The sequence below is a fragment of the Arachis hypogaea genome, chromosome 20 (assembly GCF_003086295.3).
Source record: "Arachis hypogaea cultivar Tifrunner chromosome 20, arahy.Tifrunner.gnm2.J5K5, whole genome shotgun sequence".
Classification (NCBI taxonomy): Eukaryota; Viridiplantae; Streptophyta; class Magnoliopsida; order Fabales; family Fabaceae; genus Arachis; species Arachis hypogaea.
Genome location: NC_092055.1, coordinates 132,543,827 through 132,615,915, shown reverse-complemented (window position 1 = coordinate 132,615,915; position 72,089 = coordinate 132,543,827). Strand labels below are relative to the sequence as shown.

General features: G+C 35.7%; 2 protein-coding genes and 1 non-coding gene across 8 annotated transcripts in view; 1 reads left to right on the top strand and 2 right to left on the bottom strand.

The window, feature by feature from the left end:
• Positions 1–12,109: 12,109 nt before the first annotated feature.
• On the bottom strand, positions 12,110–16,734 carry LOC112782896 (serine/threonine-protein kinase PBL34). Of its 5 annotated transcripts, none has more exons than XM_025825554.3 (8): positions 16,597–16,730; positions 16,030–16,501; positions 15,165–15,505; positions 14,923–15,058; positions 14,135–14,271; positions 13,927–14,050; positions 12,618–13,122; positions 12,110–12,508 (listed from the first exon to the last, which is right to left on the bottom strand). In XM_025825554.3, exons 2-8 carry the CDS (start codon positions 16,280–16,282, stop codon positions 12,499–12,501), a joined length of 1,506 nt encoding a protein of 501 aa, XP_025681339.1. In that variant the 5' UTR covers positions 16,283–16,501; positions 16,597–16,730; the 3' UTR covers positions 12,110–12,498. The 5 variants fall into 5 exon arrangements, with proteins under 5 accessions (XP_025681339.1, XP_072085661.1, XP_025681340.1 ...); XM_072229560.1 differs by having other exon boundaries at positions 15,165–15,502; XM_025825555.3 differs by having other exon boundaries at positions 15,165–15,502; positions 16,030–16,734.
• Positions 16,735–33,153: 16,419 nt separating this feature from the next.
• LOC112787452 (small nucleolar RNA R71) lies at positions 33,154–33,261 on the top strand. The gene has a single exon (XR_003194866.1). It is a non-coding gene; the product is annotated as a small nucleolar RNA R71 (small nucleolar RNA).
• A 38,330-nt stretch (positions 33,262–71,591) lies between these two features.
• LOC112782477 (plasma membrane ATPase 1) overlaps positions 71,592–72,089 on the bottom strand; it is a 6,950-nt gene continuing 6,452 nt past the window's right edge. For both annotated transcript variants that reach the window (XM_072229663.1, XM_025824870.3), the window contains exon 22: positions 71,592–71,919. In XM_072229663.1, coding sequence (XP_072085764.1) covers positions 71,823–71,919 — 97 coding nt within the window. In that variant the 3' untranslated portion in view covers positions 71,592–71,822. The remainder of the gene's footprint in view (positions 71,920–72,089) is intronic.

Genomic DNA, 72,089 nt, shown 5'->3' with positions numbered 1-72,089 from the left:
AAGGCAACTATGACAAATTGCATATTATTTTGAAAGCCCCGGATGTTAGCTTTCCAACGCAACTGGAACCGCCTCATTCAAACCTCTGTAGCTTAAGTTATGATCGATTTAGTACAAAAAGGTCAGGATTGACAGCTTAGCAATTCTTTCAATTTCTTGTGTTCCTTCCACTTTTGCATGCTTCCTTTCCATCCTCTAAGCCATTCCTGCCCTATAAACCCTAAAAACACTTAACAAACATATCACGGCATTGAATGGTAATAGGAGAGGATTAAAATTAGCAAATTTAAGGCCAACGAAGCATGTTTTCAATCATAGCACAAAATTAGGAAAGAAAATGTAAAACATGCAAATTTTATAAATAAGTGTGAGAATAATGGATAAAATCCACTCAATTCAGTACAAATAAACCGTAAAATAGCAGTTTATCAATCTCCCCACACTTAAACATTAGCATGTCCTCATGCTAAGCTCAAAAGAACCATAAGAGTGAAGAAGAATGGTAAGACTTATTAAATGCAACCTATCTATATGAATGTAACTACATTCAAAAAATGATTCTACCTACTTGGTTAAAAGTAAATCAAATTCTCCAAGAACAATTATAAACTAGATTCCACTAATTCAAATAATAAAATGAAGTACAAATAGACTTGCAAGAAGAAAGCTCGTGAAAGCCGGGAACAAAGAATCGAGCATCGAACCCTCACCAGAAGTGTATACACTCTAATAACTCTAGTGTTTAAGGTTCGATTCTCTCAATTCTCTACTAATCTTACTTTCTAAGACTTGCTCTTCTTCTACCAATCAACAAAATTGTAATGCACAAATACACATATCAAGAGGTCTTTTAAGGGTTGTAATGGGGTTAGGGTCAAGGTAGGATTGTATTTGGTCAAGTGGACTAAAATCTGAATCCTTGATTAACCTAAACTTTTCACCTAACCTAAGACAAGCCATGTAATCAAAATACAAAACCGAACTACCCATTAACTATGTTTTCCACATATTCATGCATCCCAATTTTGAGTACAGTGCATATGCATTGCTATCACCATTTACTTTGGGGCATTTTGTCCCCTTTTTATTTATTTGCTCTTTTTTTCTTTTTTTTTCTCTTTTTTTTCTTTATGCATATGATTAAGGTATTGAATGCATAAATATGTCCTCATCATTCTTTTCACATTTTTCCAAAAAGTATACAGCACCCAATTCTCAAACCGAATGTTCCCAAACCCAATTTTCCCACACTTAATTCATGAGCACTCTCACTAGTCTAAGCTAACTAAGGATTCAAATTAAGGACATTATTGTTTTTCACTTAGAGTTAATAATGTGCTAAAGTAAAGAACAAAAGGGGTGAAATAGGCTCAACATTGGTTTGCAAAGGATAATGAAAGGGTGAGGCCATATAGGTATGTAAGCTCAGTGAAATAAAGGCCTCAATCACATAAGTGCATGCATACATCAAACAATAAAAATATAGAATCAAGCAAGACAAAGATCACAATTTTAGAAAGAACAACACACTAAAACAGAATATTGGTTGATAAAATGCAACCAATCAAATAGGCTCAAAAATCTCACTGGTTTTGTGTGTTCGAGCTCTAAAACCATGTTCCAAATTAAATATCTTCAAATAAGTTCAACAAAAATTTGAATTCAAATTAGTGAAATGCTCTAGAAAGTTTCTTGAAAAAGAAAATATTACTTAAACCAAGTAGTAGCTAAATGCAAGTAACTAACTGACCATGCAATCTATCATGCAATGCAACAACTCAGTAACAAAGAAAACTAAACATTGGTATTGAAAAGAAAGTGACTAACCCATGGAAGTTAGTATCGACCTCCCCACACTTAAAGATTGCACCGTCCTCGGTGCTTGAAAAGGTGTGCAAGTGGACGGGTTGCAATAACTGATGAACCGTTTTCCAAAGATTGTGCGGCGTGACTTGCTTGTCGCCCCATTTAAAAGTTTTCCATTTTCCTTCTTGATGGCCATCCTGAAAGAAGAGAAAAAAGGAAGAAGGATAACCCACAAATAAAGATATGTAAACAAATAAAATATGGGTGGGCTAATGCCAAATAAGAATGAGGTTCTCAACTACATGGTAGCTACAACATGCAAGTAAGAAAACAATGTAGGCGAATGGCATATCAATATTGCAAGAATTGCAACAATGAGGGAGAGAGAGTGGGTCATGAAAGACAATATAAGTTCATATCAATGCAAAAGGGGTACAAGTGTCATAAAAGAATAGCATTGACCCATAAATAATATCACCCAACAATATAAAATAAGTCACTAAGCACCAAAATAATGGAAGAAATATTCAGCAGGTGAATAAGAACATTTAACACCAATAAAAAAATAACAAATATAGAAAAAAAATAAAAACATGCACAAAGATAAAATGCAATGAATGAAAGTATGAAAATGCAATAAGTAAAAGAGAATGAAAGAGAATAAGGATGAGAAGTTAAAGGAGAAGGAAGTGAGAAAGGAAGAGGAAAGAATAAGAGAGGAGAGAAGAAAGAAGAAGAAAGGAATCCACGAAATGACGCGTAAGCGTCACTCACGCTTACGCGTGAGTGAGCAGAAATCCAAGTGACGCGTAAGCGTTGGTCACGCGTACGCGTGATCACTCGTTGTGCTAGACGCACGATTCCAGCATAGTACCGACACAACTCTCGGGTTGTTGTACTGGAGTGCGCCAATTTTTCATACGACGCGTACGCGTCGCGCACGTACACGCGTGAAAGGAGAAAATTGCTGGCAATGCGTTCGCGTGGGTCACGCGTATGCGTGGGTTATGCATACGTGTGGGTCACACGTACGCGTGGGATGGGTTGTGCGCCAAGCACCCCTCCCGCGCGGTCCTGGCAAAACTCTCTGTCCAGGTCGCGCTGTCACGCCGTTCCAGCACGGTTTTAGTTACGAACCAAAATTGGGCGTCGATGCGTACGCGTTGGTCACGCGTACACGTGACAATGCCTCTTTTTTTTTTGTAAAACATACAAGCTATCAAAGTAATGCCAAACATCATCAAACAACTTAAACTAAATAAACCTAACTAAAAATAAAAATGCAACTTATTACCAATATAAACAAAAGGGAAAATAGAAAGAATTTACCCTGGTGGGGTGTCTCCCACCTAGCACTTTTAGTTAAAGTCCTTAAGTTGGACATTTGGTGAGCTCCTTATCATGGTGGCTTGTGCTGAACTCATCTTGAAACTTCCACCAATGCTTGGACTTTCAATAAGCTCCAACATTTCCAAATAAATTCACCAAGCCTTGATGAAGTTCTTTACAAGCCTTGAGCTCCCAAAATTGATCCTCTTGTATGCCGGGATCCCAAATCTTGTTTCTACACCTGTCTTTAAGTTGATCATCATTGTTTCAACCGGGTGGCAAGTAATCCGAATCCTCACTGAGGCATCCCAACAACTTCCTGGACCCAATCAACTGAGAAATATACCAACCATTACACTTAGACCTTGAACATCCAACCATAACAAACCTAGGATTGTGTTGCCAACCACTAACCGTCCTCCTTTTACTCTTAAAACCACAAAGAGCTCGAAGTTGCCCATCCGTTTCTAACAAAGCATATTCAAGTGGGAAAGTAAAGTTTAAAGATGTGAATTTTACCCACTTGAATATTGTGTTGGATGGCAATGGCTTGGGGATGGGTATTTCCAATGATTTTGCAAGCTCCACTCCATTGTGCTCTTCTTTGATGGCTTCCACCTCTTGACACGCTTCTTCAACTTCAAATTCAAACTTCTTGGAGGGAGGTTCTATGCCTTGAGATTCCCATGGAGGTTCCGCATCTCCTAAGTCTTCAACCACTTCTTCCTCTTCAACAATTATAGCTTCCTCCAATTGTTCCAATACAAAATCCAATTCCTCCTTGATGACTTCCACCTCTTGACAACTTTCTTCAATTCCCACTTTCTTGTTAACTTCTTCCAACTCTTCCTCAATGATCAAGTCATGTGTTGGAGGGTGTGCACTAAGGGTGTTCAAAACCGATCTAAACCGAACAAAACCAACCAACCAAACCAAACAAACCGAAAACCGAACAAACAGAAAACCAAAAAAACCAAAAAAATTATATTTTGCTATTTTTTCTGCGGTTTGGTTCGGTTTTTGGTTTTAATAATGAAAACTGGAACCGAACCGAACCGAACCGGTAACTTAAAAAACCCTAAATATAAAACCCCCCAACCCCAAGTAGCCGCCACTCCCACACTCAGCAAACCTAGTCTCCACTCCCCAACTCTCTCCACTCTCCAGTCTCCCCTCGAGTCTTTGACCATTTCACGGCGCCAAAAACTCCTCCTCCCACCCTCCACAGAGCCGTTGTCCTCTCATCCACTGACGTTGCCAAATAGCACCCTCTTAGTGGCCCTTCCTCGTCAGTCTTCACGCTTCCCTCTTCTCGCTTCTCGGTGCGGTCCTTCCTCTTCCGACCTTCCTCATCGCGCTTCCCTCACCTTGGTAGGACTCTGTCTGTTCCTCACTTCCTTGTCGTCCTCCACGCCCAGTAGCCGCGTCTCCTCCAAGCACCAGGAGCTGTGTCGTCCTCCACGAACATCATTCTTCGTTTCTTCCAGGACTTAAGAGGAGTCACCAACATTTGATTCCATTCAATTCACCCTTCACAAACCCTAATTTTCAACCAGGTAAGTTCCACCTAGTTTTCTTTTTTTTTTTCCCTTTCAGCATGCTCTTCTAATATCGAACCCTAGGGTTTATGACACATAGAATTTGCTGGAAGTTCTGTGTAATTTGTGAATCTGTGAATTGTATAATTATGTTTTTATGATTCTGGTTTTAGCTATGTTTGTCTTTGTTTGTGTCTCTCAACTTGTGAATTTGTGATGCTATGACTTGCCTTGTTTTGTTTGGCTAATTTTTCTTTTTTTATCTTTTAAATAGTATTAACTTCCTGATTTGATTAGTTTTGTTTATTCTAGTTTTAGTTTTATATGAGCTTGCTTGAATTTGATATTTTTTGTGTTGATCACTTGAATCCTTTTCTGATTGAATGTGCTAACTAAATTTGAAGGTGCATTTGAAAAGAGATATTATTAGTTTACATTTATTCTGCATTCTATTTCATCTGCATTATCACTATTAAAAACAATTGTCTTGTTTACAAAGGTACCATTGTAAAGATAGCATCTCTTCAATCTGTGTTAATCACTGATGAGCAGAGTGAGCATGAAAGATGGCACCAACTCTACCTTGGACCTTTTGATGGGATTCTTAGTAGCAGCTTGACTTGTCCGAGTTGCTCATCCCAGGAATAGAAGGCTTTCAATGCAGTTCTCTTACCTTTACTGTTAATTGCGTGTACACTTTATGTATTGTCATACAGTTTTGGTTTGACATTGTTGCATTAGGAGGAGAAAGGTTCCAAGGTAATCGAAATGGCTAAAATAGGAGAAATGTTAGAATTAACTAATTGGTTTTGTACGATTACATGGGATAGATTTTAGAAGCTAAGAAAATACTCAGTTGTAGCTCTATCTAAAGATAATGGTACTTCTAACCTTTATTTCTAATGTAAACATTTTCTCGTATATGTCTGAAATTTTAATTTAATTTCAAACTATATAGCTGTTTGTTTTGTAGATCCCAATTAACTTAGAACAATTTGATTGTTTGCCTTTTTCACCTGTGCTTAGTGGTTCCACCCTGGTGAGTTTCAAAAATTTGGCACCAATTATATTTTTGTTTTAATTTCACTGTTATTTCTTGGGGAATTAAAGTTCTGAAGCAGCTAAGTATTGCTCGATGTCCAAGGGTATGTGTTCCATTTCTTTGATCAGCTTGACATACTTGTTCAATGATACAGTTAGCTTTGGATCTCCTAATTGCTTGAAATGTTTGGATCTCTGTTTGCAGATTTATGCATTTTGTTGAAAAGAGTTCATATGAATAACTTTGGAGAACCTATCAAATTGTAGGTATTTTTAATGTTCAGTGAATCATGATGTTTATGGGCTAGAAATATCCTTTCCTATTGTTTCAATCTGTAGAAATTTACAGGATACAAAAACAAAAAATAGCATATAAATGGTCATGAAAGAGTTTGTGTTATGATTATGGATTGATGCTGCACCAGTTCCTCTTCCAAATGAATCTACAAGCATCAGATCTCCGTCTGCATTGCCTGCTGTGCCAGCTCCTCGTAGCTCCTCATAGAAACACTGGAAATTTATATTTATTTTTTGTTAAACTTCGTTAATTATCGTATGTTAATTTCTTTTGTCGTTGAATTTCATTAGATCAAGACTTTGTTAGTTATTGTGTATTTGTGTTTGTTGATTTCAACGTTATGATTTGTGAAATAGTATGGTAGTATTTTTTTTAATTGATTGAAAAACCCAACAAACCGAACCAAACTAAACCGAATTTAATTAGTTTGGTTTGGTTCGGATGGTCTTAGTAAAAAAACTGAACCAAACCGAACCGCATGTTAATTAAATAATTGGATCGGATGACTTTTCTCTAAAAAATCGAACCAAATCACACCGCGAACACCCCTAGTGTGCACATTCCTCCTCAACATTGGTTTCACATCCGATGGAAGAGGTTTCAACAAGATCTTTAATGTCACTTAGTGTAGAGTTGTCTTCAATGATGGAACTTCCCTCTTGTTCATCCTCCCCTAATCCTTCAACTTTTTCTTCATCTTCAAGGGTCTCTACCTCCTCCACCTTTTGGGTCTCCTCTTGCTTCTCTTGAAGTATGGATGCATGAATCTGATCCATTAAGTCCCTAAGACGATCCCTTCTCTCTTGTTCCATGTCAATAGCATAATTGGGATCATGTTGCTCTTGGATTGATGGATATGGATGTTCTTTCATGGAGGGTGGTGGTGGGATAGAGAGATCATTATATGGTTGAAAAGGAAGTGCACTAGAGCTTGAGGATTGAGTATTGGAGGTAGAAGGTTGATCAATACGAGATATAAGAGCTTGGAGAGTGGAGGTGAGACCAGTGAGAGTAGAGGTAAGTGTGGTTTGAAGCTCTCTTTGCCCTTGGTGAATAACACTAAAGGTATCATCTATGGGAGCTTGGGGTGAATAGAAGGGTTCATTTGTTGGGAGAAATGGCTCATAATACGAAGGTGGTTCTTCTTGATAAGGATATGGAGATGGCGTATATTGAGGTGGTGGTTCTTGGGAGTAAATGGGTTGGAATTGGGGTGGTTCTATGTATGGTTCGTATGGTTCATATGGTTCATATGGTGGTTGGTGTGGTGGATAAGGGTTAGGGTCATAAGGAAGTGTTTGATTGTAGGTGGCTTGTGAGTATGGTGGTTCAAAACTATGTTGAGGAGGAGGTTCATAGGTATATGGTGGGGTTTGTTGGTAACTACAAGGAGGTCCACCACATCCATTGTCTTCATATGCATCATGGAATGGCTCTTGCTCATAGTACGTTGGTGGAGGTTGTTGCCAAAATGGTTGTCCATAAGCTTGAGGCTCCTCCCACTTTTGATTGTCCCATCCTTGATGCGTGTTCTCATTGTAGCTTTCATTCCCTACAACATAGTTTGAACCAAACTCATAGCCAAAGGGGTGAAAATTCATAGTAGCAAATAAAAACAAAAACTAATAAAAATAAGCAACAAAGTCCTAAAACTAACAAAAACTAACAAACAAGCAAAAAGTAAATATATACAATAACCAATAATAAGGCACACATTTGCAATTCTCCGGCAATGATGCCAAAAATTGATGGAAAAAAATCATCGGTAAAGATTTTCACAAAAATAAGCGCGTTGCAAGTATAGTTCCAAACCAAAAATTATACCTCAGTCAATATTTAAATTGTTTGTCACAAATACAAACCCAATAAAATTAACCGAAGTATTGAAACCTCGGGTCGTCTCTCAAGAAATTGCAGGGAAGTGCAGTTTATTATTGGTTATGAGATTGTATCTTTTTGGGTTTTGTAATAAGAAACAAGAAGGTAAAATGGTAAAAAAATAAACTAATAACTAAGAAAGCTCTTAGCAAGGAAAGAGAATTAGAAGTCCTATCCTCATTATCATTGTCAATTGTGATGATAAATGTGAATTGCCTTCACTTAGTTAACCTCTACCCAATGGAAGAAGGTCAAGTGCATACAATCAACTTGAGTTCACAAGTCCTAGTCAACTCAAAGTGAGAGACTAGCTTTGGTGAAGTTCAAGCTAATCGGCAATCTTCAATTACCAATCAACAAAAGAGTTTTGATAACTCAAGAGTCTCGAAATAATCTATCCAAGTTAAGAATAGAAAAATCTAATTTAAAATCCAACCAAACATTTTATCAAACACTTGGAATGCATAAAATAAAAATATAGAAAACTGACAAGACATAGAAAAATCTAAAACTAACCAAAGCAAAGAAATAACAATAACAAAGCAATTGAACAATAAGAAATGTGAAACATAAATTGCATTAATGAAAATTGAGAGTAACACATGAACTCAGAAACTAAATTAGCAAAATATAGGAATCAACAAGAGAAGTAGATAATTAAGTGTTAGAACAAATAAAGGTAGAAGAAACCTAAATTAGAGTAAGGTAGAAATCTGAAATTGAGAAGAAATAAACCTAAAAACCTAAAACCTAGAGAGAGGAGAGAGCATCTCCCTCTAAAAACCTACATCTAAACCTAATAATTGTGTGAATAAAAGTTAAGTGAATAGAATGATTGATTTTCCCTTTCTAGCTCTACTCTGCAGCCTCTAATCAGTAATTTCGGGCCTAAAACTGGGTCAAAAACAGCCCAGAAATCGCCCCCATCATTTTCTGTAAATTGTAGCACGTGACGCTCGTCACGCGTATGCGTCGCTGAACAAATTCCTGGTCACGCGTACGCGTCACCTAACTGCAAGGCAACTATGACAAATTGCATATCATTCTGAAGCCCCAGATGTTAGCTTTCCAACGCAACTGGAACTGCCTCAATCGAACCTCTGTAGCTCAAGTTATGATCCATTTAGTACGAAGAGGTCAGGATTGACAGCCTAGCAATCCCTTCAATTTCTTGTGTTCCTTCCACTTTTGCATGCTTCCTTTCCATCCTCTAAGTCATTCCTACCCTATAAACCCTGAAAACATTTAACAAACATATCACGGCATCGAATGGTAATAAGAGAGGATTAAAATTAGCAAATTTAAGACCAAAAAAGCATGTTTTCAATCATAGCACAAAATTAGGAAGGAAAATGTAAAACATGCGAATTTTATGAATAAGTGTGAGAATAATGGATAAAATTCACTTAATTCAATACAAAATAAACCGTAAAATAGCGATTTATCATCCACACCTTCCATATCCACAACTCCTGCTAGCTTTTGTTTCAGCTTCAGCATCCACTCCGCTCTCTGCTTTCGATGTTCCGTTGGCATCAAAGACAACAATCGCGGTGTCTCACTTATCATCTCTACCACTAGTAGGTACGTCTGTTGTTCCTCACCGATTAAAGCTGACCATTCGAATCTCGCAAATCCTCATGCTTCGCGAATCCACCATCTCCCTCTTCCTCTTCTTCTTCTTATGTTGTCATGCGGATCTGGAGTTCCCCGCTCGTCGATTTGGAGTTCGACTTCAAGATAGTTCAACACCAGCTCAGAGGCCGCCTCAAGGTCTTCGACGATTATTCCTTTAGGGTTTCACAATTTGACATGCTCTCTGGCTCTAACGTTTATTGGTAGGGCTCCCTCACCTCTAATCTTGATAACCTCACCAACGAATTCGTCATTTTCGATCACTGCAACTGTTCTTCACTTTGAAACTATTTTGCGAACCTGTTTTCACTTCCAGGACTGGTGGAGAGTCATAGAGGATTGTTGGAGAGAGCGGCGGCATCGTCAATATGGGTGCAGGAGAAGATGGTGGTGGCGATTGAGGATGTCGAGGAGAGAGTGGAGGTCGTTCTGTGTCTTGAGCTTGTCGTGAGGGGGTTGGGGAAGTGGCAATGTTGGGGCGAGGGAGAGAGCATGGTGGAGCATTTGGGAGAGAGAAGGGATATATGAGGATGATGATGATGTGGAAGTTAGTGATGATATGGGGTTAATGATGATACCACGTGGTATTAGTTGTGTCACCTTAGTCGTCTGGCTATAGATTTATGCCAAAAATAGGTTGAGGGGTTAGTATGTTGCTCGAAGACCAATTTTGGAGATCAAATTAGTGCAATTGGAATCTCAAAAATTAAATTGGTGCATGAGGTGAATCTGGGGACCAATTTGAAAATTTAGTCGCCAAAGATAGCTGGCTTAGTGGAATTGGGTTAAGCCTTGAGCAAGCTTTTCCTGCAAAGTTAGGGATTCAAATTCCAAAAAGCCCATTTCGTGAAAGATCATGGGTGTGTTTGCTTTGGCATTAGAGAGGTGAAAAAACATGTTTCTTGAACATTTTAATTTTTGGTTTGGCCATTTTTTTTTTGTGAATGCAGATGAAATTTTGTTTTCAAACTCACGCAAAAAAATCTTAACTTTGCATTCACTAACTAGCATTGTTAACTCTAAATTTTTAATTTCCTTCAACCAATTCTATCCTTGATATATGTTATTGTTTTATTTTTAAATTTTTTATTATTTTTCTTTTATGAATTTATTTTTTCTATTATTTATTATTTATTATTTTTTTATTAATTTTTGTTTGGTTTGACTTTCTGCACTTTTATAATTGTGGTTCTTGTGTATTATATTTATTATTATCTTTTTATAATATAAGTTATCAATCCCATTAGGTAAAGTAAATTAAACAAAAAAATTAATCATAGATAATAGCGTATTAAAAAAGAGTACTAAGAGTATTAGAAAAAAATATTATATAAAAACATACTAGAAAAAAAAGTATAAAAAAGATAAACGTGATTAAAAAATAATATTATAATTTAATGTCATGTCTTTTTTAGTAATTATCTATCTAAAAATAATTTTAACTAATATTATCCAAATAATATTTATTTTATCAAAATTAATTTTAGTATAGAGTTGTCAAATATAAATTATATCGACACAAACACACTCTTACCCAAAATCAATTCTATAAAATTATTTTCATTTAAACCACAGTTTGACAAACGCCGATCCAAAAACATACCATATCATTTATCATTTTAGATTTTTGGAACAAGTATTTTTATTTTTTTACTAAAATACAATTAAACACAAAATACACGTACCTGATGAATATTAAAATAATATCTTATTCGAAATGTGTAAAATATGTAGATAGAGTAACTCAACAAAATATTCGTGCTTCATGTATTTTAGGAATCAGAGATTTAGGCTGCTGCCTATATATATAATTGTGCAAATTTCATTAGCCATTAGTCATAAGTGATGATTATTACAATTCAGGTTGGTCAAAATGACAGAATGCATATGATTTTATATATGATAAAAAAGTACCTTTAAAACTTAAAGGTAAATTCTATCGCACTGCTCTCAGATCAGTTATGCTTTATGGTACAGAGTGTTGGACGGCCATAGGGAAACATGAATATAAGCTAAGTGTGACAGAAATGAAGATGTTGAGACGGATGAATGGTCATACGCGATTGGATAGAATAAGGAACAAAGATATAAGAGAGAGAGTTTGAGTAACACCTATTGTGGAAAAGATGGTAGAATCGCATGTCAAGTGGTTTGGACATGTGAGAAGAAGACCGATAGAACATCCAATCAGATGGTAGATGAGATGAAAGATGGACAAGGGATGAAAGGTAAAGGAAAATCATCCATGAAGTGGTCAAATAAGATCTATATGTAAATGGTCTCTTTATAAACATGATATATGATAGAATTCAATGACGTTGTTTGATTCATGTAGTTGACCCCACCTTGAGGGATAAAACTTTGTTATTGTTGTTGTAGGGCAGCTACGTTCTTTAATTTTTCAAATAAATGGAAAGAGTTATTAGCAATTTCAAATAACCCTTTTAAGATTCCTATTCTATCTCCTTAAAATATATAATGAGAACTCCTAAACTTAGAAATACTGTATAGTGCATACTTGCAATAGACAGAATCCATTTCTCTATTTAAAAAAAAAAAAAATCATTTATAGGTAACAATGCTCTTTCTGAACAAACAACACATTTGATACACCAATAATAAAACAAATTGCAGCTCTAAAATCAACAAAAACGAGCCCTCAAGCCTCAGCACTTGTTAAGTTGTTTCTAGTACTAGTATATGATCACATTAACATGTATGCTCTAAATAGTAGTGGAATGAGTGTAAAATTCTATCACTAATATCAGGTAATATAACACCACCTTTTTTTCATCCTTCTCTACAAAAAAATAAAATAAAAAATACATTCAGAAGGTAAGAAATCATTGAAAAGGCGGAAAAGTTAAAGGACTTGAGAAGTTCAGTGAATGACAATTCCCCACTTGAAAGCTGCATGTGCCAAATTGCTCCAAAAGATTCTGTCAATCCAGTCTCATATACTGTTTCCACACCTTAGCTGAGACTGAATTCATATAATAGATCAAACAACAGTATCTTTCAGATGATGGCCTAATTTGAGGGAACTGAATGAATAGAGAAGCAAACTCGAGATAGCGAATGGGGATTCTTACTCCTTTGGTTTTGGAGACTTGCTATAATTAAGATATGGAGAACCATGTGGAACATTTGGAGTTGACAATGTCCTTACAGGTTGACCTTTCTTTGGTAAAGCTACTAACTGCGTTTTGATGCCGTTTTTATGATTTGGCATGGAGAAAGTACGCTCGACTCGCGTGACCTGGAAGTGGTAAGAAGAAATGGCCATATCCTTAAGGTTTGGCAATGGCTTTAAACTTTGAACAACTTCACTCATCAAAGGTCTGGATTTCGGGTCGCGGCTAAGGCATTGAGCAGCTAGCTGGGCAGCTTTCTGTGCACCTTTAACCGAGAAGTGCCCTTCAAGCCGGGGATCGACTATCCGGAATAGGATCCTATGATCTCCGAGAACAGGTCTAGCCCACTCAACCAGATTGTGTTCTCCATTTGGTCTTCTCTTATCGATTGCTCGGCGGCCAGTGAGCATTTCAAGAAGCACCACTCCGAAACTGTAGACATCACTTTTTGATGTCAAATGTCCTAATCAGAATTGGTAGTTTCAGGTTAATATTAAAAAGTGCATGTTTACAACTATGATCTATCTATGCTATGCAAAAAGAATATCATTATCAATACAAAAATGTAATAATTTCAACCTTTTTTTTTCATTGAACAATATAAAATTTTAAGTTTACAAGTTTCCTTGCCCTTACTCCCCCCTCCCCCTTACACTTTTTGATGGATGTTTAAGTTTTTCAAAGCAGCATAAAAAGTTTGAAAATTGAATTGTTGAAATTGGGTCCTTTCTTTATCTTAACGAAAATGTGTTAGATAGTGATGCTAATGACAAGGATGAAGTAGGTCACATGGTTCGGCAGGAGAGAAAAAAGTCAGTGGAAGAGGTCAAAAAACAGTGCTCACTGCTCAACTACTCACCACAAAGTATAGAAATCAAAATTGTGATTGCCAGCTTGCCTATTACTTGTGCTATTTTATCTGTGATGAATTTTTAGTGCCAGGTTCTTCATTTTGTGCCTCTTGGTCATTATAATAGCTATCTTTTATTACTCTCACTCACCTAAAAACACAAGGCTAAGTTCAGAATATCTATTAGATTTTCACTTGTTTGATTTTAGCTATCACTGTGGTGATAGTAGTTAGCACCTTGATCAGCATTTTAACCATTTAAACTTCTAATTTAAGGGCAGCCTAGTACACAAAAAAGTTATGTTCACCTAAAAACTCAAAATATTATTAGCTACTTTAGGCATAAAATATTTAGTAAAGTATTAATTTCAAGAAACATTAATGTTCCACAAAGAATACAAAATGATCAAAACTCACCGGTCATGACATACTCCGGAGCAGCATAACCATATGTTCCCATGACTCTTGTTGATACATGTGTCTTTTCCCCCTCAGGGCCATCTTTGGCAAGTCCAAAATCAGAGAGCTTTGCATTGTATTCCTAAACCAATATTTCCTTTTCAGTTTTGTGGTCAAGAATGAATAAGAAATAATTACAATTTTTTCCCCTAGTTTAGCCACTTACCGCATCCAATAGGATATTGGATGTCTTGAAATCGCGATAGATTATTGGCCTCTGAGCCTCTTCATGAAGAAAAGCAAGACCTTTTGCAGCACCAAGTGCAATTTTCATTCTGATAGACCAAGGAAGCGGTAGGGGCCCTATTACATCAAACAAGGTTGTCATCAGAAAACGGTTAATCCAGACACAAAAAAACTGTTTAAGAGCATAACTCCAAGAAGTAAGAACGAAGCATTATGGGAAGAGAACCATTTTATTTTACTTTTGATTTGCTAGAAAGCATAAAACCTGTGAATTAACTATTTGTTATAAACACCAGCAACAAAAACTGGATTAAGATTGTGGTAGTAAGGAGAGGAAGAAATGTGGTGTAAATGTGTAACAAATCCAATATATTATTTAGATTATAATTTGAGTTGTTCTCTTTAATTTCCTAGAAATACAGTTTATGTTTGAGCTCGACTAGATTAACAACTGTTACTGCATAAAAAGCTACTTAGCCCAATGGCATTCATGTTCTCTTTTTGGTTTGGTTGATCTTAACTTTCATTGTGCAGTCCCCATAGACTTCAGCACAAAAGGTAATTAGAATGCAAAGTTACCCTGTAAGAATGAAAAATGATCCATTCTCCACATCATAAACAATCACACTTATTTTCAGCCAAAATTTAATCTCTATGGATGCTAATTCTGAGTTCAATATATGTGCCAAGGAAGGATTTACACAGAAATAAACAGAAGTTAGCGTAGACACAACAATCAACGATAATAAAGTAAGGTTAGTAGTGTACTTCTAAAGAGGTGATTCTCCAAACTGCCTCGGGGCATAAACTCGTAAACCAATAATCTCTGGTCATCTTCTATACAGAAACCAATCAATTTAACAAGATTAGGATGGACAAGATCACCAAGATAGTTTAATTCAGCCTGCAAAGAAAAGAAAATTGACAAAATGTTAACAAAGCAGGAATGGTAGAAGTAAATATATTTGAAAATAAGGGAAGAAATTGAAAGAATTTAAGTGTTGTCATACAAGCCACTCTTTGTGACCCTGATTTCCATTGTGGTTCAGGGTCTTGACTGCAACGGTAAGACCGGTACCCGGTTTAACAGGTGCAATTCCATTCTCCTCAATCCAACCCTTGAATACACAACCAAACCCTCCCTCTCCAAGAAGACTCTCCGGTCTGAAATTCCGAGTTGCCACCTTAAGTCCATTGAATGTGAATTTTCTCAAACAAGAAGCTACCTTCAACTCCTCACTGACTTTTGGAGTGGAAGGAATACTCTCTTCATTGCTTGTTGTTGTCATAGTGGACTCTGGAGGAGCAACAGTTTCTTTCGTGCAACTCTCTGACACAGATTTGATTTCTGCTGATCCAAACACAATCACAAACTCGAATTCAATTATCACTGATTTGGTATAGTCAGTCTCCTAAAAGTTAAGAATTAGGGAGCATTATTGAATGATTCAGTCATGACATGCTTGGCCTTACACAACTTCATTGCAAGATCATTATATTTCTAAGGTAACTAAATAAATAGTATATACAATCAAGCAGTGCAGCACAAATGACAAAAGAATCGCAAATTTAGGTGGCGCTTACAGAATACATTTCTCTATTCTCTCCTTTTTTGGCTAGATCAAGCACTTGGTAATGCAGAACCATCAATATTTCTTAAAACATCTACCTTAGACCTCTACCTTGCTCAGTTTAATAACACTATTGTTCCAAGAAACCTTATAATTCAGTGTTTCTTAAAACAAATTTGCAGCCTCAAACAAAACAAAACAATAACAAAAAAAGATTTGGCAAGATCTTAGAAAACCCAAAAAAGGTAATGAATAAATATTCCCTGAAAGTAAAAGAGTTGGGGTAATGAAAGAGAATATTTACCAGTTTGAGTAGAAGTAGTGCCACTAATGGAGGTAACAACCTTCGATCTTGAAGGTATGCAACTCCCAAAGAAACTAAATTTAGGCCACCACCCTTTCTCATTCTCTCCCTTCTTCCTTCCCTTTGATTTTCCCACATCCAAACTTCCAGCTTTAATAACATTATTATTATTATTATTATTATTATTGTTGTTGTTGTTGTTGTTGTGGTTGCTGCTGCTGCTACTACTATTCTTATTATTCCCAAACCCCATCTTCCAAAAACTCTTACAAACAACTTTCCATGCCCAAAAGTCTCAACTTTGATCTTAATAAATCAAAAAATTAATTAAAAAAGTAATAAATAAAGAAGAAGAAAAATCCACTTCAAAGCTAATCAAGCAATCTAGTTAATTTCTTCTATAAATACACACACTTTTGAGACACATACATCACCACCATCACCATCATCATCATCAATCAACAATCAACAACTGAACAAAAAGAAGAGTATCTTAGTATTCACTGACATCAAGGGATCAAAATAAATGTATTCAACACTGCAGAATGATAACAACAAAACACAAACCACATCTGTGAAAAACTCAGTTCCAAACTCCAAAGCAAAGTGAGAGAGAGAGAGAGAGAGAGAGAGAGAGAGAATGTTGAAGGGGAAAGCGGGAGAGGGTGCTTGTGACACAAGAGGAAATATTTTTCTACGACGGGCAGGTTGGTCAGGCTTGAAAGATGAAAATTGAAAAGCATGAAAACTGGGGCAGTACGGGCAGGAGAGAGAAAGGGACAGCCATTTCTTTTCCATTTTGAAAAAAGCATTGCCCCTCTTGGTAAATTACAAAACTTTCCTCTTTTCTTTCTTTCTTTGTTCCTCCTAAATTATTCGACAGATAATGTTCTTATTTCCATGTGGAAAACTATTAAACAAAACAACGCCAACCATTAAACTCGAATGTTCATTTAAAGTTGATAGTTAAGAATAGTTAAAAATAATTTAATTAAATTATTTAATAATTTTTAATTATTAATTTTATATAAAATTTATTATTTCTGAATTTTTATGTTATTAATTAAATTAAATAAATAAATAACTTTATACTATGTATAAATGTTATTAAAACTAAAATATATATTAAAATATAAAATATAATATATTTTTATATATACATAATATAATTAATTTTAATGTAAGTAGTCATTATAAATTCAAAAAAAGCTGAGACTTTTTAGTTTAAAAAAAAATAGAACTCTAACTTGAAGAAGAGTCTAAATAAATAATAAAAAAAAATTACAAAATAAATATAACCACATTCAGTAAACTCAATCACCATCGACATTATAATATTCGGAGGTAAATGACGAAATTCTAGCAAGAATATCATAATGTGATAGCTTGCTTATCTTCATGCACTACCTTTGCCTTTGAATATTTTTTTTTCTTTGGTCAATCTAATATATAGGACTTTGGAGCACTAGCACTTTTATTCATTCATGTTAAGACACGTTATTTACATTAAACTATTTTATTTTCCCTTATATGCGTTGATTTCTTCCCCCGGTTTTCTTTTTTAAATTTCTTATAACAACTTTTTAGTATACCATCTACACAATTGTAAGGTTAATTACATATTATATAAGAATATTTTAATAAATATTTCTGTAATAAATTCTAAATTATAAATTTTGTAGTCCTCATGAAAATAATTAGAACGATTAATTCTTAATTAATTTTTTTAAAATAAATTTAGATCTTTTAAATTTTAATTTCTTATATTTATTTTTGATCTCACTTATAAAATAAATAATAAAAAATCACATTTTACTCTTTAAAGTGAAATTTAAACTTTAGAAAATTCAAATTTTTTTAAAAATGATTAATTCTTAATTAACCCTTTTTAAAATTATTTTATTGTGTTTTAATCATTAAATTTTAATGAAGGAAGAGACAATGGAATCAATCATTGTCGTGGTGGCCTCAATAGACTTGAAAGGTTGGGTTCGGTCAGCATGTGGCCCAGCATCTGATGTGACTTCCATGAACCTCATTTCAGTCATTTGTGTCTATATTTTGATTATTTTCTCATCACGAGATTATATTTTATTTTATTCTCCTAAACACTTTTTTTCATTTAGGTATTCTATGCTGGGTTTTATACTTTTATGATTATGGACGGCTAAACTTTGGTAACATAAAAAAGTGTAGTTAAAATTATTATTATATTTTATCATTATTTTCTAATATTTCAAATTTAAAAAAATGTGATTAAATTAAAAAATAATATCAAATAAAAATATATCATTTTATTTTAGTTATTTTTTAAATATTATCAAAGTTTTATAACTATTTGTTAGATAAAAAATATTATTTTTATAAAAATATATAAAAAAGAAATAATTAGTTATATAATATTTCTGAACATAACATTTATGTTTATTTTAATTAAATTAGGTCATTTGACAGTTTGGTTATTTATTTTGATTTTTTGAATTGGCACCAAACAAAGAGTGCGGAAACAGTTACGGATGTCATTCAAATTTTCACTTGGTAATTGCCAATGAGTTATAGTTCAAATGACATAGTCTCTCCATACTCAATTAAGAGGTTGCGGGTTCGAGTCTCCTATCTTTGGTATACAGAGTAAAATTTCTCTACTTTTACTTGTTCATTTATTTTACGTTTATGTTTCTTCTTCATCTTCTCTTTAATTTCTTGTTTGCTTTAATTTCTGCAATTTACTTTTCCTCCGACACCTTGCATTTCTTTGTTTATTTGTTACTTTTGATCCTTTTTTAATTCTTATTGACAATACAATTACGACATTGAGATACCCACATTTTCTTTTAAACATTAACAAAATTTGAGTAAGACAAATTGGCACGCCCGGTGGGACATTGTCAATAGATTATAGTTTGTCAAAAGAAAAATCAGGAGTTTTGAATTTGTATGTGGTTACGTAGTGGGAAGATTGTGTTTCCAGAGACCAAGAAATCAGCGTCAGTTGACATGTCAAATACATCTGCAGCATCTTCTTCTACTTCCAGCGAGGAGACTAGAGGAAATGAGTCTGAAAATTTTTCCGTGATTTCAAACGCAGAGCCTACCTTGCAGTCAGTGAGGCATGATGGCGTTCGCCATGCCCATCCAGGGTTAAATGCAACTCACATAAATACCGTGGGGTGGCCACCTTATGGCTTGCCACCGGGGTATGTCCCCCCATGGTGACTCAACTTTTCAAAATCCTCTATACTAGAATCCATATGGCATGTCAAATATCCCTATTTCTGGGGTGTCAGGTTCATATATGTCACAACAAAATTTTTCACATGCTATTAACACAGGAAATAACAGCACGTCTAATTCTACTGCACCCATTGTTATTAGGGTAGAAAATTCCAGGTCTGTATTTCCTGACATGTCAAGAGCAATGCCTGTTAATCAACCTAGTCAAACCGTTGGATCTTTAGCAAATATTAGGCAACAGATGGATGAAAGCCACCATGATCTAGTAAACATGTTAACTCATCAAATGGTGACAGTTTTAAATCCTCTGTTAGAAAACACAAATACTAGAATTGAACAATTAAATAGGCAAGTTAATAGAATTGCTACTGTGGTAAATTTAGAAGAAAATGATAACCATGATTTAGGGCTTGATAATGTCAACCAAAATGGTAGAGCAATTCCTAATTATGACATTCATATGCCTAGACATGGTCAAAATACTGATGATATGTTGGAAAGACTTGGACAAAACAACTTAGGGGCATTATAATCTAACTAGGAATGTCGAACAAGTTTTAAACCGTTTGGGATTTAATGTTGGTTACTTAAATAGGCCATATTTTGTGTCCATATTTCCTGAATGTGCCCAACAAGCAGAGCTTCCAAGGGATTAAAAAATTTCAAAATCCCTTACAAAATTTTTTGGAGAAGAAAATGAGTCCATAGTAGAGCATATTGCTCGATATACTATTAAAATTGGGGAAGCAGCTTCTAATGAATATCTCAAGATGAGATATTTTTCTTCTTCTTTAACAAAAAATACATTTACATGGTTCTCCAACTTGAGACCGAAGTCCATTCATTCTTGGGCACAGTTAGAAAAAAATTTTCATGATCAATTTTTTCGAGGTGAATTGAAAGTTAGCCTTACGAATTTATTCTCTATCAAACGTGCAGAGGGAGAATCCATGGACACTTATTTGGCACGGTTTAGAAACATGAGAAATAAGTGTTTTACTCCGATCCCGGAAACCGAAGTTGTCAAAATGGCTACTAATGGGCTAGAGTTTGGAGTTAGGAAAAAATTTGTTGATCAACATACTTTACACCTTTCCCAATTAGCTGAGAGAGTAAGACAAATAGAGTAAATTAAGAAAGAAAAAATTTTCAAAAAAGGTTCTAAAAAGGTTGCATATGTTGATTGTTTTTCCGATAGTAGTGATCCAGATGATAAAGAAGTTTATATTGCTGAATTACATGGAGATCCTCCTTATGTATGCAAGTCTTTGAAGCCTATGAAAGGAGAAGAAAAAGTTTCTTCATATTCCAAAGTTGAAAATAAGACTTATTCTTTTGATATTTCTAAGGCAGATCAAATATTTAAAGTTTTATTAAAAGATAAGCAGCTTATTTTATCGGAAGGAAAAAAGATGCCTTCAGCTGATGAAATAAAGAATAAAAAATTTTGTAAGTTTCATCAGGTATTCTCACACACCACTAATTTTTTCGTCTGTTTCAGGGATTTGATACAAAAAATTATTGAGGAGGGAAGGTTGAAGTTTGAGGATAAAACTGCTATGAAGATGGATACTGAACCGTTTGCTGCTGATTCAAATTATGTTGAGTCATTCAATTTGTCAGTCAACATGGTAGAAATTGACGCTACAATGACTAGTGTTGAAAATGAAAATAAAGATACGAGGGTTTTTGAGCAAGACAAGAAGCCATTTTATCCTCGTTCTGGTGAGGATTTGTTAGATTTTTTGTTGAGAGTTAAAGAATTTGATAGCACCATCGATATGTGCCCAAAGTGCAGTGCTGTTTTTGACAAGGAAGCTGCAAAAGAGTTTGAAAAGTACAAAGTTGAAGAAAAAGAAAAGGCTAAGTTGAAAAAGAAGATTACTGAAAAAGATGATGAAACTAATAAGCTAAAACAAAAGATAGATGAGGGAAAACAAAAGTTGGGCGGTCAGACTTCTTTGAACAAGTGTGTCAACAATGCTGGGATACAACCCGTCAACCAGAAGATGAAGACTATAGTCATTATTGATGGAAAAGTCAATGGATTTTCTCAAAAGACAAGGGTTCCTTCCACCAAAATTTCAAACAATAAATGGGTTCATAATGTAAAAAATGTGCAGAATCAACCTACTATTTTTTCAAGAGGAAAAAATAAGTGGGTGAGGCCTAGACCTTTTAAGTCCAGGTATTACGAGTCCCAGTTATGGAACATGAATCATGCACAAGATGGAGGTAGTGTATATATTCCAAAAAATATACCTATTTCCTCAAAGTTAATTTATTCTTGTTATAATCCTAGCATGCAGCAGGTTCCTAGTTATTCTCCTTGGCCAAATTGTCAAAATATTCTAAAGTATTCTCCTTGGCCAACTTTTGAGCAAAAAGAGAATATACCTGAGTATGTTCCTTTAGATCCATACAAGGGTCATGGTGCAAATTTTCCTCCTTTGCCAACCATGGTTTAATCTACAGAAACAGAAAATTCTTCTACTCACCCTAAATGCAATAAAAATGTAAAGAAGAATCTGGCTGGAAAGAAGGTAATGGTTAAAAATAAAGGAGAAAAAAGATAAAGATTTAATTACTGATAATTTTGACAATAGTTTTGATGACAGCTTAAAAGCGACATTTGGGGTTAAGCAACCTATAGCTGTGGTGTCAATACTGCCATATAAGTATAGTCAAGTCTGAAAAGTGGAATCATTAGAAGATGATTATTATGATGTTTTCCTGGAAGCGAATACTTATTGCTAGATGACAATATGTGTGGTGGAGGATTATTTGAGAAACCTACTGAAAATAACAAGGAACATTTGCGTCCACTGCATATCAAGGCTTGTGTTGATGGAAGGATAGTCAATAAGATTTTGGTTGATGAGGGAGCTGCTGTCAATCTCATGCCTGAAAGAATGATGGGAAGGTTTGGGAAGAGTGAAAAGGATTTGATCAAAAGTAGCATTGGGGTGCAGATTTTAATGGAAGGACTTCTGTTTTCTACTGTCAATTGAGATTGGTTCTGTTAATAGGCCAACTCTGTTTGTTGTTGTTTCATCTAAAGCTGGTTTTAACTTACTTTTGGGACATGATTAGATTCATGGAATGGGTGCTATTCCATCCATTTTATATCAAAAATTGATTTTCTAGAATGAAGATGGAGGAGTGGAAGAAGTTCTTGCTGACAATAGTAACTGTTACTATGATGAAGTGCATGTGGAGTTCAGAATATATAATCCTAGAGTCAAGCCACTGACGGTTGACACGAAGGCATTTAATCTTGAAAATATTGAAAAGTGCACAATAGATATGAACAGTTTTATCTTGGTCCCTAAGGCCGGGGTGGATACGGCCTCAAGAGAGACTTAGATGATGAGGTTGACGAGCCAACTGGCTCGGCTATCAGCCTATATGGCAGACAGAGAAGGGTGCATTGACAATGTACCTTATGATTGTATATATGATGATGGTCCTTTAGGTTTTGAAAAAAATAATACTGACAATGTGAAAAAGGTTGAGGTGCAGGATCCTTTGGAGGAGGTAGATATTGGCAACGGTGATTATCCTAGACCAACATATGTGAGCAAGATGTTGCCTGACGATTTCAAAAAAGAAATGGTGGAGATATTAAAAGAATATTGTGACTGTTTTGCATGGGATTATGAAGAAATGCCAGGTTTGAGTCGTGAATTAGTAGAGCATCAATTGCCACTGAAGGCCAATGTCAAACCTATCAAGCAGCCACCAAGGAGATTTGCTCCTAAAGTCGTGCAGAAGATTATAGAAGAGATTGAAAGACTTCTTAAGGCTAAGTTTATAAGAACAGCAAGGTATGTCAACTGGATTTCTAATGTTGTTCCTGTCATGAAAAAGAATGGAAAATTAAGGGTTTGCATTGATTTTAGAGACTTAAATTCTGCAACACCAAAATATGAGTATCCAATGCCTATAGCTGATATGTTGATAGATTCTACTGCCGGTCATGAAATTTTAAGTTTTATGGATGGATATCCAGGTTATAATCAAATATATATCGCTGAAGAAGATGTGTCAAAAACTGCATTTAGGTGTCTAGGTGCTTTAGAAACTTTCGAAAGGGTTGTGATGCCATTTGAGCTCAAAAATGCTGGTGCAACTTATCAAAGGGCGATGAATAAATTTTTTCATGACATTATTGAAAATTTTATAGAAATTTATGTTGACGATGTGGTTGTCAAATCAAATGCTAAAAAAGAGCATCTAGAAAATTTTAAAAAAAAGCATTTGAAAGAATGAGAAAGCATAAATTGAAAATGAATCTCTTAAAATGTGCTTTTGGTGTTAGTGCAGGGAATTTTCTTGGTTTCTTGGTGCAGAAAAAATGGATTGAAATTGACAAGAACAAGACAAAGGCTATCTTAGAGGCTCTTCCTCTAGCTAACAAAAAACAACTACAAGCATTTTTAGGGAATGTCAATTACCTTAGAAGGTTCATTTCCAATCTGTCAGGGAAAACTAAGTTTTTTGCGCCTCTGATCAAGTTGAAAAAAGAGGAAGAATTTCAGTGGAAGGTAGAGCACTAGGAAGCTTTTGACAACATCAAGCAGTACTTGACTAATCCTCCTGTTATAACACCTCCAAGGCACGGAGCACCTTTAAAACTTTATGTGTCAGCTTCTGAAGTAACAATTAGTAAAATGTTGGATCAAGAAGATGAGGACGGCAACGAAAGAGTAATTTATTACCTAAGTCATGTGCTAAATGATGTTGAGAGCCGTTATTCTCCAATTGAGAAACTTTGTTTAGCTTTATATTTTTCTTGTTTAAAACTTAAGTACTATTTAATTCCTAGGAATGTTTATGTAATTTCTAAGCTTGATGTTCTTAAATATATATTGTCTTCTCCAATTTTGCATGGTAGACTAGGAAAGTGGATGTTGGCCTTAACGAAATTTTCTTTTACATTTTGTTCCTGCAAGAGCCATTAAGGGTCAGGTTCTAGCTAATTTTCTGGTTGACCATCCTTGTGTTGACATTGATGAGAGTTTACTGGGTTTTGTTGGTTTAGTGCCTTGGAAATTATATTTTGACGGTTCATGTCATAAAGGTGGTTTTGGTATAGGAATTTTAATTATTTCTCCAAGTGGCGAGCCAAGTAAATTCCTCTTTGAATTGAATTATTCATGTTCCAATAATGAGGCAGCATATGAAGCGTTAATAATGGGGCTCGAATTATTATTAGAAAGAGGAGTGAAAAATGTAGAAATTTTTGGAAATTCACAGCTTGTAATCCGTCAAGTATCACTTGAGTATAGGTGTGTTAGTGAAAATTTAAGAAAGTATTTCAATGTGGCTACAAAGTTGTTGAGCGAGTTTGCCAATGTAATTGTAAAGCATGTTCCAAGGGAGTTGAATCAAAAAGCAAATGAATTAGCTCAAATTGCTTCAAGATATAAGATCAAGTCTTTGGTATGCGAAATTGTTACTCAGGTTGTGAATTATTGTTCGAAATTGATTCCCTGGCGATGGCACCAAAAACGGATGCACAGAACCATGGTCTAAACATATCTTCACAACTTCGCATAACTAACCAGCAAGTGCACTGGGTCGTCCAAGTAATAAACCTTACGTGAGTAAGGGTCGATCCCACGGAGATTGTTGGTATGAAGCAAGCTATGGTCACCTTGTAAATCTCAGTCAGGCGAATATAAAATAGTTATGGAGTTTTCGAAATTAATACTAAAATAAGGATAGAAATACTTATGTAAATCATTGGTGAGAATTTCAGATAAGCGTATGGAGATGCATTCATTCCTCTGAACCTCTGCTTTCCTGCTGTCTTCATCCAATCTTACTCCTTTCTATGGCTGGCTTTATGTAAGGATGTCACCGGTGCCAATGGCTACTTTCAATCCTCTCGGGAAAATGGTCCAAATGCTCTGTCACAGCACGGCTAATCGTCTGGAGGCATCACCCTTGTCGTTGGTTGCATCCTATTCCTCTCTGTGAAAATGGTCCGATGCGCTGTCACTGCATGGCTAATCATCTTGGAGGTTCTCGATCATACTGGAATAGAATTTACTATCCTTTTGCGTCTGTCACTACGCCCAGCACTCGCGAGTTTGGAGTTCGTCACAGTCATTCAATCCCAGAGTCCTACTCGGAATACCACGGACAAGGTTTAGACTTTTCGGACTCTCATGAATGCCGCCATTAATCTAGCTTATACCACGAAGATTCTGATTAAGAGATCTAAGAGATACTCATTCAATCTAATGTAGAACGGAAGTGGTTGTCAGGCACGCGTTCATAGGGAATGATGATGATTGTCACGTTCATCACATTCAGGTTGAAGTGCGAATGAATATCTTAGAAGCGAAATAAGATGAATTGAATAGAAAACAGTAGTACTTTGCATTAATCTTTGATGAACAGCAGAGCTCCACACCTTAATCTATTTAGTGCAGAAACTCTACCGTTGAAAATACATAAGTAATGAAGGTCCAGGCATGGCCGAATGGCCAGCCCCCAAATGTGATCAATAGATCAAAAGATAATCCAAAGATGATTCCAAAGATAGTAAAAGGTCCTATTTATAATAAACTAGCTACTAGGGTTTACAGAAGTAAGTAATTGATGCATAAATCCACTTCCGGGGCCCACTTGGTGTGTGCTTGGGCTGAGCTTGAAGTCTACACGTGGAGAGGTCATTCTTGGAGTTGAACGCCAGCTTTTGTGCCAGTTTGGGCGTTGAACGCCACTTTGCAACTTGTTTCTGGGGCTGGACACCAGAATTGGGCAGAGAGCTGGCGTTGAACGCCAGTTTGCATCGTCTAAACTTGGGCAAAGTATGGACTATTATATATTACTGGAAATCCCTGGATGTCTACTTTCCAACGCAATTGGAAGCGCGCCATTTTGAGTTCTGTAGCTCCAGAAAATTCATTTTGAGTGCAGGGAGGTCAGAATCCAACAGCATCAGCAGTCCTTCTTCAACCTCTGAATCTTATTTTTGCTCAAGTCCCTCAATTTCAGCCAGAAAATATCTGAAATCACAGAAAAACACACAAACACATAGTAAAGTCCAGAAATGTGAATTTAACATAAAAACTAATGAAAACATCCCTAAAGGTAACTAGATCCTACTAAAAACATACTAAAAACAATACCAAAAAGCGTATAAATTATCCGCTCATCACAACACCAAACTTAAATTGTTGCTTGTCCCCAAGCAACTGAAAATCAAATAGGATAAAAAGAAGAGAATATACTATAAATTCCAAACTATCAATGAAACATAGCTCCAATCAAATGAGCGGGACTTATAGCTTTTTGCCTCTTGAATAGTTCTGGCATCTCACTTTATCCATTGAGGTTCAGAATGATTGGCATCTATAGGAACTCAGAGTTCAGATAGTGTTATTGATTCTCCTAGTTCAGTATGATGATTCTTGAACATAGCTATTTTATGAGTCTTGGCCGTGGCCCTAAGCACTTTGTTTTCCAGTATTACCACCGGATACATAAATGCCACAGACACATAATTGGGTGAACCTTTTCAGATTGTGACTCAGCTTTGCTAAAGTCCCCAATTAGAGGTGTCCAAGGTTCTTAAGCACACTCTTTTTTTTTCTTTGGACCTTGACTTTAACCGCTCAGTCTCAAGTTTTCACTTGACACCTACACGCCACAAGCACATGGTTAGGGACAGCTTGGTTTAGCCGCTTAGACCAGGATTTTATTCCTTTAGGCCCTCCTATCCACTGATGCTCAAAGCCTTGGGATCCTCTTTATTTGCCCTTGCCTTTTGGTTTTAAGGGTTATTGGCTTTTTGCTCTTGCTTCTTGGTTTTAAGAGCTTTTGGCTTTTTCTGCTTGCTTTTTCTTTCTATTTTTTTCTCTTTTTTTTTCTGCAAGCTTTGTTCTTTGCTGCTTTTTCTTGCTTCAAGAATCATTTTTATGATTTTTCAGATTATCAAATAACATGTCTCCTTGTCATCATTCTTTCAAGAGCCAACATATTTAACATTCTTAAACAACAACTTCAAAAGACATATGCACTGTTTAAGCATACATTCAGAAAACAAGAAGCATTGTCACCACATCAATATAATTAAACTAAGTTCAAGGATAAATTCAAAACTCATGTACTTCTTGTTCTTTTGAATTAAAATATTTTTCATTTAAGAGAGGTGATGGATTCATAGGACATTCATAACTTTAAGACAAAGTTACTAGCTACTAATGATCATGTAATGAAGACACAAACATAGATAAGCACTTAACATAGAGAAAACGAAAAACAGAAGAAATAAGAACAAGGAATGAATCCACCTTAGTGATGGTGGCGTTTCCTTCTTGAGGAACCAATGATATCCTTGAGCTCTTCTATGTCTCTTCCTTGTCTTTGTTGCTCCTCCCTCATTGCTTTTTAATCTTCTCTTATTTCATGAAGGATGATGGAGTGCTCTTGATGTTTGGTGCACGAAATTGTGATGTCCATTAATGTAGTACTCTTTGTTATTGTATGGAATCATTATTATGGCTCTTTACTATGTGTGGACACAACTCCGATACAACTAACCAGCAAGTGTACTGGGTCGTCCAAGTAATACCTTACGTGAGTAAGGGTCGAATCCCACGGAGATTGTTGGTATGAAGCAAGCTATGGTCACCTTGTAAATCTCAGTCAGGCGGATATAAAATAATCATGGAGTTTTCGAATAATAAATAATAGAATAGGGATAGAGATACTTATGTAAATCATTGGTAGAAATTTCAGATAAGCGAATGGAGATGCTTTTCGTTCCTCTGAACCTTTGCTTTCCTGCTATCTTCATCCAATCAGTCTCATTCCTTTCCATGGCTGGCTTTATGTGATACATCACCACTGTCAATGGCTACTTTCGGTCATCTCACGGGAAAATGATCCAATGCCCTGTCACGGCACGGCTAATCGTCTGGAGGCATCACCCTTGCCAATGGCTTCATCTTATCCTCTCAGTGAATCATATGCTCACGCACCCTGTCACGGTACGGCTATTCATCTGTCGGTTCTCGATCATGCTGGAATAGGATTTACTATCCTTTTGCGTCTGTCACTAACGCCCTGCAATCGCGAGTTAGGAGCTCGTCACAGTCATTCATTCATTGAATCCTACTCGGAATACCACAGACAAGGTTTAGACCTTCCGGATTCTCTTGAATGCCGCCATCATTCTAGCTTACGCCACGGAGATTCTGATTAAAGAATCTAAGAGACACTCATTCAATCGGATATAGAACGGAGGTGGTTGTCAGGCACACGTTCGTGGGTTGAGGAAGGTGATGAATATCACAGATCATCACCTTCATCACAGTTAAGCGCGAATGAACATCTTAGAAGAGAAATAAGAAGAATTGAATAGAAAACAGTAGTACTTTGCATTAATCTTTGAGGAACAGCAGAGCTCCACACCTTAATCTATGGAGTGTAGAAACTCTACCGTATGAAAATACATAAGTGAAGGTCCAGGCATGGCCGAGATGGCCAGCCCCCTAAACGAGATCAATAGTCTCCTAAGATGAATAATGGAATAAAACTGAGACCAAAGATGCCTAATACAATAGTAAAAGGTCCTATTTATAATAAACTAGTTACTAGGGTTTACATGAGTAAGTATTTGATGTATAAATCCACTTCCGGGGCCCACTTGGTGTGTGTTTGGGCTGAGCTTAAGTGTTACACGTGCAGAGGCCATTTGTGGAGTTGAACGCCAGTTTCTGTGCCAGTTTGGGCGTTCAACTCTGGTTTTGGATCCTTTTCTGGCGCTGGACGCCAGATTTGGGCAGAAGGCTGGCGTTGAACGCCAGTTTACGTCGTCAATTATTGGCCAAAGTATGGACTATTATATATTCTGGAAAGCCCTGGATGTCTACTTTCCAACGCAATTGGAAGCGCGCCATTTCGAGTTCTGTAGCTCCAGAAAATCCACTTTGAGTGCAGGGAGGTCAGAATCCAACAGCATCAGCAGTCCTTTTTCAACCTCTGAATCTGATTTTTGCTCAAGTCCTTCAATTTCAGCCAGAAAATACCTGAAATCACAGAAAAACACACAAACTCATAGTAAAGTCCAGAAATGTGAATTTAACACAAAATCTATTAAAAACATCCCTAAAAGTAACTAGATCCTACTAAAAAAACATACTAAAAACAATGTCAAAAAGCGTATAAATTATCCGCTCATCACAACACCAAACTTAAATTGTTGCTTGTCCCCAAGCAACTGAAAATCAAAATAGGATAAAAAGAATAGAATATACTATAAATTCCAAACTATCAATGAAACAGAGCTTCAATCATATGAGCGGGACTTATAGCTTTTTGCCTCTTGAATAGTTTTGGCATCTCACTTTATCCATTGAAGTTTAGAATGATTGGCATCTATAGGAACTTCAGAGTTCAGATAGTGTTATTGATTCTCCTAGTTCAGTATGATGATTCTTGAACACAGCTATTTTATGAGTCTTGGCCGTGGCCCTAAGCACTTTGTTTTCCAGTATTACCACCGGATACATAAATGCCACAGACACATAATTGGGTGAACCTTTTCAGATTGTGACTCAGCTTTGCTAAAGTCCCCAATTAGAGGTGTCCAGGGTTCTTAAGCACACTTTTTTTTTGCTTTGGACCTTGACTTTAACCGCTCAGTCTCAAGTTTTCACTTGACACCTACACGCCACAAGCACATGGTTAGGGACAGCTTGGTTTAGCCGCTTAGACCAGGATTTTATTCCGTTAGGCCCTCCTATCCACTGATGCTCAAAGCCTTGGGATCCTTTTTATTTGCCCTTGCCTTTTGGTTTTAAGGGTTATTGGCTTTTTGCTCTTGCCTCTTGGTTTTAAGAGCTTTTGGCTTTTTCTGCTTGCTTTTCTTTCTATTTCTATATTTTTTTTCGCCTATTTTTTTTATTTTTTTATTTTTTTTTCTGCAAGCTTTGTTCTTTGCTGCTTTTTCTTGCTTCAAGAATCATTTTTATGATTTTTCAGATTATCAAATAACATGTCTCCTAGTCATCATTCTTTCAAGAGCCAACATATTTAACATTCTTAAACAACAACTTCAAAAGACATATGCACTGTTCAAGCATACATTCAGAAAACAAGAAGCATTGTCACCACATCAATATAATTAAACTAAGTTCAAGGATAAATTCAAAACTCATGTACTTCTTGTTCTTTTGAATTAAAACATTTTTCATTTAAGAGAGGTGATGGATTCATAGGACATTTATAACTTTAAGACATAGTTACTGACTACTAATGATCATGTAATGAAGACACAAACACAGATAAGCACATAACATAGAAAACGAAAAACAAAAGAAATAAGAACAAGGAATGAGTCCACCTTAGTGATGTCCTTGAGCTCTTCTATGTCTCTTCCTTGTCTTTGCTGCTCCTCCTTCATTGCTTTTAGATCTTCTCTGATTTCATGAAGGATGATGGAGTGTTCTTGATGTTCCACCCTTAGTTGCTTCCAATAATTGTGTGGAAGAAAATGTATCCCCTGAGGTATCTCAGGAATCTCTTGATTTGCAGTCAAATGTTCTACCACTGAGCTATAGATCCTTTACATAATTGTTTTACCACACCAAACTTAGAATGTTGCTCGCCCTCGAGCAAAAGAGGAAGGAATAGTTGAAGAAGAAGATGTGGAAATAAAAAAAACTAGGATTATGAGGAGGTAATGTGGGGATCCTGTGGGGTCCACAGATCCTGAGGTGATCCTGTGAGGTCCACAGATCTTGAGGTGTCAAGGCATTTACATCCCTGCACCAATTTAGGCATGCAAAATGCCCTTGCACACAACTCTGGGCGTTCAGCGCCAGGTTGGTGCCCATTTTGGGCATTCAACGCCCATTTGCTGCCATTTCTGGCGTTGAACGCCAGAACCATGCTTGTTCTGGGCGTTCAGCGCCAGGATGCTCCCATTCTGGGCGTTTAGCGCCAGAACTATGCTCTGTTCTGGCGTTTGAACGCCAGGCAGATGCTCCTCCAGGGTGTGATTTTTCTTCTGCTGTTTTTGATTCCGTTTTTGATTTTTTTGTTTATTTTGTGACTCCACATGATCATGAACCTAAGAAAACATGAAAAACAATAAAAATAAGAATTAGATAAACATTGGGTTGCCTCCCAACAAGCGCTTCTTTAATGTCAATAGCTTTGACAGTGGGCTCTCATGGAGCCTCACAGATGTGCAGAGCTTTGTTGAGACTCTCCAACACCAAACTTAGAGTTTGGATATGGGAGTTCAACACCAAACTTAGAGTTTGGTTGTGGCCTCCCAACACCAAACTTAGAGTTTGACTGTGGGGGCTCTGGTTGACTCTGCTTGGAGAGAAGCTTTTCATGCTTCCTCTCCATGGTTGCAGAGGGAGATCCTTGAGTTTTGAATACAAGGGAGTTTTTATTCCATTGAAGGAATATTTCACCTCTGTCAACATCAATCACAGCTCTTGCTGTGGCCAGGAAAGGTCTTCCTAGGATGATGGATTCATCCTCTTCCTTTCCAGTATCCAGGACTATGAAATCAGTAGGTATGTAAAGGCCCTCAACCTTTACTAATACATCTTCTACTTGTCCATAAGCCTGTTTTCTTGAGCTGTCTGCCATCTCCAGTGAGATTTTAGCAGCTTGCACCCCATAGATTCCCAGTTTCTCTATTACAGAGAGGGGCATGAGGTTTATCCCTGAACCAAGGTCACACAGAGCCTTAAAGATCATGGTGCCTATGGTACAAGGGATTATGAACTTTCCAGGATCCTGTCTCTTCTGAGGCAATGTCAGTTGATCCAGATCACTTAGTTCATTGATGAACAAGGGAAGTTCAACTTCCCAAGCATCAATGCCAAATAATTTGGCATTCAGCTTCATGATTGCACCAAGAAACTTGGCAGTTTGCTCTTCAGTAACATCCTCATTCTCTTTAGAAGAGGAATACTCATTAGAGCTCATGAAGGGCATAAGGAGGTTCAATGGAATCTCTATGGTCTCTAGATGAGCCTCAGAGTCCTTTGGTTCCTCAGAGGGAAGCTCCTTATTGACCACTGGACGTCTCAGGAGGTCTTCCTCCTTGGGATTCACGTCATCTCCTCTCCTCACAGGTTCGGCCATGGCGCTTATGTCAATGGCCTTGCACTCTCCTTTTGGATTCTCTTCTGTATTGCTTGGGAGAGTACTAGGAGGGATTTCAGTGATCCTTTTACTCAACTGGCCCACTTGTGCTTCCAGATTTCTAATGGAAGACCTTGTTTCATTCATGAAACTTACAGTGGCCTTAGATAGATCAGAGACTAGATTTGCTAAATTAGAAGCATTTTGTTCAGAGTTCTCTGTCTGTTGCTGAGTTGATGATGGAAAAGGCTTGCTATTGCTAAACCTGTTTCTTCCACCATTATTAAAGCCTTGTTGAGGCTTTTGATCCTTCCATGAGAAATTTGGATGATTTTTCCATGTTGAGTTATAGGTGTTTCCATAAGGTTCACCTAAGTAATTTACCTCTGCTATTGCAGGGTTCTCAGGATCATAAGCTTCTTCTTCAGAAGATGCTTCTTGAGTACTGTTGGATGCAGCTTGCATTCCATGCAGACTCTGGGAGATCATATTGACTTGCTGAGTCAATATTTTATTCTGAGCCAATATGGCATTCAGAGTATCAACTTCAAGAACTCCCTTCTTCATAGGCGTCCCATTATTCACAGGATTCCTTTCAGAAGTGTACATGAACTGGTTATTAGCAACCATGTCAATGAGTTCTTGAGCTTCTGCAGGTGTTTTCTTTAGGTGAATGGATCCACCTGCAGAGGTATCCAATGACATCTTAGATAACTCAGACAGACCATCATAGAATATATCCAGGATGGTCCATTCTGAAAGCATGTCAGAAGGACACTTTTTGGTCAACTGTTTGTATCTTTCCCAAGCTTCATAGAGGGATTCACCTTCTTTCTGTCTGAAGGTTTGAACATCAGCTCTAAGCTTGCTCAGCTTTTGAGGAGGAAAGTACTTGGCTAAGAAAGCTGTGACCAGCTTATCCCAAGAGTTCAGGCTGTCTTTAGGTTGAGAATCCAACCATAATCTAGCTCTGTCTCTTACAGCAAAAGGGAAAAGCATGAGCCTGTAGACTTCAGGATCTATTCCATTAGTCTTAACAGTATCACATATCTGCAAGAATTCAGTTAAGAACTGAAAAGGATCTTCAGATGGAAGTCCATGAAACTTGCAGTTCTGCTGCATCAGAGAAACTAATTGAGGTTTCAGCTCAAAATTGTTTGCTCCAATGGCAGGAATGGAGATGCTTCTTCCATGTAAATTGGAATTAGGTGCAGTAAAGTCACCAAGCATCCTCCTTGCATTGTTGTTGGGTTCGGCTGCCATCTCCTTTACTTGTTCGAAATTTTCAATCAAGTTGTCTCTGGATTGTTGTAATTTAGCTTCTCTTAATTTTCTCTTCAGAGTCCTTTCAGGTTCTGGATCAGCTTCAACAAGAATGCTTTTTTCTCTGTCCCTGCTCATAAGAAAGAGAAGAGAACAAGAAAAGAAGAGGAATCCTCTATGTCACAGTAAAGAGGTTCCTTATTGTTAGTAGAAGAAAAGAAGAAGAAATTCGAACACAGATAGAGTAGGGTGTTCGAATTTGGTGATGATGTGAGGAAGTAATGTTAGTTAATGAATGAATAAATAGAATAGGATGAGAGAGAGGGGGGAAATTTTCGAAAATTATTTTTGAAAAGGAGTTAGTGATTTTTGAAAATTGGTTTTTGGAAATTGTTAGTATTTATTATTTTTTTTTTCGAAAATTTTTGAAATCACAAATAGAAAATAAAAATAATTAGTTAATTTAAAAAAAAATTTTTGAAAAAGAGGGAGATATTTTCGAAAATTGAGAGAGAGAGAGTTAGTTAGGTGGTTTTGAAAAAGATAAGAAACAACCAAAAAGTTAGTTAATTAGTTGAAACAAATTTTGAAAAGATAAGAAGTTAGGAAGTTAGAAAAGATATGTTGAAAAGATATTTTTGAAAAAGATAAGATAAGAAGATATTTTTGAAAGTAGTTTTGAAAAAGTTAAGAAACAAACAAAAAGTTAGTTAGTTAGTTGAAACAAATTTTGAAAAGATAGGAAGTTAGGAAGTTAGAGAAGATATTTTGAAAAGATATTTTTGAAAAAGGTAAGATAAGAAGATATTTTTGAAAAGATATGATAGAAATTAGTTTTGAAAAAGATTTGATTTTTAAAATCACAATTAATGACTTGATTCACAAGAAATCACAAGATATGATTCTAGAACTCAAAGTTTGAATCTTTCTTAACAAGCAAGTAACAAACTTGAAATTTTTGAATCAAAACATTAATTGATTATGTTATTTTCGAAAATTAGTGATAAAAATAAGAAAAAGATTTTTTTGAAAAATATTTTTGAAATTTTCGAAAATAACTAAGAATTTTGAAAAAGATAAGATTTTCAAATTGAAATTTTGATTTGACTCATGAGAAACAACTTGATTTTAAAAATTTTTGAAAAAGTCAACTCAAATTTTCGAATTTGATGAGAGAAAAAGGGAAAGATATTTTTTTGATTTTTTGAATTTTTATGAAAACATGAAAAATATGCAATGCATGAAATTTTTAGATCAAAACAATGAATGCATGCAAGAATGCTATGAATGTCAAGATGAATACCAAGAACACTTTGAATGTCATGATGAACATCAAGAACATATTTTTGAAAAATTTTTAATGCAAAGAAAACATGCAAGACACCAAACTTAGAATTCTTTAATGCCTAGACACTAAGAATTCAAGAATGCATATGATAAACATGAAAAGACACAAAACAAAAATTCATCAAGATCAAACAAGAAGACTTACCAAGAACAACTTTGAAGATCATGAAGAACACTATGAATGCATGAATTTTCGAAAAAGGCAATATGCATATGCAAGTGACACCAAACTTATGATATGACTCAAGACTCAAACAAGAAACAAAAAATATTTTTGATTTTTATGATTTTCTAATTTTTTTGGATTTTTATTTTATATTTTTCGAAAATTAAAAGAAAAAAAAGAAAAATAAGGATTCAAAATTTTTAATATGAATTCCAGGAATCTTATGCTCTAAAGCTCCAATCAAAGGGTCAGGCATGGCTTAATAGCCAGCCAAGCTTTAGTATGTAACTCAGACATGACACGCCTGACATTCCTTACATTCAACAGCCAATTGGCTAAGAAAGATAAAGAAATTCTTTTCTTGAGTATAAGAATTGAGACATGGCTTTACAGCCGGCCAGGCTTCAACATGCTTCATGAAACACTAGAATTCATTCTTAAAAATTCTGAAGCCATAGAATAATTTATTTTTGAAAACATTTTTATTTTTTTCGAAAACAGATGAGAAAATTTTGAAATATTTTTGAAAAATTTTTGAAAAGAAAACAAAAAGAAAATTACCTAATCTGAGCAACAAGATGAACCGTCAGTTGTCCAAACTCAAACAATCCCCGGCAACGGCGCCAAAAACTTGGTGCACGAAATTGTGATGTCCATTAATGTAGTACTCTTTGTTATTGTATGGAATCATTATTATGGCTCTTTACTATGTGTGGACACAACTCCGATACAACTAACCAGCAAGTGCACTGGGTCGTCCAAGTAATACCTTACGTGAGTAAGGGTCGAATCCCACGGAGATTGTTGGTATGAAGCAAGCTATGGTCACCTTGTAAATCTCAGTCAGGCGGATATAAAATAATCATGGAGTTTTCGAATAATAAATAATAGAATAGGGATAGAGATACTTATGTAAATCATTGGTAGAAATTTCAGATAAGCGAATGGAGATGCTTTTCGTTCCTCTGAACCTTTGCTTTCCTGCTATCTTCATCCAATCAGTCTCATTCCTTTCCATGGCTGGCTTTATGTGATACATCACCACTGTCAATGGCTACTTTCGGTCATCTCACGGGAAAATGATCCAATGCCCTGTCACGGCACGGCTAATCGTCTGGAGGCATCACCCTTGCCAATGGCTTCATCTTATCCTCTCAGTGAATCATATGCTCACGCACCCTGTCACGGTACGGCTATTCATCTGTCGGTTCTCGATCATGCTGGAATAGGATTTACTATCCTTTTGCGTCTGTCACTAACGCCCTGCAATCGCGAGTTAGGAGCTCGTCACAGTCATTCATTCATTGAATCCTACTCGGAATACCACAGACAAGGTTTAGACCTTCCGGATTCTCTTGAATGCCGCCATCATTCTAGCTTACGCCACGGAGATTCTGATTAAAGAATCTAAGAGACACTCATTCAATCGGATATAGAACGGAGGTGGTTGTCAGGCACACGTTCGTGGGTTGAGGAAGGTGATGAATATCACAGATCATCACCTTCATCACAGTTAAGCGCGAATGAACATCTTAGAAGAGAAATAAGAAGAATTGAATAGAAAACAGTAGTACTTTGCATTAATCTTTGAGGAACAGCAGAGCTCCACACCTTAATCTATGGAGTGTAGAAACTCTACCGTATGAAAATACATAAGTGAAGGTCCAGGCATGGCCGAGATGGCCAGCCCCCTAAACGAGATCAATAGTCTCCTAAGATGAATAATGGAATAAAACTGAGACCAAAGATGCCTAATACAATAGTAAAAGGTCCTATTTATAATAAACTAGTTACTAGGGTTTACATGAGTAAGTATTTGATGTATAAATCCACTTCCGGGGCCCACTTGGTGTGTGTTTGGGCTGAGCTTAAGTGTTACACGTGCAGAGGCCATTTGTGGAGTTGAACGCCAGTTTCTGTGCCAGTTTGGGCGTTCAACTCTGGTTTTGGATCCTTTTCTGGCGCTGGACGCCAGATTTGGGCAGAAGGCTGGCGTTGAACACCAGTTTACGTCGTCAATTATTGGCCAAAGTATGGACTATTATATATTGCTGAAAAGCCCTGGATGTCTACTTTCCAACGCAATTGGAAGCGCGCCATTTCGAGTTCTGTAGCTCCAGAAAATCCACTTTGAGTGCAGGGAGGTCAGAATCCAACAGCATCAACAGTCCTTTTTCAACCTCTGAATCTGATTTTTGCTCAAGTCCTTCAATTTCAGCCAGAAAATACCTGAAATCACAGAAAAACACACAAACTCATAGTAAAGTCCAGAAATGTGAATTTAACACAAAATCTATTAAAAACATCCCTAAAAGTAACTAGATCCTACTAAAAACATACTAAAAACAATGTCAAAAAGCGTATAAATTATCCGCTCATCAATGTTCCACCATTAGTTGTCCCATGTTGGAACTTAATTCTCCTAGGGAGGTGTTGATTTGCTCCCAATAGTTTTGTGGAGGAAAATGCATATGAGGCATCTCCGGGATCTCATGGTGATGAGCTTCCTACGCCTCTTGAGCTCCATGAATGGGCTCTCTTGCTTACTCCATCTTTTTCTTAGTGATGGGCTTCTCTTCCTCAATGTGAATGTCTCCTTCTATGGAAGCTCCAGCTGAGTAACATAGATGGCAGATAAGATGAGGAAAAGCTAGCCTTGCCCCAGGAGAGGGCTTTTCGGCTATTTTGTAGAGTTCAAGGGAGATGACTTCATGAACCTCTACTTCTTCTCCAATCATGATGCTTTGGATCATGATGGCCCGATCCACAGTAACTTTAGATCGGTTGCTAGTGGGGATGATGGAGCGTTGGATGAACTCCAACCATCCTCTAGCCACAGGCTTGAGGTCTAATCTTCTTAGTTGAACCGGCTTGCCTTTGGAGTCAATCTTCCATTGAGCTCCTTCCACACATATGTCCATGAGGACTTGGTCCAACCTTTGATTAAAGTTGACCCTTCTAGTGTAGGGGCGTTCATCTCCTTGCATCATAGGCAAGTTAAACGCCAACCTCACATTTTTCGGACTAAAATCCAAGTATTTCCCCCGAACCATTGTAACATAGTTCTTTGGATCCGGGTTCTTACTTTGATCATGGTTCTTGGTGATCCATGAATTGGCATAGAACTCTTGAACCATTAGGATGCCGACTTGTTGGATGGGATTTGTTAGAACTTCCCAACCTCTTCTTTGAATTTCATGTCGGATCTCCGGATACTCATTTCTTTTGAGTTTGAAAGGGACCTCGGGGATCACCTTCTTCTTGGCCACAACATCATAGAAGTGGTCTTGATGAGCTTTGGAGATGAATCTTTCCATCTCCCATGACTCGGAGGTGGAAGTTTTTGTCTTCCCTTTCCCTTTTCTAGAGGATTCTCCAGTCTTAGGTGCCATCAATGGTAATGGAAAAACAAAAAGCTTATGCTTTTACCACACCAAACTTAGAATATTGCTCGCCCTCGAGTAAGAAAATAAAGAATTAGATGAAGAAGACGAAGAAAAGATGGAGAAGAGGGGGGAGGTGTGTTTCGGCCAAGAAGAGAAGAGAGGGTTGTGTTGTGTGAAAATGAGGAAGAATGGAGGGCTATATATAGGGAAGGGAGGGGGTTTAAGTTTCGGCCATATGGGTGGGTTTGGGTGGGAAATTGATTTGAATTTTGAAGGTATGTGGAGTTTATTGGGTAGGTTTATGGGAAAGAGTGGGTGGATGTGAGTGGTGAAGGGTTAATAGGGAAGAGAGATGGAGGTGATAGGTGAAGGGTTTTGGGGAAGAGTGTTTATTGGGAATAGAGGATGATTGAGAAGAGAGAAGAGAGTGAGTGGAGGTAGGTGGGGATCCTGTGGGGTCCACAGATCCTGAGGTGTTCAAGGATTTACAACCTTGCACCAAATTAGGCATGTAAAATGCCCTTGCACACAACTCTGGGCGTTCAGCGCCAGGTTGGTGCCCATTTTGGGCGTTCAACGCCCATTTGTTGCCCATTTCTGGCGTTGAACGCCAGAACCATGCTTGTTCTGGGCGTTCAGTGCCAGCTCCTCTCCAGGGTGCAATTCTGGCGTTCAGCGCCCAGATGATGCCCATTTTGGGCGTTCAGCGCCCAGATACTACCCATTTTGGGCGTTCAGCGCCAGAACCATGCTCTGTTCTGGCGTTGAACGCCAGGCAGGTGCTTCCTCCAGGGTGTGATTTTTCTTCTGCTGTTTTTGATTCTGTTTTTAAATTTTTCGTTTATTTTGTGACTCCACATGATCATGAACCTAAGAAAACATGAAAAACAAAAATAAAATTAGAAAAATAAACATTGGGTTGCCTCCCAACAAGCGCTTCTTTAATGTCAATAGCTTGACAGTGGGCTCTCATGGAGCCTCACAGATGTGCAGAGCTTTGTTGAGACCTCCCAACACCAAACTTAGAGTTTGGATGTGGGGGTTTGACTCCAAACTTAGAGTTTGGTTGTGGCCTCCCAACACCAAACTTAGAGTTTGACTGTGGGGGCTTTGATTGACTCTGCTTTGAGAGAAGCTTTTTCTGCTTCCTCTCCATGGATGCAGAGAGAGATCCTTGAGTTGTAAACACAAGGTTGTCCTTATTTAATTGAAGGATCAATTCTCCTCTGTCCACATCAATCACAGCTCTTGTTGTGGCTAGGAAAGGTCTTCCTAGGATGATGGATTCATCCTCTTCCTTTCCAGTATCCAGGACTATGAAATCAGCAGGGATGTAAAGGCCTTCAACCTTTACTAACACGTCCTCTACTTATCCATAAGCCTGTTTTCTTGAATTGTCTGCCATCTCTAATGAGATTTTAGCAGCTTGCACCCCATAGATTCCCAATTTCTCTATTACAGAGAGGGGCATGAGGTTTATTCCTGAACCAAGGTCACACAGAGCCTTAAAGATCATGGTGCCTATGGTACAAGGTATTATGAACTTTTCAGGATCCTGTCTCTTCTGAGGCAATGTCAGTTGATCCAGATTACTTAGTTCATTGGTGAACAAGGGAGGTTCATCTTCCCAAGTTTCAATACCAAATAATTTGGCATTTAGCTTCATAATTGCACCAAGGAACTTGGCAGCTTGCTCTTCAGTAACATCCTCATTCTCTTCAGAAGAGGAATACTCATCAGAGCTCATGAATGGCATAAGGAGGTTCAATGGAATCTCTATGGTCTCTAGATGAGTCTCAGATTCCTTAGGTTCCTCAGAGGGAAGCTCCTTATTGATCACTGGATGTCCCAGGAGGTCTTCCTCCTTGGGATTCACGTCCTTCTCCTCTCTTGTGGGTTCGGCCATGGTAATTAATTCAATGGCCTTGCACTCTCCTTTTGGATTCTCTTCTGTATTGCTTGGGAGAGTACTAGGAGGGATTTCAGTGATCCTTTTACTCAGCTGGCCCACTTGTGCTTCTAAATTTCTAATGGAAGACCTTGTTTCATTCATGAAACTCACAGTGGCCTTAGATAGATCAGAGACTAAATTTGCTAAGCTAGATGGATTCTGCTCAGAATTCTCTGTCTGTTGCTGAGTGGATGATGGAAAAGGCTTGCTATTGCTAAACCTGTTTCTTCCACCATTATTAAAGCCTTGTTGAGGCTTTTGATCCTTCCATGAGAGATTTGGGTGATTTCTCCATGATGGATTGTAGGTGTTTCCATATGGTTCACCCATGTATTTTAACTCTGCTATTGCAGGGTTCTCAGGATCATAAGCTTCTTCCTCAGAAGATGCCTCTTGAGTACTGTTGGATGCAGCTTGCATTCCATTCAGACTCTGAGAAATCATATTGACTTGCTGAGTCAATATTTTATTCTGAGCCAATATGGCATTCAGAGTATCAATTTCAAGAACTTCCTTCTTCATAGGCGTCCCATTACTCACAGGATTCCTCTCAGAAGTGTACATAAACTGGTTATTAGCAACCATGTCAATGAGTTCTTGAGCTTCTGCAGGCGTTTTCTTTAGGTGAATGGATCCACCTGCAGAAGTATCCAATGACATCTTTGATAGCTCAGATAAACCATCATAGAATATATCCAGGATGGTCCATTCTGAAAGCATGTCAGAAGGACACTTTTTGGTCAGCTGCTTGTATCTTTCCCAAACTTCATAGAGGGATTCACCTTCTTTCTGTCTGAAGGTTTGAACATTAGCTCTAAGCTTGCTCAGCTTTTGAGGAGGAAAGAACTTGGCTAAGAAAGCCGTGACCAGCTTATCCCAAGAGTTCAGGCTGTCTTTGGGTTGAGAGTCCAACCATATTTTAGCTCTGTCTCTTACAGCAAAAGGGAAAAGCATGAGCCTGTAGACTTCAGGATCTACTCCATTAGTCTTAACAGTATCACATATCTGCAAGAATTCAGTTAAGAACTGAAAAGAATCTTCAGATGGAAGTCCATGAAACTTGCAGTTCTGCTGCATCAGAGAAACTAGCTGAGGTTTCAGCTCAAAATTGTTTGCTCCAATGGTAGGAATGGAGATGCTTCTTCCATGTAAATTGGAATTAGGTGCAGTAAAGTCACCAAGCATTCTCCTTGCATTATTGTTGTTAGGTTCGGCTGCCATCTCCTTTACTTGTTCGAAATTTTCAATAAGGTTGTCTCTGGATTGTTGTAATTTAGCTTCTCTTAGTTTTCTCTTCAGAGTCCTTTTAGGTTCTGGATTAGCTTCAACAAGAATGCTTTTTTCTTTGTCCCTGCTCATAAGAAAGAGAAGAGAAAAAGAAAAGAAGAGGAATCCTCTATGTCACAATAAAGAGGTTCCTTATTGTTAGTAGAAGAAGAAAAGGAATAGGGGTGAAGAAGAATGAAGAATCCAAACACAAAGGTGATGATAGGAGCAGAGATGTGAGATGAAGAGAAGTATTAGTAGATGAATAAATAAATAGAAGGGGATGTGAGGAGGAGAGAATTTTCGAAAATAATTTTTGAAAAAGAGTTAGTGATTTTCGAAAATAGTTTTTGAAAAAGGTTAGTAGTTTTTCGAAAATTCAAATAAAAAATAAAATAATTAGTCTAATTAAAAAGAAATTTTGAAAAAGAGGGAAGATTTTTTCGAAAATTAGAGAGAGAGAGTTATTTAGGTAGTTTTGAAAAAGGTAAGAAACAAACAAAAAGTTAGTTAGTTAGTTGAAACAAATTTTGAAAAGATAAGAAGTTAGGAAGTTAGAAAAGATATTTTGCAATCACTTTTTTTGAAAAAGGTAAGATAAGAAGATATTTTTGAAAAGGTATGATAGAAATTAGTTTTTGAAAAAGATTTGATTTTTAAAATCTCAATTAATGACTTGATTCACAAGAAATCACAAGATATGATTCTAGAACTTAAAGTTTGAATCTTTCTTAACAAGTAAGTAACAAACTTGAAATTTTTGAATCAAAACATTAATTGATGATGTTATTTTCGAAAATATGATGTAAAATTAAGAAAAAGATTTTTGAAAATTATTTTTGAAATTTTCGAAAATAACTAAAAAAAATTGAAAAAAGATTTGATTTTTGAAAAAGATTTTGAAAAAGATAAGATTTTTTTTTTTAAATTGAAAATTTGATTTGACTCATAAAAACAACTAGATTTTAAAAATTTTTGAAAAAGTCAAATCTAATTTTCGAAATTTTAAGAGAGAAAAAGGGAAAGATATTTTTTTTTATTTTTGAATTTTTTTGATGAGAGAGAAAAACAAGAAAATGATGCAATGCATGAAAGTTATGGATCAAAACAATGAATGCATGCAAGAATGCTATGAATGTCAAGATGAACACCAAGAACACTTTGAATGTCATGATGAACATCAAGAACATATTTTTGAAAAATTTTTAATGCAAAGAAAACATGCAAGACACCAAACCTAGAATTCTTTAATGCCTAGACACTAAGAATTCAAGAATGCATATGATAAACATGAAAAGACACAAAACAAAAATTCATCAAGATCAAACAAGAAGACTTACCAAGAACAACTTTGAAGATCATGAAGAACACTATGAATGCATGAATTTTCGAAAAAGGCAATATGCATATGCAAGTGACACCAAACTTATGATATGACTCAAGACTCAAACAAGAAACAAAAAATATTTTTGATTTTTATGATTTTCTAATTTTTTTGGATTTTTATTTTATATTTTTCGAAAATTAAAAGAAAAAAAAGAAAAATAAGGATTCAAAATTTTTAATATGAATTCCAGGAATCTTATGCTCTAAAGCTCCAATCAAAGGGTCAGGCATGGCTTAATAGCCAGCCAAGCTTTAGTATGTAACTCAGACATGACACGCCTGACATTCCTTACATTCAACAGCCAATTAGCTAAGAAAGATAAAGAAATTCTTTTCTTGAGTATAAGAATTGAGACATGGCTTTACAGCCGGCCAGGCTTCAACATGCTTCATGAAACACTAGAATTCATTCTTAAAAATTCTGAAGCCATAGAATAATTTATTTTTGAAAACATTTTTATTTTTTTCGAAAACAGATGAGAAAATTTTGAACATATTTTTTTCTGAAGATCATGATGAACATCAAGAACACATTTTTTGAAAAATTTTTAATGCAAAGAAAACATGCAAGACACCAAACTTAGAATTCTTTAATGCTTAGACATAAAGAATTCAGGAATGCATATGAAAAACAAGAAAAGACACAAAACATGCAAATGCAAAGATCAAACAAGAAGACTTACCAAGAACAACTTGAAGATCATGAAGAACACTATGAATGCATGAATTTTTTCGAAAAATGCAAGATGAACATGCAATTGACACCAAACTTATAACATGACTCAAGACTCAAACAAGAAACACAAAAAATATTTTTGATTTTTATGATTTTCTAATTTTTTTTGTATTTTTTTTCGAAAATTATTTGAAAAACAAAAATAAGGATTCCAAAATTTTTAATATGAATTCCAGGAATCTAGCATTCTTAGTCTAAAGCTCCAATCTGAGGGTTAGGCATGGCTTAATAGCCAGCCAAGCTTTAGCATATAACATTAGAGAATATACTGCTCATTACTTATCAAAGTAACTTGCCTCTATGCTGATGGTTTGGAAGCCTTAGTCCAAAAGAATTTAGACATGGCTTTATAGCTAGTCAGGCTTCAACATGCTTCATGAAACACTAGAATTCATTCTTAAAAATTTTGAAGAAAAATATATTTTTGAAAACATTTTTTTTCTTTTTTTTTTTCGAAAACAAAGGAGAAATTTTTGAAAGATTTTTGAAAACTTTTTGAAAAGAAAACAAAAAGAAAGTTACCTAATCTGAGCAACAAGATGAACCGTCAGTTGTCCAAACTCAAACAATCCCCGGCAACGGCGCCAAAAACTTGGTGTTGTTGCCGGATCAAACTTGGCACTGATGTTATCGGACCAAAAGCTTACCGAAAACTCGAACAATCCCCGGCAACGGCGCCAAAAACTTGGTATGCGAAATTGTTACTCAGGTTGTGAATTATTGTTCGAAATTGATTTCCTGGCGATGGCACCAAAAACGGATGCACAGAACCATGGTCTAAACATATCTTCACAACTTCGCATAACTAACCAGCAAGTGCACTAGGTCGTCCAAGTAATAAACCTTACGTGAGTAAGGGTCGATCCCACGGAGATTATTGGTATGAAGCAAGCTATGGTCACCTTGTAAATCTCAGTCAGGCGGATATAAAATAGTTATGGAGTTTTCGAAATTAATACTAAAATAAGGATAGAAATACTTATGTAAATCATTGGTGAGAATTTCAGATAAGCGTATGGAGATGCATTCATTCCTCTGAACCTCTGCTTTCCTGCTGTCTTCATCCAATCCGTCTTACTCCTTTCTATGGCTGGCTTTATGTAAGGATGTCACCGGTGCCAATGGCTACTTTCAATCCTCTCAGAAAAATGGTCCAAATGCTCTGTCACAGCACGGCTAATCGTCTGGAGGCATCACCCTTGTCGTTGGTTGCATCCTATTCCTCTCTGTGAAAATGGTCCGATGCGCTGTCACTGCATGGCTAATCATCTTGGAGGTTCTCGATCATACTGGAATAGAATTTACTATCCTTTTGCGTCTGTCACTACGCCCAGCACTCGCGAGTTTGGAGTTCGTCACAGTCATTCAATCCCAGAGTCCTACTCGGAATACCACGGACAAGGTTTAGACTTTCCGAACTCTCATGAATGCCACCATCAATCTAGCTTATACCACGAAGATTCTGATTAAGAGATCTAAGAGATACTCATTCAATCTAATGTAGAACGGAAGTGGTTGTCAGGCACGCGTTCATAGGGAATGATGATGATTGTCACGTTCATCACATTCAGGTTGAAGTGCGAATGAATATCTTAGAAGCGAAATAAGATGAATTGAATAGAAAACAGTAGTACTTTACATTAATATTTGAGGAACAGCAGAGCTCTACACCTTAATCTATGGAGTGCAGAAACTCTACCGTTGAAAATACATAAGTAATGAAGGTCCAGGCATGGCCGAATGGCCAGCCCCCAAACGTGATCAATAGATCAAAAGATAATCCAAAGATGATTCCAAAGATAGTAAAAGGTCCTATTTATAATAAACTAGCTACTAGGGTTTACAGAAGTAAGTAATTGATGCATAAATCCACTTCCGGGGCCCACTTGGTGTGTGCTTGGGCTGAGCTTGAAGTCTACACGTGGAGAGGTCATTCTTGGAGTTGAACGCCAGCTTTTGTGCCAGTTTGGGCGTTGAACTTCACTTTGCAACTTGTTTCTGGCGCTGGACGCCAGAATTGGGCAGAGAGCTGGCATTGAATGCCAGTTTGCGTCGTCTAAAATTGGACAAAGTATGGACTATTATATATTTCTGGAAAGCCCTAGATGTCTACTTTCCAACGCAATTGGAAGCGCGCCATTTTGAGTTCTGTAGCTCCAGAAAATCCATTTTGAGTGCAGGAAGGTCAGAATCCAACAGCATCAGCAGTCCTTCTTCAACCTCTGAATCTGATTTTTGCTCAAGTCCCTCAATTTCAGCCAGAAAATACCTGAAATCACAGAAAAACACACAAACTCATAGTAAAGTCCAGAAATGTGAATTTAACATAAAAAACTAATGAAAACATCCCTAAAGGTAACTAGATCCTACCAAAAACATACTAAAAACAATGCCAAAAAGCGTATAAATTATCCGCTCATCAGTCTTCAACACTAGAAAAATTGGTAAGGATAAAGGAAATATTTATGCCTTGGAGGAAAAGAGAAGTGTTGTTATTAGAAAAATTAGACCTAGAAGATTGGAGAGTACCAATTGTGAAATATTTAGAAAACGCAAGTCTTAGTGTCAATAGAAAACTTAAATATAGGATTCAAAGTTATGTTCTAATGAATAATGAGTTGTTTAAAAAATCTGTTGATGAAAATCTCTTGACATGTGTAGGAGAAAAAGAAGCGTATTTGGCTCTTGCCAAAGTGCACGAGGGATTCTGTGGTGCCCATCAGTCAGGGAAAAACTGAAATGGGTGATAAATAGGAGAAGATTGTATTCGCCAACTATTCAAAGAGATTGTATAAATTATGCTAGGTCCTGTGAGAATGCCAAAAACATGGAAGCCTTCAATATATTTCAGCATCAGAATTGCATGTTATAATTAAGTCATGACCGTTTAGAGGTTGGGCTTTAGATCTGATAAGGTAGATTCACACCGTCTTCTAAAGGTCATAAGTTCATTTTGGTTGGTGTTGATTATTTTTCTAAATGGGTAGAGGCTATCCTTTTAAGGGAGGTGACTCAATGAAATAATTGATTTCATTGAGGAGCATATTGTGCATAGGTTTGGAATTCCTCAGTCTATTACCACTGATCAAGGAACCATGTTCATTGGAAAAAAGGTCATGGAATATGCCAAGTCTAGGGATATAAAAATGCTTTCTTCTACACAATATTACGTCCAAGCCAATGGACAAGTGGAGGCAGTGAATAAAATTTTGATTGCATTAATTAAAAAACACATTGGAAGGCAGCCAAGAAATTGGCACCAAACTCTCGGTCAAGTTTTTTTGGGCTTACCGAAATTCTCCAAGAGGTTCTACTGGAACCACCCCGTATAAGTTAGTTTACGGTCATGATGCAGTGTTGCCAATTGATATTAATTTACAAAGTATAAGGGTGGCTAGACAAGATGAGATACCAGTAGTAGATTATTGGAATTCTTTGTATGATGAGCTCAATGAACTAGATGATGAAAGGTTGAGAGCTTTAGAGCGGGTGATTCGAAAAAAAGAGATTATGTCAAAATCATACAACCATCGTGTTAAAGCAAAGACATTTGCAGTTGGAGATTTAGTATGGAAAACAATTTTGCCTATAGAAAAAAATAAAAAACTTATGGTAAGTGGTCTCCAGCTTGGGAAGGACCTTATGTGGTTGATAAGATTTATTCTGGAAATGCCTATAAGATTATTGAAGTCAGATCAGAAAGAAGAATTTCTTCAATAAATGGCAAGTATTTAAAAATATATAGGTCAGGCATTCATGAGATAAACATTCCACATGTTTAAGGATACAAAAATGTCCAGTTAAAGTGTCAAGGATTAAAATAAAGAGCTAACTAATATTTGCAATTTAGTTTCTAAAAGCTAACATATCCATGTGATTTTTATGAATTACAAGTTCTATTGATAGTGTAAAGCATTAAGATTATGAGGCAGATATGTGTCCAAGGCATTAATTTAAATAAGAGTCAATACCATGGTTGCGAGAACCGGACCGGTCATCGAACCGGTCAAGTGACTGGTTTAATGGTTCAATGGTTCAACTGTGGTTAAACCGTAGTTGAACCGGTTTAATTAAATATAGAGCGAAATTATAAAAAATTGAATACATAATTTTAAAAAAGTTATATTCAATAACTTTAAACTAATAAGATTCAAAATTTAACAATTTCACAAAATGAACAATACATAATTTATCATTATAAGTGTTCAAACAAAAAATACACGTATATTGTGCCTTATTATTTTGATCATATTTCACAGTGAAATATTCCCAAGCCGGGTCAGATTTTCCTCGAGAGGAAGCTGTCTGAGATTCTTGTCCAGCATTATGTTGTTGTTGTTGATCATTTTGTGACTGTTCCATCTAAATTCAGAATGCCAGCAATCCAGAATCCAGACCAATATATCAATTCATAGTTCATAGTTCATACAATTTATAATTTTATATGCATTCAATAGAGCAGAATCGACAAAATAAAAAAACTAAACAGAGCAGACTTGAAAAGATTAAAAAAAATAAAAATTGAAGAACAGAGCAGAACATAATTTTCAATTTCAACATGCATCAATTTTATTCTCAAATTCAACATACAAATATACAACAAATTCATTCCACATTTGATTAATCATATAAAAAATAGAAGAACAGAAGCCAGAAAAAAAAATTGAAACAATATACACTGAACAGATGCCAAAAACCCAGATCTTACCTCAAGAGAAGAACGAAGAAAAGCCAGAAAATAACACAGCACGAACAGAAGCCACAAACCCAGAAACCAAAAAGCCAGAAACAGAAAAACCCAGAAACGGAGAAACCCAAAAGCCAGAAACGGAGAAACCCAGAAGCCAAAAACGAAGAAACCCAGAAATCCAGGTGCGCGACGGTGCGCGAGCGTTGGCGACGGTGCGCGAACGTCGGCGACGGTGCGCGAACGTGGCCGAACGTCGGGGTGTTCTTCACGGCGTCCTAAGATCCGTTGTATGCAGAACCTGCTTCAATTTTGGAGAGTGGAGAATAGATTGGGAGTGGAGCTGATGGTTGGGAGTGGCAGTGGAGGTTTCTTCACTCTTCAGTCTTCAGAGTTCAGTCTTCACTTCTTCCTTCTTCGAATATTTTGGAGAATAGAGATTAGGGATTTTGGATCTTCAGTTTTGGGAGTGGCAGCCTGCAAGTCACGCGTTCTTCAACTTTTTTTTAAAAAAAAAAAACAAACGACGCCATTTTGCTAGCAGCGGGAAAAACCGGCACCTATAAAAACCGGGCCGGTTCGCTCGGTTCGCCGGTTAACCACCGATTCGACCGGTTTTTTTTCCGGTTTTTGCAGGACAGTTTTAGAGGTGGACCGGACCGGTTAGGTGACCGGTTTTCGGTTAACCGGATTGAACCGACCGGTCCGGTCCGGTTTTCAAAACATTGGTCAATACAGAAAATAACTTATCATTTTATGAGTGCAGTATAGTACATGCTAACATATAGAACTAAAAGTTTTAGTGAATAAACTTGTGTAAAGCTAGAAGCATGTCAACAAATACACATTTGATTTACTTTGACAGCACTTGAGGCGAATGCACACGAGATGGCATGCACCAGTGCAATTTGGTATAGACAGATATGGAGGTCATCTTAAATGAAATACAAAAGAGGTTATTGTGATATTAATAATTGGTTTAGTGTGAAGTAATGTAATAACTTCCCAAAGATAGCAAGTGTCAACTAGTCTACAAAATAAAGATAAGGTGCATACAAAAGTAAATAATAAAAAAAAACTCTAAAAGTTCAAAAAGTGAAGATTGCAGGGACATATTAAAATGACAGAAGTTTACATAAGAAATACAAGACTAAGCTTCAAAGATCTCTTTCAAATGAGTAACTTCAGTTTGGAGAGCGGTTTGGAAGTTCCTGGCTTCTTTTGCAGCTTCATGAGAGGAAAGCATCTTTTCTTCAAGGGATTGTAAGAATGCATTGCTACTATCAAGCATGTTGCTTGCTTTGGCAAATTGACCCTCATTCTTTATCAAAGCAGCATCCAGCCTATTTTTTATTTCTCTCTTGACAGTCAGCTATTTTTTCAAGTCTCGAATCTCCTCAGATAACTCATGAGCCTGATTTTTAACTTTTGCAATATGGACAGCCAGAGTAGTTTTAGCAATCTCAAAAGATGAGGTGTCTTGTTTCAACTTAGAAAAAGCTTCAGTTGATTGTTGATATGATGAGATAGCTACTTGAGAGTCCGAAAATTTGACATAAAGGTCCTCATAAATCTTTCGCAAGCGAGCTAATAAAGGATCAATAGTCTCAGGATGTGGTGTACTTGAAAAGGTCTGAAAAATATCAGAAAGCTGAGCCTTAAAGTCTGGATCGGTGGCAAGTGTCAAAACAGGTTTGGATAGAATGGCACCAAGTTGTTGGGCCAATGGAAGCAGGATGGATTTATCAACAGTCTTGGTTATGGGAGGTGTAGTATGGAGCTACTCTATTGGAAGGTGACTTTGAATGGTAGAGAAAGATTCACCTATGGCCTTCTGTGTATCCATACTACATGCATATGCTTCATTCAAACTTTCCAAGTCAAACAACAAATCATTCACCACATTAGGGGTCTAAGCGTGAATGAAAGTGATTGGTATTTGTTTTTCTGACCGTTCAGTCTGGGGGATTTCAGAATTTTGAAACTAAACAAAAATGCAAAAGAAGGTGTCAACATAAAAAAAAGGGAGATATAAGGAAGAGATACTAATAATCAAGCTAAATGACATGTCATACCTTAGTAGCTTTAGGGTTAGGTGTAGGCTTATCAGATGTGGCAGCCATCAGATTTTCAGTGCTAGGCATAATCAATGAAGTGGTAAGAGCTGCGGTAACCTAAAGCAAGAAGTAAAATGAGGGCGAAGATAATTAATGAGATTAAAAAAAATCAGCATGAGAGACATCATCATCATTTAAGTTCTACAAGATAATGCTATTTTTAATATGGAGGATGCATGTGAGAATATATAAAAATTACCTGAGAAGCAAGTTGACCACTGAGACTAAGGGCATCAACATCATTATCTTTCGAAGAGGATTTACTCACTGCTTTATCACTAGACAAGTTATTCTCATTTTCCTCTTCATTTTTCTGAGAGACTACCGGTCCGTCAAGGTTGCCATCGGATGTATTTGATGTTTCATCCTTATCATCACTATTTGAAGATGTTGACATTGCAATTGGTTTAAGCCTTCTCTTTACCCGGCGGCTTGAGTAATTAAAATTGAGTTTTTTTTCCTACAAGCCTACCAGAAGTCTTTCTCAAAGGAGGATTGGTAGCAAGTGAGGTGGTTTTTTCCTCTGTAATAATATATATATAATAATAAAATAATTAAAACAGGTGCCATTCTTAGAAGGCATTATGCATGAAGGAAATAACATTAATAACAACGGCACAGAAAAAACCATAATTTTTTGAATTCAAATGGGCAAATAATTTAGTGGTAATTACCTTTTTTATGATTGATGCTCTCCTCACTTGTTGCATTACAAGAGCAGTGGTCATCCTTTGACAACAGGTATTAAAAGTGACTTTCATGGAAGAGTATAGGTTTTCCACCAAGAGAAGAATGAGTATGTGGTTAACAGACAAGGTTTAAAAGCGAATAGGTGAAATTTATATCTCCGCAAAGCATTGTCCTTTTGAAAGTTCAACAGATCATCTGGTGAAGTAGGTTTGATATGCAAAGATTGAGACTCTTGAAGATAGTAAGGGGACAGAATGGCTTGAGCTAACCCAAACTGTCTAGAAATGGCATTTGGCATGTAGACCACTGTTCTTAGGTCATATTCACCTGGGAATCCAACAAAAAGTAGTTAGGGAGTCAAGAATTGTGACCAAATAGTGATACTTTCCTTTTGTGAATTCTTAGCTGGGGCCTGGGGTAAGAAATCGCGTCAACCATTTCGGACCAGTTTGACAATTAGCAAAAGGAGTTAAATTGATGTTGTGGTCTTTCTCTGGAAAGTAATTGAAAGCAAAGAAGAAGTATTTTATTTTATCATGTGAGGCCATCAACTTGTCGAGAAAAACTAAGTTGAGCAGATGGTGTCCTGCAATCACAGAATCTGTAGGACCTTTTTGGGTCAAATGCGGTTGTAGCTCAAACTCAAAAATGGCAGACAGCTGATGACTGCACATCATGTTTTGTTTTTCTATGCTTTTTCATATAAAAAATTAGTTTATAATGCCAATTATTGAGTATTTGTTGTGCTTAAGTTGTATATTGCTTTGATCTATTGATTTGATGAATTTTGTAGAAAATGGTGGAAAAAGAAGCAAAAAACACAAATTAAGCTCAAAAGAAGAAAAGAAGAATTTTTTGATACACTTTGAAGCTTGAGCATGTTTTTGGAACCTTAGGCCACGCTTTTAAAAGCGTGGCCCATGATTAAATCAAGGAAGCTTAGTGCTCCATTTTTCTCAAAGAGCGCTCTGTGTGTCCAGGCTACGCTCTTCAGCTAAGAGCGCTCCGTTCGTTACCAAGAGCGCCTGCGATAGAAGAGGAAAAAATCAGTTGGCGACATGTACGCGTAAGTGACGTGTACGCGTGAAAATATATTTTTGAAGAATGATGCGTACGCGTGGAAGACGCGTACGCGTGGGCGACGTGTACGCATGGAAGAGCGCTCTTGGCGCGAATGCTACGCTCTCCTGGAGAGTGCTGAAGATCACGCATAAGTGTGGAAGTGCCTAAATGCAAAATTACACGCACGCGTGGGTGACGCGTACGCATAGGTGACGCGTACGCGTCACAAGTGCCTAAATGCAAAATGACACGCATGCGTGGGTGATGCGTGCGCGTGGGTGCAAGAGCACTCCGCTCTCCTCAAAAGTGCTACGTTCTCTTGGGAGCATAATTCTAGTTCGATTAATTTCATTCCAAGCCCATTTAAACTACAAGCAAGCAAGCCCACTCATATCACTCAATGAAGGCCACAAGAATCATCTAGAATAGTTAATTTTCATTTTATTGTAATTTATTTTCAATTTTATTTCAATTTGTAATTTAGGAAAGCCTATATAAAGGGCTTAGTTTCATAGAATTAGAGAGCAATTTTGGATTCTGAAGGGAGGTGGAGAGAGTGAAGACCAATTTGAAATTCTGTGAATTGGCGCTCCAAGGGGAGTAGGTTATCGGACCCCTCCCCTCATACACTCTTCTCTCTTTTCTCTTCTTTCTTCCTTAGGAGTAGTTTAGCTTTTAGTTGTACTTCTCAGTTATGAATCTTAAATTTTCAATTTCTATTTTGAATTCTTACTCTTTATTTTCATGCACTTTAATTTCATGCAATTTAATTTTTTGTTTGAGAGCAATGACCACTTAATTCCCTCTGCATTTGGGAAAGAAGCTCTATTTCAATTTTGATTGAATTGATGTTTATTTCTTCTTCTCTTCTTCACTCTATCCTCATACTTGGATATCTATTAGAATCCTTGCAAGAGAGTTTTGTTCTTCAAAGATTATTGGATCTATTAGAATCCTATTGTGAGCCTCTAGGGAGGGATCATAGGTTTCAGTTTAAGCTCTCTTGGCATAATAAAATTTATTCTTGATTTAGAGTTGGTACGTGACATATAACTACTCTAATATTGGGGTCTTTAGATTTATGTAGTATGAGATTAGAAATCATGTTTGTTTTTCCTAAGAAAGAGCTTTTGTGCTTCAAAGATTCAATCACCATCGAGAGAGGGATTGAGTCTATTAGAATTTCATGTCAGCCTTGAGAGAGGGATCATGAAATTCAGTTTGAAACTCTTGTCTCATAGTTCTCTTGATCAATACACTCTCAGTTGGTATGTGAGATGTAACCTCTTTGAGTTGAGGTCTTGAGGGTTGTGTGGCTTTTAGATTAGAAATTGAGCTTCACCTCTTCTCATGAGCAATTAGATCAAGAGATTGGCAATTGATTATGTGAAGAGAAATTAAATCACCAAGAGATTGGGGTTTAATTACTCATAATCCGCCATGATCTATCTTACATGATTGAGAAGGAGTGAGACCCATTGATTCAAGAGAAATCAACATCTCCAATCCCTTATGTTTGCCATCTTTACCTTCTATCATTTACTTTCCAGTATTTTACTTTCTTGCAATTTACTTTCTAGCAATTTATTTCCTTGTACTTTTACTTTCCAGTACTTTATTTTTCTGCACTTTCTTCTATGTTCTTTACTTTCTTGCAATGTTACTTTCTAGTACTTTATATTCATGTCATTTACTTTCCTTGCACTTTATTTCTTTCTTTAAATTTCTAGTCATTTACATTTCTTGTTTGCTTATTGCTCCAATATGAACCGTCTAACTAGGATGATCAACTAACTTTTGATTGCTTAATCCTTTAATCCTCGTGGGATCGACCTCACTCTAAGTGAGTTTTATTACTTGATGCGACCTGGTATACTTGCCGGTAGTAAATACGAAAGAAAATTATTTTTTACGTATCAAGTTTTTGGCACCGTTGCTGGGGATTAATTGTGATTAACAATCTACCGGTGTTGATTACCTAGATTAGACATTTTTTTGTTTTGGCTTGTTCATTTCATTGTTTTTGGTCTTTATTTTCTATACTCTTTGACTGTCTGTGTTAATGCCTCACCAAGAAGCCTCTGTTCGTGACAGCTTTGGCTCTTAGTGATTGTGCTATTAATACAACAGTTTATTTTACTTAGCTTTCTTTCAAATAAAATTGGCATATGATTACATTCAAAGTTTGGTGTTTCCTTGCAACAATCTATTTTTAATCTTTCTGGACACCTGCATCAATTCCAAGAGAAGGTGTCATACTGAGTTTGGTGTGCCACTTATTTTTCTATGCAATGTATCCAGCAACACCACTTGTTTGTACATTCATAATGCCTTTGCTTCTTAGGCCTGCAGTGTTATCTTTGTTTTGGTGTGACACTTTCTCTTTTTCTTTGTTTTAGTCATTCCTTTGTTTTTAATACTTTCTTTTATTGTCCCCAACTGTTTGTGTTAATACCTCACCAAGAAACTATTACTCGTGACAAATCTTTTCTCTTGGTGATTGTGTTATTAACATACCACAGTTTCTTTTGCTTAGTTTTATTTCAAATAAATTGACATATGATTGCATTCTAAGTTTGGTGTTGCTTTGCAACAATTTGCTTCCAATTCTTCACTGGATACTTGCATCAATTCCAAGTGAAAGTGTCACACTAAGTTTGGTGTGCCACTTATCTTTTATGCAATGTATCATGCACACCCTCTTATTTTTGCAATCACAATGTCTCTGTTTCTTGTGGCTTCATTGTTATTTTAATTTTGCTTGCCTAACCACATGCACTACTCATATTTCAAGGATCAAGACATTCATAACCCATCATAAATCCCATCACCACTGTTTTATTTGTTGCTTGAGGACAAGCAATCATTCTAAGTTTGGTGTGGGAAGGGGAAGAATAGGAGAAAAGTGACAACAACAATGAAGATTAACTACAAGGTGGTAAAGTTCTTTTTCCTCTTATTTGTTTCCAGTACATTCAAACTGTATGATTGTCTCTTATTTTCTTTGTATGCATGTGTGTTGTGAATAAGCATAGCTTGATTTCTTGAATTGTAACATGTTGCTGTGACATTATGGTTACCATCTTGAATTTTGTGAGTTCAAAGCAATTTAGTTTCATGATCATAAACAAACAAGGTCATTAAAGAAGAACTTAGCATGGGCATAAGTATTGGAAGGCTAGCATGATTATTGTTGCTCAATTGCATTAGAATTTATTTAATTGAAGTTTTCATCTAAGACATTTTATGAAATTTTTGGAATCGTGAAAACCTTGAAAAAGCAAATGCAATTAAGGCAAGAAAAGCAAAAGGGAAAGAATGAGGAAGCTGAAGGCTCTGAGTACCAATGACAATTCAATTGTTAAGTACTTGAGGTGTTTATGTATCAAGCAAAAAGCTTGAAAACAAAACACTCAGAGTCAAGGCTAGGCTCAAGTACAAAAGCACTCCCTCAACAAGGCTCTGAGCATCAATGATTAGAGAGTAAAGAAAAGAAACAATTGAGCTTAAAGAAGTCCTCTAATTAAATGCTTGTGGTGCTTATGTATCAAGTGGTAATACTTGAAAACAAAGCATTTAGAATCGTAGCTTTCAACTCATGGTGCAAAGCACCCAAAAGGATAAGCTAAGAAGAGAATGAAAAGCATGTTTCAAGGAAGGGATATAAAGAAAAGATTTCATAAAATGAGCTAGATAGAAACGTCAATCATTTAAATTTCTTTTGTGATTGTTGCACGCATAGTAAACTAGCCAACCATGAACGTTTAATTGCTATTCTTCTCACCTTGGATTGTCAAATTGTATTACATGATTCTTTATTTGCTTGAGGACAAACAAAGTTTAAGTTTGGTGTTGTGATGACTGCGCATCATGTTATGTTTTTCTATGCTTTTTCATATAAAAAATTAGTTTATAATGCCCAATTATTGAGTATTTGTTGTGCTTAAGTTGTATATTTCTTTGATCTGTTGATTTGATGAATTTTGTAGAAAATGGTAAAAAAAGAAGCAAAAAGCACAAATTAAGCTCAAAAGAAGAAAAGAAGAATTTTTGGATACACTTTGAAGCTTGAGCATGTTTTTGGAACCTTAGGTCAGGCTTTTAAAAGCGTGGCCCATAATTAAATCAAGGAAGCTTGGCGCTCCGTTTTTCTCAAAGAGTGCTCTGTGTGTCCAGGCTACGTTCTTCACCTAAGAGCGCTCCGTTCGTTACCAAGAGCGCCTCGATAGAAAAGGAAAAAATCAGCTGGCAACGCGTACGCGTGGAAGAGCGCTCTTGGCGCGAACGCTATGCTCTCCTGGAGAGCGCTAAAGGTCACACGTACGCGTGGAAGTGCCAAAATGCTGAACGACGCGTACGCGTCACAAGTGCCTAAATGCAAAATGACGCACACGCGTGGGTGACGCGTGCACGTGGGTGCAAGAGCGCTCCGCTCTCCTCAAAAGTGCTACGTTCTCCTGAGAGCAGAATTCTAGTTCGATTAATTTCATTCCAAGCCCATTTAAACTACAAGCAAGCAAGCCCACTCATATCACTCAATGAAGGCCACAATAATCATCTAGAATAGTTAATTTTCATTTGATTGTAATTTGTTTTTAATTTTATTTCAATTTGTAATTTAGGAAAGCCTATATAAAGGCCTTAGTTTCATAGAATTAGAGAGCAATTCTGGATTCTGAAGGAAAGGGGAGAGAGTGAAGACCAATTTGAAATTCTGTGAATTGGCACTCCAAGGGGAGTGGGTCTTCGGACCCCTCCCATCATACACTCTTCTCCCTTTTCTCTTCTTTCTTCCTTAGGAGTAGTTTAGCTTTTAGTTGTACTTCTCAATTATGAATCTTAAATTTTCAATTTCTGTTTTGAATTCTTACTCTTTATTTTCATGCACTTTAATTTCATGCAATTTAATTTTTTGTTTGAGAGCAATGACCACTTAATTCCCTCTGCATTTGGGAAAGAAGCTCTGTTTCAATTTTGATTGAATTGATGTTTATTTCTTCTTCTCTTCTTCACTCTATCCTCATAATTGGATATCTATTAGAATCCTTGCAAGAGAGTTTTGTTCTTCAAAGATCCTTGGATCTATTAGAATCCTATTGTGAGTCTCTAGGGAGGGATCATAGGTTTCAGTTTAAGCTCTCTTGGCATAATAAAATTTATTCTTGATTTAGAGTTGGTACGTGACATATAACCACTCTAATATTGGGGTCTTTAGATTTATGTAGTATGAGATTAGAAATCATGTTTGTTTTTCCTAAGAAAGAGCTTTTATGCTTCAAAGATTCAATCACCATCAAGAGAGGGATTGAGTCTATTAGAATTTCATGTCAACCTTGAGAGAGGGATCATGAAATTCAGTTTGAAACTCTTGTCTCATAGTTCTCTTGATCAATACACTCTCAGTTGGTATGTGAGATGTAACCTCTTTGAGTTGAGGTCTTGAGGGTTGTGTGGCTTTTGGATTAGAAATTAAACTTCACCTCTTGTCATGAGCAATTAGATCAAGAGATTGACAATTGATTATGTGAAGAGAAATTAAATCACCAAGAGATTGGAGTTTAATTACTCATAATCCACCATGGATCTATCTTACATGATTGAGAAGGAGTGAGATCCATTGATTCAAGAGAAATCAACATCTCCAATCCCTTATGTTTGCCATCTTTACCTTCTATCATTTACTTTCCAGTATTTTACTTTCTTGCAATTTACTTTCTAGCAATTTATTTCCTTGTACTTTTACTTTCCAGTACTTTATTTTCCTGCACTTTCTTTTATGTTCTTTACTTTCTTGCAATGTTACTTTCCAGTACTTTATATTCATGTCATTTACTTTCCTTGTACTTTATTACTTTCTTTAAATTTCTAGTCATTTACATTTCTTGTTTGCTTATCGCTCCAATATAAACCGTCTAACTAGGATGATTAACTAATTATTGATTGCTTAATCCTTTAATCCTCGTGGGATCGACCTCACTCTAAGTGAGTTTTATTACTTGATGCGACCCGGTATACTTGCCGGTAATAAATACGAAAGAAAACTATTTTTTACGTATCAACAGCCACAATTGAAAAAACTAAACGGGACCGTCAACATTAGTGATTCTCTTCTTCTCCCTCATAAGGTCTATAATCTAATCCAGAGTGAGATATAGTCGAGCCAGAAATAATTTGGATAAATACAACTTCCTACCTTCGACTAACATAATGGCCAATGGGAGATAAATGACTTCAACTTGAATACTCCAGGCACAGAAAACAACACCGCTCAACCAATAGAGAAGAAAGGCTATGTGCTCATTATCAGAAATAGGTGCTTCATCTTGACCTCTGTTATTGAGAATGAAGCTCTGGTAGGTGGTGGAAGAGATATCAATGGCATACTTAACTCCTGTGGTTGACTTGGTAGTAGTTAAAATTTCCTCTCCCAAGAGAGGTATGCCAGTTATAGCAGCTACATCCAGAAGAGTAGGTATAATCATATCATATGGAGTGTAAAAAGTATGAGAAGTCTTATCCCAAAAGTACAATGCACCTCCCATTAATTCTGAATTGACAGTGTAAGAGTTTTTACTAAGCTGAATTAGATCGTATATTCCAATCTTTTTCCACAAGGTCATCTTTTCAGTTTCAACCTTATTTAACCAAGTACGGTAACCTCCAATGTTGGTCTTTGGGGGATTTCTGAATAGCCTGTTGTTGGAGTCGAAGTATCCAATTGGAATGGAGTCTTGAAAAGCAACGAATTTTCTTTGAGGGTGACCAGAAAAAGAATTTTTAATCTTGTTTGCGACTTTGGGAGAGATAATAGGGCCGATGAAAGCTAAGTCTACACCGTCAATGGTGAAAGGGAGTAGCTAATATGGTATCACAAGCTTCTGGTTTTTCTCAACCATGGATACATCTCCATATTCATCTAACAATTCACTTTCTGGGACCAACAACAACAATTCGAATCTTGGAAATTCTGGCAACAACAACAATTCAAACCCTAAAAATTCTGCCAACAACAACAACAATAATATTCTTGGTAATCTCAATCCCTTTTCTTTCCTACCTCAGTTGTTCAACTTCCGCCCCTTTACTCCGATAGTGATAAATTAGGAGAAAAAAATCACAAGACTTGGCAACAACAAGCATTGGCGGTAGTTCGAGGTCAGCTTTTGGAAAGTCATCTTTATAAAGATCGTGTTCCTCTCAGATTCACTATGATTGAAGATCAACAAAATAGAATCGAGTCATCCATGTATACCTAGTGGTTTCAAGATGATTATAATCTCCAATCTTGGCTTTTGGCATCTATTGATCCTGTATTCAAAACCAAAAGGTTAGTTGCTCTTTCAGTCATGAAATTTGGGGCAGAATTGAACAATATTTTGAAGAATCAACCAAATATCATGTCAAATAGCTCAAAGCACAAATGAAGACTATCAAGAAGTAAGGTTCAACAGCTGCTGAATATATTTCGAAGATTAAGGAGAGTAATCTTCTTAGATTTGATAAACTCTTCTCTGCTTTATTGTCTTCTGAGTTTTAGCTCTTTGTTATGAATCTTTTGTTCATTTCTTGTTCTTTGAGCTTCTGTACTTGTTATTTTGAAGATTCCCATATTTTTTTATTTTGAGGCATTTGGTTCAGGAGCAAAATTTTTGCCGTTTTTGATAACAAGCTTATCACAAATGACCACTTTAGATGAAGCAGGAGGACTTGTTGACAGATGGTGGCTTGAGGTTGCATAAGAGTATAGATTGAAAAAATTCAAGTATTGGATGTCGAGGTTACCAACAATCAACAAACAAGCTGTAGAGGTAAAAAGTAATGCATAAGAAATGAATAAAAGTTGGGCTTATATGGGTTTAATTTGGTCTAAACAGTAAGCAAGGATTTAACATGAAACAAGACTTAATACTGCTTGCCAATACTCATGAAAAGAGACTAAAAAGAAGAGATGTCTTTTTAGACATTAGAACATCTTACCATTTTTTCAATTCAAAAGGACTAAGATAAAAAGCATTTGAATTCCAGCTCAGATGAACATGCCCAAAAAAGTAATCTGTAATTTTTGATTCATAAAATTTAATACAGTGGAGCATACATATAATTTGAAGAATAGAGAACATATTGAACAAAATCATAGTTAAAAAAAATTCATCTATAGTTGTAAATACCAGCAATATACCAAATAACATAATTAGCTCATAATCAAATTAAAAAAATGAACATAAAAGAAAAAAAAAAGCAACATAGTAGAATTGAAGAATAAGGGTTCAACAGTCAAATCGTAATTTGAGTCAAGAAATGTAAAAAAAAAAATGCTCTTCAGAGTAAGATTTTAGTACTCATAGATAATATAAGAGATATTATTCACACTATTTTTGGGAGATAGGGTTTCTCTAAATCAACAATGAAAAAGAGATAGATAAAAATAGAACTAGGAATTAAATCTTACCTGAAATATCAGAAAAACTAGGTATAGTTGAACCCTTGTGAGTGGAAGAAGCCCACCAAAGTAGATGAAATTTAGAAGAATGGGAGACACAGAGTTAAAGAAAAAGTTTTTGAGTGTGCAAACACTAACGTAGTCTCTCTCTCACAAGTATTATAAGATGATAGGACACTGACCTGTTTTATTTTTGTTTGGTCACAATAAAAATAAATAAATAGGTAAATAAATAAATAAATAAAAATAACAAAAAAAAGGGAGAATATGACATTGTACGAGTACTCCTATTCATATTTTAAGTTAACATTTTAAAATAAGATACTTGTCAATACGTGTTCTTATTATTTTTATATATATATTTAAAAAAATATATATAATACAATAATAAAAATAGTAATAACTTTAAAAGAATAAATAAATACATGCTTATATATACTTTTTTTTATGACTATAACAATAAGGTTTTTTCACTTTCAATCACTATTTGACTTCAAGTAAAATTTTTTGGGGGATATTATGTGAGACAAAAAATATTATTTTTATAAAAATATATGAAAAAAAAATAATTAGTTATATAGTGATATTTCTATACATAATATTTATGTTTATTTTAATTAAATTAGGTCATTTGACAGTTTGGTTATTTATTTTGATTTTTTGAATCAATCCCGCTACATTACCAACAGCATTTCTGTCAACTTCTGCCAACTCTTATTTATAATTGTATTTAATAAAAGTGTTTTTGTGGATGTGTCTAATAAAAATGTCTTTTTTAGGACTGTGTTTAATAGAAGTGTCTTTATAGATATATTTTTATGGATGTGTCTCTTTATATATGTGTTTAAAATATAATAATTAATTATTGTTAATAAGTTGGCAGATAATATATTGGTACCCTATACTTTTCCTTTTTGATTTGGCATCAAACGAAGAGTGCGAAAACGGTTACGGATGCCATTCAAATTTTGATTTCGTAACTGTCAATTAACATCAGGTTAGTCTATAAATAGAATTTTAGACACATTTTGTAGAGAGTTCAGTTCTTTTGGAAAACACTTAGAAATCCAAAACGCTCTCAACCCCTTAATTGGGAATCTTAAGTAATTTCTCTAAACTCAAACACTTGTAATTTGCTTTCTTTCGGTTTCTATTAATAAAATTTCTCTACTTTTACTTGTTCATCTATTTTACGTTTATGTTTCTCCTTCATCTTCTCTTTAATTTTTTATTTGCTTTAATTTCTGTAATTTACTTTACCTTCAACACCTTACATTTCTTTATTTATTTGTTACTTTCAATCTTTTTTTAATTCTTATTGACAATACAATTGTGACATTGAGATACCCACATTTTCTTTTAAACATCAACAAAATTTGAGTAAAACACTATTATAATAGAATTTATTTTTTCTGCTAATTTCTTTTTACTACATTTGATATCTTTATATATTATTTAAAAAGTTTTTGAGAATTACTATTTAAACACCCAAAAAAAATACATCCAACAATTGAATTTAAAATGTGGAAGAAGTTCAAATTGAAACGATAATGACGAGGATAAATTGCATTTTTTCCTCTCTAGTTTTATTTTAATTATTGGTTGCATAGTTGCTACAATTGGTTATAGAGTAAATGCCCTTTTCAATCTCTAACCATTTACCCGATAGACTTCTCACCCCCTAAAAAATCTAAATACCCAAATAGATATAGACCGATTTGGGTATTTAAATTTTTTAGGGGATGGAAAGTCCATCGAACAAATAGTTAGAGAGCGGAAAGGACATTTACTCTTGTTTATATAATATTTTGTAAAACTAATTATTAGAATAACAATAAATAAATATATAGCACTTTAATAAAAGAAACTTACATTGAATAAAAAGGTTACCGAGTAAATCCTAAATGATTTCTATCAATTTTGTATGTAATAAAGTAAGAAATTAATAGTCAAATTCACTTTTGAAGTCAAACTTGTCTCTCAATAATTTTTATAAAATTTAATTATTATGTTGATTTTTTTAATTTTATTAAATTTGAATTTTTTTTTTGTTAAAGTAGGAAATTTCATTACAATAAAATTCAATTAGATAACATACAAAAAATTAGAATAGAAAAAGATCCACCAATATAACTAAAAGAAGTACGTTTTAGACAAGGATACAATCAAATCGAAGAAAATTTATCTTGTAATTAAGTTTTATCTCTCTTACTTGTCTTCAAACTTTTTTCACACAATGCAATGAAGATCTGTGTTTTTGCTCAAACACCATCTCATTTCTTGCTTTCCACAGCTGCCAGTGTATATTTGCCACTAGTTCTTTTCTTTCATCGTAAGCCTTGTTTGATTGCATCTGTTCTAGATTGCTTACTACCATTTTTATGCTTCTTTTTTATTGGTTGGCAATGTGATTCTAGAAATGTCCTAAGTTTCTACAAAGTCTGCACATATTTATATGCAATGAACAACCATTTCCTTCACTAGGTTGCATATAGGACAGAGCTGATTGATCGTCTAAATCCTGGTATGGAGCTTCTGTTTAACAGGTATACCTTTGTGTAGTACCTTTCAAATGATTTTTTTTTATTTTTGGTTGGCACTTCAATTTCTAGAGATTCGACCACATCTATTTATTTTGGAATTGTTCATGGAGATATTCAATTGGTGGGTGATTAAATTGGAACACTATCTGATAGCTGGTTGCGACTGAGTAACTACCATTCTTTTTCTTCATCCAAGTAATTTTATCTTCTCCCTCATTAATGGTAGTGTTAATGATAGCTGCTGAAACTTCTGGACTGAATAATTCTATTATTTTGTTGTAGTTTTACTATCTGTTCGAAAGTATTAAATCTGATACTTAAAAAAAAAATTGTTGAAATAGGGTTTCATATAAGGGTTATTGCTATAAACTCTTTGACCCGAGAATCTTCTTGTATTCGGACAGAATTTTTCCTCCCTATTCTCCATAGTATGTCTTTCTCTAGTACTTTTATGCCTTCTAAAACGCTTCTCCAGCCCCAACATAGGTTATTTCCAGCCTCAACTCTAAAAAAATCTGTAAACCTGGAATACTTGTTTCTGTACATTTTATAAATAAGTGAATTTGTTCGAGTTAGGAGTCTCTATTCTTGCTTGGCTAGCATAACAAGATTAAAGACTTTCAAATCTTTGAAGTTGAGTCCCTCTTGAATCCTTGACCTACAAATGGTATTCCAACTCACCCACTATAGTTTCTTGTCATTTCTCTTTTTCCCCATCAAAATTAAAGCATGACTCATTGCAATTCATCTAGTAGTATTTTAGGAAGTCTAAAGCAGCTAAGCATATATAGCGAAACAGCTATAGACACCACTTTGATCAATACCTCCCTTTCACTCGGTGATAATAGTGCCCTCTTCTAATGTTGTAGCTTCTGATGAACCTTATCCTTGATATAGTTAAAAGTAGCTTTCTTTGATCTTTGGACAATTGCTGGTAAACCCAGGTATTTATTTTGGTTTCTAACACGAGGGACTTGAAGAATAGTAGCTTGGTGTTCTCGGATAGGAATTGAGATATTTTTACTAAAAAACACTGATGATTTATCCAAATTGTCCATTTGACCACTGACTTCCTCATAGGTACGTAGAGTACTCCAAGTCCTTGACAATCTTCAATTGTTGCACGACTAAATAGTATTAAATCTTCAGTAAAAAATAGGTGGTTGATCCTAGGACATCTGTGATTAAGCCTCAAACCAGAAAACTCTAGCCTCTATTCTCCTCTATAGAGCAGATAAAAAAAACCTCTATACAAAATAAAAATAGGTAAAGGAAAAGAGGATCATCTTGGCACAATCTTCTACATGGCTTAAAAAAGTCATGAAGTTGACCATCCACAGTAACAGAGTACAAAACTGTCATCACACACTCTTTTATCTACTCCAACCATTTATTGCAAAAATCCAGTTTCCTCATAATGGCCCAAACAGAAGACCACTCAATCCTATCATACGCTTTACTCATGTCCAATTTCAAAGCCAGTTCCATTTCACCATAGCTCTTGTTTTTCAGAAAATGCATAAATTCATGAGCTATTAAAACATTAATTATCATTTATGAATCTTTCTTTAACAAAAGCACTCTGGTTATCACTAATAACTCTATTTATGACTGACTACATTCTCTGTATCAAGATCTTAGAAATAATTTTATAAAAAATACTGCTAAAACTTATTGGATGGATCTGTTTCATAAAAGTAGTGTTTGCCACTTTAGGAATAAAGTAGATATAAGCATGATTAAAAGACTTTAAAATTTTACCTCCTTGAAAGAAACTTCTGACAGCTTGACACACATCCTTCTTTATTGTTTTCCAAAAGAATTGGAATAATTTAGCAGTAAAACTATCATCCCCAGGTGGGAGAAGGGATTAATAGAGAATATTGCTGACTTTATTTCCTTTTCAATCACTCTCCGAACCAGCATCATGTTAGTTGTATCATAAATCTTCTGAGGAATTCTTTGAATATCCTCTTCTGGATCTTTTAGATTACTCGAAGTAAAGAGCTTTTCAAAGTATTTTTGGGCAATTTCAGCAATGCCTTCCAAATCAGCAGCAGTGTTACCTTCATCATCCACAAGATAGTGGATTTTATTCCTCCTATTTCTTGCTTTAAACTTGAAATAGAAGAACTTTGTGTTTCTATCCTCCCATCTTAATCATTGCACTCTAGACTTCTCCCACTAATACCTCTCTTCACGCTCTAAAGCTTCCTCTAGTTCAACCTCCATCACCATGAGATCAATAGGATTGGTTTGGTCCCCTTTTTCGGATTCAGCAGCAATTCTTTCTTTGAGATTGAAGATTCCGGTCTGAAAATTTGAAAATGAGTTTCTTTGCCAGTCTACATTTCTTCAATTTTCCATCCAACCTGCACATCGGCGAACCTTCCACCTCACACGACATGCTCTTAATCAATGCGATTACCTCTTTTTGCTCACACTACCTTTCGTAGAATCTAAATTGGCACTTATTCTTTCTTTCTTGTCTTTCTCCCGTAATTAACATCGGCCTATGATCTGATCCCAAGTAATCTAAATGGGATACAAAATCATTTGGCCTCTCCTCCCTCCATTCAGTTGAAACCAATACCCTATCCAATCGCTCCTTAATTAAATTTCCTCCAAATTGCCTGTTGCACCATGTGAATGAATCTCCTTCAAATCCCAATTCAATTAACCTCCCATCATTGATGAAGTCATTAAAGTCTTGGATTGAGATTTCTGATTTGTCTCTCCTTCCACTCTTCTCATAGTGTGTTTTGATTGCATTAAAATCTCCCATAATTACAATCTTATTGCTACTGCCCTCCACTATATGTAGTATATATACAAATCGCTCCCTTTTTTTCCTATTATCATTGCCAAATAGACTCTCACTACCTCCCATTCTTTACTGTTTTGCTAGTCTGTGATCTTAAAGTGAATGAAAAAATTGTCATGTTGAATTATATGAACATCTACTTCCTCCTTCCACCCAACCACCAATCCTCCGGATAAATCCTCCAGATCAACCATGAAAAATGAAGTAAAACCAACTTTCATTAGCACACTTTCTACTTTTGAAGTATTATTTTTTGTTTCACTAAGAAACAATACCTTGGGGGAATATGATTTAACAATCTCTTTGATATTGTGAACTGTCAGGAGTTTTCTCAAACTCTGACAGTTTCACGTCAGTATCTTCATTCCTCCTGGGGTGCCCATTGCAGGGTGGCACCCTCTCTCTTTTCAGTTGTCTTAGTACTTTTTGGCAGTGTCTCTTTAAATCAGCTCTATCTTCACTGCTGAATGGCTTCCACTTGAGCCCTATAACTGGTTTATATGCATTGCCTTTTCTTGCTAGTTTTTTTAGATTCACTTTCTTTCCTCATTTCCTTCCTCCTGATTCTACCAAAGCACCAACTGAGTTTGTTATCTGAATTTCCATCAGAATTAAATTGCTGCCTAGCTTCCTTCTCTTTCCCAGCCTCCTTCAGTTCACTTTCACATTCTTCCACCACTTCCTTCTTCTCGTTCTCCATGCTCTTTTGTAAATTGCTCTATACCTCACTGTTTTTTTTTTGTTAGCTTGAGCATTCCCTTCATGGACAGAAATATTTGCAAATACATGAATGAGACTAATTGGTGTTAGTTTTGTTGCCTTTTTCTTCCTCTCCTCATTGCTGAAAAATTGATTTAGATTGTATTTTTCTTTTTGTTCTCCAATCCTCTTTCTTACCTAGTCAGCTCTCAACCAAGCTCCCCACTTCTCCTCCCTTGTTTCTCCTTGCTCCGAGTCCTCTTCATTCTGTTTGCATGCTCGAATTTCATGCCCAACAAAACCACAATAGTGAAAAAGTTGCCAACTCTTTTATATTTTAACTGCATTTCTACTATTTTTTGTTGCTACCCAAGATTTTCAGAATTCATCTAAGAAGTTTTGTGATGTCCATCTCCACTCTAACTTTTACAAGCCCCTCCTAGCTCCTTTCCCCTAATTTGAAAAAGGTCTGATTCCAGTACTTTACCTAACGCCGCCCCTACTCTCTTCCCTAAACTCTTTATTTTGCAATGCTCTGAAAATCCTCAAAGTTGAACCAATGTAAGGACTGTGGCAAATTCTACATCATGTCTTCTCTCCATCTCTTAACGTTCAAAATATAGTTCTTAAATAGCCAATGCACCCCTTTTTCAATTCAGATCAGATAAATTTCCTTGTAAAAAAAGAACTAAAAAATATTTCCACCCCGGTTTAAAACCTTGAATCCCTCCAGTTACCCCAGATTCCAAGCTGAATTGGCAATCTGCGAAGATCCTACCAATCAAGTTTTTAAACATTTTTCAATACTTTCTTTTATATCTTCATTGTCGAACTGCACAATCCTTTCTTCCTCCTCTATCTCCTTATTCCTCCCCTGATCAATAGAGGCAACATGCACTACCATGAGAGTCAAATCAGACTTAATGATATTATCACACGAAATAAGGATTCCACACCGAAACCCTAGCAGAGTGATGCATGAGCATCTTTTCTATCTTTTCCTAATGAATTTGCATTCAAATTGTTGAGTTTAATCAAGATTTAAATATCTTTTAGCCACTATGGATGTTACTTTGAGTTGTGTACAATTTTGTTTATTTCAGGTAGCATTCAGATGGATTTGATGGAGTTTCTGTAGAAAAAGAGAAGAAAGCGGATGATGCTATCAACCATGACCTCCTTGCACTCTAACATAAATAACTTGAGCTACAGATGTCCAATTGACGTGATTCCAGTGGCAATGGAAAGCTAACTTCTAGAGCTTTCCAACAATATATAATAAATACTATGTCTTTCTCCTTCATTCTGTTCGGCCAAGGTGGCGCCTAACTTGGAATTTTCCAAGTTAGGCGCCATGATTTCGAAGTTAGGCGCCAGGAAGGCCAAGCCAGCAAAGTTAGGTGCACAATTCATGAAGTTAGGCGCCAAAGAACTTGTGCCCATAATCCCTGTGTCCTAACTTTGCTGCCCCTTCACGCCTAACTTCACAATTGTGAAGTTAGGCGCCAGCCTTTAATACTTTCCATGGTCCCCACGCAATAAGAAGCATTCGAAGATCTTATTTTTTATTTTGATTAAAACTTTTATTTTATTTACGAATAGAAAAGATATTATTTAGTTTTAGAAAGTATATTTTTACATTAATTAGGATTAGATATAAAAGGAAAAAGAATCAGCCCTTCGGGCTCAACTCTTCTCTTTACCTCATTCTACACTTTACAGTTTTAGAGAATCCTTATTTTCTCTCTGAATCATGAGCAACTAAACTCCACTTTTAAGGTTAGGAGCTCTATTTATTCTATGGATTAATACTATTACTGTTCTATTTTAATTCACGTATTGATTTCAATTTAAAGAATTGTTTTCGTTCTTTATCTTATGAATCTGGGTGGAACGGAAGTATGACCCTTGTTCTAATTGAGTTCTTATAAAACTTGGAAAAGCTCTTTACTTGAACAACAACTTGAAAATAATTTCTCCTAAACTTCTAATTATTTGGACTTAACGGGATACATAACATATAATCCTCTTATATTTGGGTAATTAGGGTTTCTATGGCATATAAACTAGAATTGAACTTAACCCTCTAATTGGAATCAAGTGACCAAGGAATTGGTGGTTGATGAAGGTTAGAGGAGACTAAAAAGGTCTAAGAAATTAGGATTTAGTCACATATAGTTTGTCATGAATTGAATCTTGCATGATTAAAATAGTTGGTAAGAAAAATCAATCCGAAAGATAAATATCTCTGAAACCTTAACTGTTTTCTCTATATATTATTCACATCAATTTACTGTCTGCTTTCTGATTCTCTGAATTTACTGTTTGATGCAATTGAACTCTCAAAACACTCTTTTCTGCTTGTCTGACTAAGCCAATCACTAAATCATTGTTGCTTGATCCATCAATTCTCGTGGGATCGACCCTCACTCACCTGAGGTATTACTTGGTACGACCCGGTGCACTTACCGGTTAGTTTGTGGGTTATAAATTTCGTACCACAGAGCACCTACTAAAATCCTAATAACAGAGCACTTGTTATTCCCCATCAATTTTGTAATTAGATCTTTATACTATTTTTTTTCAATGAGATCCTTATACTATTTTTGATTTTGTAACTAGATCATTCATAGTGTAAAAAATATTAGAATTAACTGAGTATTTCTTTACAAATTGAAGGTATCAACAATTAAGAAACTAATTAGATTTTTGACCACATATTTTTTGGGAGAAATATTTTATTAATTTCAACGTTTTTTATATGAAAATGACCTAATTACAAAATTAAAAGTAGTCTAGGAATCCAATTGAAAAGAAAAAAATAGAGACCTAATTAAAAATTTAGTAAAACTATTGAAACCAATAAAATAATTAAACAATTTAAAATTAATCGCGGTGATGATCACATGACACAAATCAATACACATAATATGACGTCTTTTTTATTATTTGGGGGGGGGGCTTCATTGCCTCAAAACGACGTCACTCTTTGTTCTCCTTTCACTGAAAACTCAAAAGACAAAACCACCATTATACATAGAAAATAAAACTTGGATGGAAAGCTATTTTTTTTTTAGGTTTTTCATAATATTTCTCAACTCGACAAGTTAAGGACTAATTTATCATGGATCTGAGTTCCATTTAAGTGTCTACCACTAGATAATAGATTTCTACATCACACACTTACTAAATTTTTTCTCCTCAATTACACTTAGTAGAATTTGAACCCGAGACCTTTGAAGTGGGAAAGGAGAGCTATGCCATGTGAGCTACGGTTCATTGGCAATCCAACTTGATTTGGATGGAAAACTTCCGTTTGGTATATCATTGGGTTGAAAGTGATGTAAAAGTTAGTATTTCATAGAAAAGGCCCAACTTTAGTGTGAGCATCTCCTTCTACGAAGCCAGACATGCATCCCACAAGTAACCAAAAGTAAATTTAAAGGATGTGCTGGCCCATAATTTTTCTATACCCATCTCTGTCCCCAAACACAAAATAGTGAAATACAGAAATACCTCCTTCCTTAGCAAACCAAAAAAGGAATAAAATGAAAAAAAAAAAATAGAGTAATTATTACCATTTCTATTATGATAATCTTACTTTAAATTTTTATTTTCATCGCATTCTTACATGAATATTTTGAAAACAAGTGTCACATTATAAAATGAGTATTTGAAATTTTGAATAAATAAAAAATTTAATTATTATATTAATTCTTATAATTTCATTAAATTTTTAATTAGGTTCTTATATATATATTTTTTAATTGAATTTTTACACTACTTTTAATTTTGTAATTAGATCATTCTTAGTATAAAAATGTTAGAGTTAACTGAATATTTCTTTGCAAATCGAAGGTATTCATAATTAAAAACTTAATTAGATTTTTGATCGCATGTATTTTGAAAAAAATATTATGTTAATTTTAACATTTTTAACATAAAAATGATCTAATTACAAAATTAAAAACTGTGTAAAGATCTAATTAAAAAAAATATAAAAATCTAATAAAAAATTTAATAAAATTATAAAAATTAACAGAATAATTAAATCTAAATAAAATTGTAAACAGACCACACCAAATTTAAAATATTTAAATATCACTGAAAAAAAATTTCTCGATCAAACCTAGTGACTTAAGATTGCATCGGGTTATTATATTGTCACAATATATGATTTATGTAAAAGACAAAATAAATGAGATTTTTAACCTTTTTCTCATCAAATTCTAAAAACAAATCATAATTAGATCGAAAATATAAACCAACCAAGTTTTTTAGTTTTCGATTTTTGTAACTTGATTGTTTTTTTATTTGGTTTCTTTAATCATTCCTTTTTTTTATTTGGTTTCTTTAATCATTCCTCACTTGTCTGTTTTACACAATTTTGTAGAAACTTTAAAATTGATGATTTTTACATAAATGAACTTTTTTTTTTAATTTCACAAAGTATTTCCTAAATTGGCAGGTCAAAAACTAATCCATTGTGAATTGAAATTTCATTTAAAAGTTGGCCGCCAACAAATTTTTGTATGCACAAAGTGAAATTCAAACTCCCAACTCTTGTTTGAGCGGAATAAATGACATCTGCCTAAACAAACTAATAAACTAATTATAAGACCAACCCAACTTAGTTATGGGAATTGAAAAATCTCAATATTGTAAAAGCCACCATACTATCAAACAACCTAAGCATATACAAATAAGCATATAGAGCTAATCAACATCAGAAATTTGTGTGCACAAAAAGTAGTCTCACACCCAACACAATCTATCTAAACTATTAGATCATAGATAGACCAAAAATTGTCTAGCACTCAATGGAGATGGAGGACAAAATTGTCCTTACACATATTTGGTTGCTATCACACGGTGTATGCTTGCTGTATTGTGTCAATGTCAAGCCCCTTCAATCTAACCACCGACTCAACATGGCCTTTCAGTGTATGCAGTTCTCTCAATCTGCAAAATACATTCAATAAATCGCATCAACAAACTTAGGACTTCACTCATTTTCATGCAAAATAAAAATAAATGCATGTATATTGCAAACTTGCTAATGCCATAGATAGACAATTTAGAAATCAAATATATAGAAAATAGTTCACAATAGATCAAAGCCTATAATATAG

Excerpts from the sequence above, each read along its gene's own strand:
- LOC112782896 (XM_025825554.3), bottom strand. The coding sequence starts at position 16,282 with ATGGGGTTTGGGAATAATAAGAATAGTAGTAGCAGCAGCAGCAACCAC. Across the intron at positions 15,506-16,029 it reads CACTACTTCTACTCAAACTG|CAGAAATCAAATCTGTGTCA; the intron begins GTAAATATTCTC and ends TGTTTGGATCAG. Across the intron at positions 14,272-14,922 it reads GGAGAATCACCTCTTTAGAA|GGCCCCTACCGCTTCCTTGG; the intron begins GTACACTACTAA and ends TTGATGTAATAG.